At 52.0% G+C, this 70,165-nt stretch overlaps 2 protein-coding genes and 1 long non-coding RNA gene across 5 annotated transcripts in view; all 3 read right to left on the reverse strand.

The window, feature by feature from the left end:
- Positions 1 to 5,070: 5,070 nt before the first annotated feature.
- LOC114694919 lies at positions 5,071 to 14,434 on the reverse strand. The gene is made up of 4 exons (XR_003734777.2): positions 11,299 to 14,434; positions 9,511 to 9,599; positions 6,454 to 6,630; positions 5,071 to 5,526 (listed from the first exon to the last, which is right to left on the reverse strand). It is a non-coding gene; the product is annotated as an uncharacterized LOC114694919 (long non-coding RNA).
- A 7,054-nt stretch (positions 14,435 to 21,488) lies between these two features.
- On the reverse strand, positions 21,489 to 39,818 carry Pwwp2b (PWWP domain containing 2B). 2 transcript variants are annotated; one of them, XM_028869463.2, is made up of 3 exons: positions 39,659 to 39,818; positions 31,947 to 33,337; positions 21,489 to 22,207 (listed from the first exon to the last, which is right to left on the reverse strand). In XM_028869463.2, exons 1-3 carry the CDS (start codon positions 39,781 to 39,783, stop codon positions 22,194 to 22,196), a joined length of 1,530 nt encoding a protein of 509 aa, XP_028725296.1. In that variant the 5' UTR covers positions 39,784 to 39,818; the 3' UTR covers positions 21,489 to 22,193. The 2 variants fall into 2 exon arrangements, with proteins under 2 accessions (XP_028725296.1, XP_028725280.1); XM_028869447.2 differs by having other exon boundaries at positions 31,639 to 33,337.
- A 6,538-nt stretch (positions 39,819 to 46,356) lies between these two features.
- Lrrc27 (leucine rich repeat containing 27) overlaps positions 46,357 to 70,165 on the reverse strand; it is a 32,385-nt gene continuing 8,576 nt past the window's right edge. The window contains exons 4-11 of one of the 2 annotated variants that reach the window (XM_037209501.1): positions 68,243 to 68,301; positions 65,126 to 65,278; positions 62,438 to 62,810; positions 60,779 to 60,925; positions 58,483 to 58,576; positions 51,762 to 51,880; positions 50,408 to 50,531; positions 46,357 to 46,698 (exon numbers count right to left, since the gene is read on the reverse strand). In XM_037209501.1, the coding sequence (XP_037065396.1) occupies positions 46,552 to 46,698; positions 50,408 to 50,531; positions 51,762 to 51,880; positions 58,483 to 58,576; positions 60,779 to 60,925; positions 62,438 to 62,810; positions 65,126 to 65,278; positions 68,243 to 68,301 (1,216 nt within the window). In that variant the 3' untranslated portion in view covers positions 46,357 to 46,551. Of the gene's footprint in view, positions 46,699 to 50,407; positions 50,532 to 51,761; positions 51,881 to 58,482; positions 58,577 to 59,906; positions 60,273 to 60,778; positions 60,926 to 62,437; positions 62,811 to 65,125; positions 65,279 to 68,242; positions 68,302 to 70,165 lie in introns of those variants that run through there. The other variant, XM_037209504.1, reaches the window with a different exon arrangement.

The following is a 70,165-nucleotide window of genomic DNA, read 5'->3' on the forward strand; positions in this document are numbered from 1 at the left end:
AAATGTGGTAGTGCACTCCTTAAATCCCAGCACTAGAGAGGCAGAGGCAGGCAGATCTCTGTAGTTTGAGGCTAGCCTAGTCTACAAGCGAATTCCAGAACAGCCAGGGCTATAGAGAGGAAACCCTGTCTCAAAAAAAAAAAAAAAAAAAAAAAAAAAAAAAAAAGTACATGCAGAAGAGCGCACACACATACACACACACACACACACACACACACACACACACACACACACACACACACACACGTGTTGTGCCCTCAAACTTTCTGAGACATCTTGACCAGGGTGAATGAGGATCGTTTCTGGATACGCCAGGCATTGATGGTGGCCCAGGACACATTTTTTCACTGTCGGCACTTTGTGATTGCTTTATAAGAGGCCTGAGTTACTTTTTAAATAAGAAAATAGATTTTATAAAGAAGCCAGGAACAAGGAAGAGTGGGGTTTTTGTTTCATTTTAAATTTGCCTTCCACCCTAAACTTTTGACAGCATTTGATGATCTTGTTTTGTTTTTATTTGTTTTTTGACATGCGGTCCAGGCTGGCCTCATATTCATGACCCTCCTTCCTCAGCCTCATTAGGGCTGGGACCATAGGCGTGTGCTGCTATGCTCAGCTTGATGGCCCTTCAAGTTATTCCAACGAATGTTTTCCATCTCCAGGTCACAGTTTCTAGAAGTCATCCTCTTGCATGGGCTATTTGTGACCCCCTGAGGTCGACTGATCTTCTACTGCTTGACATTCCCCTGTCTCAGTTACCGGGACTACAGTAGGGAGCTGGAGTCTACCAAGGTGTGAACTGGAAGCAGGGATAGCGTAATCCAGGGAGAGGGGAGAGATAGAAATGAATCTGGTCTTGATTAAAGTGGGGTGCCCACAGATAACCACAAGAGAACTGGGGTCACAGAGTGACTCAACCCTGCATGTTCCTCATGCTGGCTGCCAAGACTGGAGTCACAGACCGTGTGGCCTGTGGCCAGGCTCTGCAGCCCTGCGGCCGAGCAGGCAGTGGGCAGAGGCAGAGGCTGCTGTGCTCAGGGCCGGGGAAACCTGGCAGTTCTCCCCCTAACGTTTTGTGCTATTTGAGTTCCCACACTACTATGGTCTGAGCCTTGAATGGCCTCCTCAGTGACTGTGAGAGAAAGGTTTGGTCCTCAGCTTGGTGCTCTGGGAAGATATCAGGGTCTTTAGGAGAAGGGGCCTACTGGAAGTAGATCAGTGGGGTGTGCCTTTGGGGGTGCTATTAGGACCTTAGTCCCTTCCTCTCACTCTAGGCTTACGGTAACTAAATAGTAAGCATGTGTCTCTGCTATGTACACCAGGCATGTCCTCAGCTGACACAGCCACAGAGCTAACCCACCATGGACTGATGCCTCTAAGACCAGTGAGCCAGAGCAGACTTTTCCTCATCTCACTGTCTCAGGTGTTTTTTTCACAGTGACCAAATACTAACTAGTGTGCTTTGTTTCACTTTTGTTTTTTTGAGAAAAATTAATATTGGATCATTAAACCTCTCTTCCCCTCATCACTCATGCCACAGGCTGGCGGGGTAACACTGGGGCCATTCCTAAAGGCCTATTGTTTGCTGCTTAACTGTTCCCTAGGCTGAACTATCTTCCAGGGATGGAATGTGTCTCCAGGGCTCACAACGGTGCCTGGTACAGATGTTCACTTGGAGATGTAGCTGGAATTGAGCATCTCTTGGCAGCCAGTATGAGGAACATGCAGGGTAGTGATGGCCGAGGATGGAAAGGAGTCCGGAGAGCAGGATCTACACCTTGGCAGGGTCCAAAGAACATGGAGTGGACAGTGTAGGGATGTTCCCAGAGAAAGCAGTGAACCTGGGTCCTATGGAGGATCCGATGGTGGGCACAGCATTGGGGCCTATATTAATTTTTCCTGTGTCCCTGTGAACCAAAATGTCTAAAGGAACAAGTTGCAGGAGGAAAGCCTTAATGGGACATGGTTTCTCACGGTTCAGTCCATGGTCACTTGGCCCTGTGTACTTGGACAGACCATTGTGATGGTGGGAGTGTGTGTACAGGAGTAGGTTGTGTGCCTCAAGACACACATGAAACAAAGAATGAGAAAGGAACAGATTTAATTTCAAAGGCACAGTCCCCAGTAACCTGTTTCTCCAACCAGGTCTACCTACTGACGTTTGTAGACCCTCCCAAAATAGTGCAATCAACTGGGAACTAAGTGTTCCAAGCGTTCCGCACACGAGTCAGAGAGCACTCTTCTGGAACCTCTCGAGTAGACTAAAGTGGAGATCAGGCAGAGCAAGCCCCCATTCCTGCTTCCACCTCCGAACCATCTGATGGGGTGCTGAACAGTCAGAGATTATGGTGGGTGTTTGACTGTGTCACCTGTCAGGGAGAACAGCATTGCTAGATTTAGCAGAACCCTCCCTGGGCTGGGAGACGGCAGACTCACTCCATCAAGGTCACAGTAACTGGACAGGCGTGGAGGAGCCTGCGTGGGAGGAGGCAGTCTTGGCTGGTGTGCTGGTTTGCTGATCACAGCCTCTCAGGACAGTTGTGGGGGAAGAGCTTGCTCTGGACCTTGAGCTCACTCCTTTACCAACAGCTTGAGCAGCACAGACGTGTCTGCAGCTTACTCTGGATGGGAGGCGCTGAGAGAGGCAACCCTAAGTTTTCTCCTTGCCCCTCCTTGCTATTATTGACCCCACCCCACCCCATGGGTAAAGCAAGAGTGTGTACTTCCCATTGCACTGTCTCTACATGTGCCCTCCCTGTTACCACCACAGGATGGGAATGAATGAATAAAACTTGAAAGAGCTCCTAACAGATCCCTCCGCACAATCCTGGCAGAAAGAGTTTTGTCTCAGGACCAGTACAGAACAAGGAGCCCACGGAAAGGTGCTCTGACCTCATCCAACTGCCCAAGCCATGTGACTCATATTCCTGCTTGATCTTTCCAATTTCCTGGGCTCCAAAGTGCTCCGGGGACCACTAGGAGGCTGCAGTGGATGGAGCACCCTCCCATGACATGAAGGTCTGCTCAAGTCCTTTGCCCATTTTTGTGACATCATTGAGTTTCAGGAGTTCCCATGTCACCTGAGTTGTTTGGAATTCTAAGATGCATACGCAACAGCAAAGAGGCTGCTCACAGCTGGCCTCTGTAGACGATGCCTGTAGACCTCCCTCTTACCTACAGTCTGAGGATACCAGCTCCTTCCTGGCTCCAGATGCCTGGTCCAGCTAGCACCCAAACAGGTAGTGAAGAAATCTGAGACTCCAGGGGTGAAAATGGCTGAAAAGTTACTAAATTGTTCAAACAGCTGAGCCCAAGGCCCAAGTTAATCTAACCACCACACGCTGCCTCAACTTCTAAGCTTCCTAAAATAAATAGTTTTGTCCCAAAGTAGAAGAAATATACAAAGGCATCCTATAAATAAATAAGAAAATGTAAGCATCAGGGATTTTTTGTGGGGGGGAGGGATGGGCTTTCAGGGGGAAGTCAAGTGGCTCAGTAATTATGAAGTCATTATCTCATGAGTAGCCACCGACTTGCACACGAAGAGTACTGGACTAACCAAGTGTGTAGATGTACAGCTTCCCTTCAAACAGAACTTGTCTGCCAGCAAAGCATCAGAATCCAGTACCCTCGTACTGAGGCCACACTCTCCCCAGCAGGCCCTGGCCTAGACTGAATACCACACTGGGCATGCCCCAACTTGACCATGCAGTTGTACAGGTGCCCCTTCCCCAACCCCTCCTCATGTTGACTGCCCCGCTGTCAGACCCTCATGGTGGTCTGAGTCTCCCCATACCAAGTCCTGCTCCCTGCTTTACCTTTTGTTAGTGCCTCTCCCAACTGTTTCTCAGGGCTGACTTCCTGTAAAAGTCAATACAGCACACATACATGGTCCACAGCACATATACATGAACATTTGTGGTGCACACACACACTTACACACATCCTGCCCCAGACAGAAGCAGGGCTGGTAGAGGCAATATGCTCTAAGTGGTCTGCATAGAAAGCACAGGCAAACTGTTTCAAAGCCTGGTCCCTGCATCCCTGTAACCTGCAACTCCCTAGATGGGAGGTTGTCCCCAGAAAGAGCCACAGACTAGTATAAAGAATTCACCAAGAGACCACTTATCACGGGATTGCTTATAACAGTCAAATCTAAAAGCCATCTAAATTTCCAGCCATGGAAGTCAGGTTATGTAACTCTCAGCACCCACACAGTGGAATGCCAGGGGGTCACTCAAAAAGGCCCAGGGTATGCATCAGCTTCTGTGGGAAGATGCCTCCTGTGTGGCATTTGGAGACCAACGCACTGCAGTTGGCTCCTTAAAACCTCTTCACACCTCTTCTGCAATGGGCCAAGGCTCAGGGAACGCAAGTCACATGCTAAGACCTGGTGGCCACTAAGTAAGGAAGCTTGAAGCCTCCACCCTCCTCCCCCGCTCCTGAAAGAGGGAGAAGGAGGGGAGTGACAGGGCTTAAAAGGACAACCACCCTCTGTGTAGGAGGATCAGGGAAATAGTTTTTACTTAACTGACATTTTCCTGTGATTTTTCCACTGAGCGTATGTCACTCTTAATGTTCCAGGAGAGAAAGGGAAATGTCATGGTTCTCATTTCAATGCTGTGTCTGCCATTTCTTTTGCATTTGGGATACAACATCCCCAGCAAGCATATCTTTCCGGAGCATCTATGTTTCCTAGCAGTCCATCTGGTCCTTTAGACCAGAACCTTAGACATGACTTCACCTGGAGCCAGGAAGTACAGGACACCCTCTCTGGGGGCCACACTCCAGCAGGATGTGCCATCAGTGGGTGACTCAGTACAAAATAACCAAACAGCCAACTAGGACCAACTCAGGGACCACTGAGTGTAAAATTTGCCCTAAACAGCCCTGTTTGTGTAAACAAACCTCAATGCTTGAAGTAAAATGATGTTATGCTCAGATTTTTTTCAGCTGCCTTCACACACACACACACACACACACACACACACACACACACACACACACGTCCCCTAAAGGAATACATCAAAGTGGTTAACTGATTTCATCTCTAGTAAATTGAATGTGGGTAATTTTAATTTTCTTTTAAGAATGTTTCCTTATGTTTTCTCTTTTTTAAGGATTTATTTTTATTTACAGTAAGAATATGTTCTCGGTGTGTGCAGGTGCCAAGGAGTCCAGAAGTCGGCATTGGATCTCTGGAGCTTGAGTTACAGACGGTTGTTAGCACCTCAACATGGGGCCTGGGAGCTGAGCCTACGTCTTCTGGAAGAGCAGGAAGTACTGTTAAGTACTGAACCATCTCTTCAGCTCCATCCTTATGCTTCTTCATAGCTTATAAAGAACAAGTTTTAAGTGAGAACAGAGCAACAACACAAGGAGCATTCAGGAAGGGCTGGCACTGCTGAGGACCAGCTTGGGCCTGCACTTTGGAGAACAGGGTGGGTGCTTCATGGCCGCAATCACTGCCGTGACAGTTCATGTCGTCAACTTGTCAGGATCCAGACTCATATAGGAGACAGTCCTCTAGGAACACCAGTGAGAGATTATGTAGGTTAGGTTAGCCTCTGGGCATGACTGTAAGGGATTACATAGGTTATGTTGACTGAGGTACGTAGACCCACCTTTACTGCGGGCAACACCAGTCCATGGGCTGGGGTCCTAGACTTCACACAAAGAGAAAGCGAGTTGAGCACTGGCATGCCCAGCTCTGCTTCTCAGCCGGGGGTGCAATGTGACCAGCGGCCTCAAGCTCCTGCTGCCACTACATCTGCGCCATGGTGGGCTGTGTCACTCTAACTGAAATGAACCCTTCCTCCCGCAGGAGTTTGGTCAAGGCAATGAGTAAATTGATACACTGAAAGATGCCGCCAGGCTCCGGGAAGAGGCCTGGCATTTCCTAAGTAGCCTCACAGTGTGGCTCCAGGAAGGATAGTGAAATGAGCGAGCTAGCTGCACACACACAGAGCCCCCGCCCTGTGCACAGAGGCATCACCCATTAGGGTGTGACGTCTCCCAACAGGAATCTGATGTGTGGCTGGGGTGAGTTGAGGTCATGGGTATATTCAGAACTTCCCTGCCCTGGCCTTTTGGCAGGTACACTGGAATACCCCATGGGGCCCAGAGAAGAGAAGAGAAGAGAAGCTCCATGACTGTCTCTATACTTGGGACTATTTGGATACTGCTCACCTATTCTGTCCCCAGGTTATGGCTGAGATACGGCACACTCTGGGCTGTAGAGCAAGCAGTTGTCTCAGGGACAAGTAAGGTGTCTGTTGGATTTGGTCCCCCCTCAAAAAGCTGCCCTGACCCTGTCTGCTCCTTTGGGGCTGAATTAGGGTAACATTTGCACCATCTTCTCTGTTCTTAGAGGCCCTGGACACATGGCCTGTACTTTGAAGCGAGTGGTGAGTAGAGGAACATTTAAAAGGTTATGACAGACTCTGTACTCACGTGGGGTGTTCCTTGGGATCCGAATCCCTGGGGCCCTTGCTGTCTGTCATAATCCACACTAAATGAGAGGCTTCCTGGATCCTTGCTTTTGAGTTCTGGTGGAGTCTCCTGCCCAGGCCGTGTTCAGCAACCGCAGGATGTCAGCTGGTTGAGTAGATGTTCCAATGCCTAGGAGCCCTGGTAGGGAAAAGCTTGTGTCGTGGGAGCAGCCATCTAACAACCTCTCTCAGTGGACCCCTGAGGTCTGTCTGGCTCTGCTGTTGGGTCCTACTGCGTCTTCCCTCTTAAAGGGCCTCCACAGTGCCCTCTAGACTAGTGTTTGGCTAAGCACTGAGCATGGAGGACTCAGGAAACCAACCCTTCTGGCTTCTGCTGCTGACTGATTATTGGTGCAACTCTGAATTCATGTTAGAACCTAACCCCCAAGAGGACTGCGTTGGGAGGTTTACTTTAGAAGTAATCAGGTCTCCAGGCTCTGTCCCTATAAAAACGGCCTGGAGGGATGCAGACTGCCCACCTTCCTGACTGTTCACTTGTGTGAGGACCCAGTGAGATACCCTCTGGAAGCAACAGCAGCCTCACCAGACACTAGGTCAGCTGAGGCTCAATCATGAACTTTCCAGGCTAGAGTTAAAAAAAAAAAAAAAAAAATTAGGGGCCAGAGAGATGGTCCAGTGGTTAAGAGCATATACTACTCTACCTGAGGACCTGAGTTCAATTCCCAGTGCCCACATCAGGCTGCCTATAACCTCAGCTCCTGGGAGATCTGACACCTCTGGCTGACCTCTGTGGGCATGTGCATTCATGTGCATAATACCACACATAGACACACATGCACATAATTAAAATAAAAAAAAATCTAAAAAATTCTATTGTTTATCATCTTTCAGGACTAATATTTATTGTATCACAAAATAATGAGGACAGTTAAAAAGGTCTACTCAGACTATAACAGGTCCTGGGAATGGTGGCCGGCAGCCATTGTACCCACCGCTGGCTGCACATGATCAGGCCTGCCTGCTGCTTGCTAAAGGTGCCCACACTGGTATATATATATATATATATATATATATATATATATATATATATATATATATATTTTTTTTTTTTTCAGATACTGTTAGAATCCCCCACCCCCACAGGGCACCACCAGGCATCCACCTCAGGAGAAGAATCCCCTCTTCCCACCAGACACAACTTTATTTAGCATATCCTGTGTCAATCAGGTATCCAGGATGCCCGGACACAGTGCACGAAGATCAGGCTTTGGAACATACAGAAGCACTCTAGAGCTGATGGTGGTCCTGTTCAATAAGTCCACAGGGAAATATTCCCTGAGGCAGAGCTCTCTGGGAGGACGCCAGAAGCTGCAGAGTCCTGGCTGAGGTCAGCAGGAAGATGTTCCCTGGCCCTGTCCTTCAAGTTCTGCCTGGAGCAAGTAAGGGCAGCAGACAGGTGCAGGGTTTATGGAGGGGCACCACACACCCACGTGGGCGGCACAGGCCCCTAACCCTAGCCAGAGCGGAGCACACAATAAGAGGAGTTTATACCTGTCAGCATCGACTTGTCTCTAGTCCAATATTCACTTAAGGGGGAAATGGTTGTTTATTTTAATGGTAAGTATGTAAGTTCCTCTCTCTCTCTCTCTCTCTCTCTCTCTCTCTCTCTCTCTCTCTCTCTCTCCCTCTCTCTCTCCCCCTCTCCCTCTCCCTCCCTCCCCCTCTCCTTGAGACAGGTTCTCCCTTTGGAACCTGGGCTCTGTGGCACTCACTACGTAGCCCAGGCTGGCCTCACATCTGCCTCTGCCTTTCAACTGCTGGGGTTACGGGTGTATGTCACCACACCCAGCTTAACTATGCAAATTCTGCATGCTTTAATTCTTCCATTTGCTCCTACAGCAGACATATTCCAGTCAGCAAAGAGGAAGCACCATATACTGAATCAAACATTCAGATTTGCCTCTCTTAGGATGAAGCAGAAACAGGATGGTGGGAGAGGGGACCATGGGGTGGCAGTGGGTGGAACGAGGGTCTGATCGATCCTGTCCATCCTGTCCCTGACTGCTGTGCTCCCTGCTTGTCCCTCCTTCTGGCTAGGGCCCAGCTCTTCACTGGCTGGGGGGTGGGGAAGGCATTTCCTTCTCTACTGGGCCCACATCTGCTGACTGGACAAGGGCCTACATGTGATCCTTCCTGTCTATGGAGGTACCCCAAACCCCTCACAGCAGCCCCAGCTGAGGCCTGAGTGTGCTCTGTCGGAGAAGACCATTGGCAGCTCTGAACGCTGGGGTCCCTGAGACCTTCCTATCCACCCCTTTCTTTGTGCCTGGTGTGCCCGGTGCTTTCCCAGCTTTTTCTGCTGGGGTCTGGGCTGCAGAGGAGGAGCCGAGGCCATGGCACTGCTGATATCTCTAGGTGAGCCTGCGACAGAGGTGTTTATCATGGCTCTGCTCAGGTCAGCCTTTGCCCTTCTACAACCAGCTGCAGCGCCTCTCCCAGAGCACCTCTTGGTGGCTCTGTCATGGTTTGTCCCATAGATCCCGCTTGTGATGCCTGCCTGCATTCTGGATCTCTGGTCTTTTCCCCACCCATCCTCAGGGATGGCTGCAGACTGGCTCACCTGTGCTGTCCCTGCTTCCCATGGCATTTCTAATGCAGAAGACATGGCTGGGGAGATGATGGAGGAGACCTGTCTCCCTGAGGCCTATGTCAACTGCAACCCTAGCCCTGGAAACCCCTCTCTCCCTCCTGTCCTCCTTCCCTGCTGCCTAGGCCCCACCCCGATTCCTGCTCAGGCACCCTGGGAGGGCCCCCCCCCAGTCCTCCCTGACAGTGGCTCCTCCTTCATACTTACACTGCTCTGACATCCTGTCTTCCCCGAGGGAGGTGGGAATCAGGGAAGGGGGTTGATCTGAAGACAGCATTGCTTGTTGCTGCTAGCTAGTCAGCTTGGGAGAGGGGTACCACCTTCAAGGCTCTCAGCCAGGTCTGTGCTTGCCTTGGTGACCCTGTCGCCGCCCACCCCACCCGCCTTGTTTGCTGAAGGCAGTTAGTTTACCTGAAGGCTCCAGGGCAGGAGTGGTGCATTGCTGGCTAGGAGCAAGCTTGGCTCTGGGCCCATGAGGCTGCAGCCAGGAAGTCTCAGACCTGCAGAGAGAGAACACAAGAGTATTCCAGAAACCCAATACTCTGCCCACGCGCACACAGCTCCTCAAATATATCTGTGTACACACAGACGTACAAACAGACACAGAAAGATACATACACCCACATGGATTTAGAGGCACACCAAAGCCCAGTGCACACAAGCTCACACATCCGTACAGAGGCTTGGAGAACACAGACCCAAGACACTCAGACATGCACTCCATGAAGATCCCAAATACAGAACTCACATGGGAATGCTTCACACATAGTACCACATACTCACATGAGCACTCTTGTGGACACACATACACATGTGCCCCCTCCTCCCCCTCACTCCTCATCTCACTACACACAGACACACATCTTCCCTCTGGAGCATCCCAGCCTACACCCACTGAAGCCCCAAGGGGCACAGGCGTGTTGGTCTGGCAGCTAGCTGCAGTTTCCTAGGAAACACTGTCACCACCATGTCTTGCAGAGACTGGGGAAGCCTGGGGCATATGCTGGATGAGCTCAGAGACTATCTGGAGCTCAAACTACCAGGGATGTGCCAAATAAAGAGGAGATGCTCCCCCAAGGACCCAAGTAGACAAGTGTCACTCCTTTAAGCCCAAAGTTTTGCTACCCTTGGAACCTTGTGCTAGAACCTGAAGAAGAAAACTGGTATGGGTACTCTCTTCCCACCCATCTGTCTCCACTCTGGTCTGCAGTGTCCACAGAGTGCTTTTGTGCATGAAACACCTGTTTTACTGGAGATTTAAAAAAAGAAGAAAAAAGCCATGGGAAGGAGGATCTGAAGAAAGAGACCTGCCCAGAAGGAGCAGGATGAGGGTAGAGAGCTATGAGGCCCAGTGCACGCAGAAAGGAACAACAGCCTTGGGGAGGGTCCTGACGAGAGCCTCATTCCCAGTTTTGCCCCAGAGTAACCTTAAGTGTGAGTTCATGTGCTGATGGAGACCAGGCAGGGCTAGGAGGATGAGAGAGAGTCCTAGGAATGTTGACAGGATGCCCACTCTATCCCATGGTTGCCAAGCTACAGGGTACAAAACATGTCAGGGCCTGCCATCAGGGCTTTCTGTGGGGCATAAGGGTAGCTTCCGGGAGGCCTGGACACCGGCGAGCTGTGGATAGCTCAGAATAATAATCATGGAAGGCTGGAATGAGTGTGCAGTAGACCCCACCCTTCTTACTAGAAGGGTCTTTGGCATATCTGATCCCCAGAGCATCCTCAAGCCGAGAGCTGTGTGTGGATGGAGTATCAGTCACCAGAAAAGGGATGGGGACATTTATAGGCAAAATTCCAACTCTATTTTCTTCCTGCACTGGGTGCCAACCCCTGGCTCTGGCTGGCCCTGAGTTCTAAGATCTGCAGGGGGCAGGGAGTGTATGTGCTTCCTGAAGGCAGGAAGTTAAAAAAAACAAGGGTAGAAAATGCAGAATGAATAGACAGGGTAGGAGAGAGCAGAAGAGGACCTGGGAGGGCAGAACATGGAGGCCCTAGGCAACTGCACAGTCTGAAACACCACCAAGAACAAGGATGCCTAGTGCTGGCAGGACTCTCAGGGCCACCCTGTCACTTCCTTTCTACAACAGTATTCGCCCTCCTCTGGGGCTGTATGTCCATTCACAAAGTACACACTTCTCTACGTGGGGTCTTGATCAATAGGAGTCAGGCCCAGCCCCCACCCACCTCATCTACCTGGCTTGCCACCAGTAATGACAGTGACTATGACCATGATAAAGGTCATGGTCACGATGGTGGTGATGATGAAGACACGAAGATGGTTGTGACAGTGGCTAGGTTGAAGATGATGGTGGTGAAGATGATGGTTATGATGACGGTGATGGAGTTGAAAGTGTTAATGAAGATGATGTTAGAGGTGATGGTGATGTGATGGTGAAGGAGGTATTGATGGTGATAATGGTGATAAGACAATGGTTCTGGTGATAGTGGTAAAGTTGAAGATAATGATGATGGTGGTGATGGTGGAGCACCTGCAACCAACTTCTTAGGCCTCCAGCAGGCAGCGACCAGTGACCCTTGATGCTTGTTGGATGCCTGGGGTCCCTGGAATGGATTTCTCCCTTTCCATCTTGGAGCTATTAGCCACTGACTTGGAGTCACGGGAAGACAGTGAAATGTAACCATCCTGTTTGCTGTGTGAGTAGGCATTAATCACACCTCCTTCCGCAGAGCTTAATCAGCTTCTCCTAATCAGTCTGCTTTTTCTCAGGGCAGCTCAGTGAATTCACTGATCCACCGTGCAGACAGCAGTCAAAGCCCACCTGGTGCTAATGAAGGTGGAGTTTCAAAAACAGCACGTTTGATTTTGAAAACACATTTTTAAAAATCCCTGTTAGCATCTTATTTCTTCTGATTCACAATATTTCCATATGTCTATAGAGTAGAGACTTAATCCATGGGGACTAGGAACTTGGACAAGGAAAACTAACATTTTATGTTCACTGATTTCTGACTCAAATAGTCATTTCCTTCTCTTGAGAATATTAGCAGCCTTGGGACTTTGTTTCCAGTAGATAACGTGCAGTCACCTCACTTTATCGTTGTCTTGAGTATTTCAAGTGCTGCCCACTCTCACTCCAGGCTCAAAGCCACGGGGATGGTCTGAGGAATATGGGCCTTGGACATCCAGTGAGCCTTGGAGTAAACACACCGCTATTCCCCACACCTGCACTGTGATGTTTTAGCAACTGTGCCACTGGAGTTGGAGCTCTTCGTGGTCTTGCATGTTTGTTCACTTGAAACAGTGGATTGCAGAATCTGTGGACAGAGGCTTGTATATGATGCTGCAATGGACGATGTGACAGTGTGACTATGCCCAAACCCATAGAATGTGCAGCTCCAAGAGGAGTCCACTCTCATGTGGTGAGCAGATGGCTGTTGATAACAGTGTCCATACCAGCTCTGCCAGACAAATCACCCCACTGCTAGAAGTGAAGGAGAGGGGAACCATGAAAAGTACGTGGGGCTCTCTAACTATTAGTTAACTTTGTATAAATCAAAGACGACTCTAAAATACTAAGTCTATTACCTTGTTTGTATCCATTAATTGTAAAATAAAAAAGATCCCTTGGCTGCCAAAGCAGCCCCCACTCACCCACACATACCACCTTGGAGCAATGCAGGGGTCTGGAAAAGAGGCCCTGGGCCAGGCCAGCAAGTCCACCACCAACCGACCTGCAGCATGTGTCTGCCGGAACAGACTGCTGTTTGCCTCTGCATTTAAGGAATAGGGCTGGGAATCATGGAGTCACTGCAGATGGGAAATCATCGCCAGCTATAAACACAGCATAATGAACACCCGTGGGCACGCATGGAAGGCAGCGTCACACTACCCCCTCCCCCACACACGTGCCAGAATCAGCCAGCAGCCCTGCTCTTCGACACACCTGCTGTCTCCATCCCCAGCTAAGCAGATCTGAAATTACTTTCTAACATCAGTGTTTCCCGTTCCGAATGCACACGCGCTTCGGTTTCAGCCATCACAGTTACAGTAATTAAACCAAAAAGCTCAACTCTGGGAAGGGGCAAGGTGTTTCCAATTTTGGCATCGGTAACACAATTAACATCTGTCCAACATTCTAGGCACTGTGCTGGTGGGTAAAACAATTTTCACTCCCAATAAACACTAACCCAACCACAAAGCCCCAGAGAGGGCACTACATTTTCCTGTGAAGGATCAGCTGCACAGCGGGCTGTGGGTATGTAGCTTGGTAGGGTTGTTTTCTTCCGTGTTTTAAAATTCCAGAACCAAATGCAGCTCAACAATCAGGCTAAGTGATTAGTCTGCTCTAGAGCTGATGTGATTGAAGCGAGACTTTAGCACGTTAAACATTTCAGAGGAAAACGCACAATATGCGAGGAGGATGCTGCCAAGCCAAGAAGAGGCCTGTTGTTTGCAGGAATGCTGCCAGTTAGCAGGAGCTCGAGGGAACAACGCGTAAGACAGAACACTTACAACCAGTCCATCTCCGGGCTGAAAGCAGCACCCTGCCGCACCTTCTGCAGACCCTAAACCGCGTGTGATAAAATTACAGGCAGGAGAAGGCACACCAGGGCCAGTGTGGACTGCGTTTCATGCAGCAGGTACCGTGTGCTCAGACTCTGCCTGCTCCGAGTTCACCGCGGAGGCTGGGAGTGTGTGCCCTGGACCCAGACGGCCAGCACAGGAGGAGTCTCAGCGCAAGGAAGGGGATGACTCTGAATCTAGTGCCGTCCTGGGTGCCACCCCGAAAGCATGCTACCATGAACCCAGGACACGACCCAAGACTGTGCCTCCTGCCTCGGCACTTGGCCTAAGGCACTCTGAACAGCATGCCTGCAGCAGGAATATCTAGAGTGCCTGGCTGGGCCTCCCGCTAGGGTTACCATCCCTAGCGACCGCCCTTAGCAGCGAATCTGGTGGTATGGGCTGGATGCCTCCAAGTCTGGACAGGAGAGAGGAAGCCCAATTGAGACCTGGGAGCCAAGGTATAGCTCAGTCCTGCCCTTGTCTCTATAGAGCTGGTAGCTGGCCACAGTGGCTCCCCTGTCACTGCAAGTCACCACCATGGCTGCTGTCTGAAAATGACCCGTAGCTGTGACCCACAGGACCCGGTAGCCATAGACAAACCCCTGTCCACTCAGAAACCCGTGCACCAGTGTTCTCGTCAGCTTTATTCACAATGGTGCAAGGTCTATCAACAGATGGGCTGTTGGGTCAGCAGAATGGGGTGTTGTGGGGGCACGTTAGAGATAAAGGACTTTCCCAGCCTGTGCATGACCCTGGGTTCAATTTCTTTTCTTTTTTTTGGTTTTTCGAGACAGGGTTTCTCTGTGTAGCTTTGCGCCTTTCCTGGAGCTCACTTGGTAGCCCAGGCTGGCCTCGAACTCACAGAGATCCGCCTGCCTCTGCCTCCCGAGTGCTGGGATTAAAGGCGTGCGCCACCTCCGCCCGGCCCCCTGGGTTCAATTTCTATCACCTCAGAAAAACACCGACCCAAACAACAAAAATCTTATTGCGAAATGTGGCACGCCCACATGACAGAGCATTCTTCAGCCTTAGAAAGGCTGGAGCGTGGAAGTATACAGCTAACGTGGATGAACCTTGGTAACACACTCAGGGGAAGAAGACCCAAACCATGTGCAGTGTGACTCCATGGACACAGGACATGAACGTCTAGGATAGAATGACTCTTGTGGCAGAAGTCAGAGTAGTGGTCATTAGGGTCTGGGGGTAACACAGTTAAAAAGTACGGATTTTCCTTCTGGGGACATGGTGATGTCATCAAACAGACTATAGTGTTGTGTGTGCCTGTCTGTGAACACACTAAATAAAACCCACTCATCGTACCAACCATTCGGCAAGCCCCTCAAATGGTCAGGATGGACCTCTGCGGTGAGTGGTTACCAGGAAAGAGTCATACTTGACAAGGTCCATCCAGGGCCCCCATGGGCTGGTGTCTTCACTGCTGGTGCCACCTGCTGGGTTCTGGCCTTCCCGTTCCACGCAGGACTAAAGAAGGTGAACATGCTTTTTGTGACTTCCCACTGATCTTCCAGGGACCTTCTTGACGAGCGGTATGACTTACACAGATCTGTCCCAGAGTAAGCGTTGCTGAGTGTGCATCCTGCTGTGTGTGCACTCATCTCCCAAACCCTCTCCTGTACAAGGGTGTAACCCTTCTGCAAGGTTGGGAGCATGAGGACCCAGTCCGGTGCTCCAGAAACCCTGGACATCTCAGGCCCGTCTGCCCCAACCCCTCTTCTTCCCTACTACCTGGGACTATCCCGTCACTACCACCACATGGGCCTTGCTATCATGTCTCCCATAGAGTCCGATCATCCCATGGCCCTTGTTCTATGAGCAGCTACCTCTCTGTCCTAATGTCCACCCTCAGACTGCTGTGGTCCCAACTTGTGATTCCCACCTGTGCCCTACAGACTGGGCCTCATGCTGTGACTGCAACTGCTCCTCCCTGCCCTCTTCAGACTGACATTCCAGCTCCTCAGCCTCTACTGTCCCCTCTAGCTGGGAACACTGACTCTGTTCTGCTATGGGCTTCCCTGGGCCCCCCCTCCCAGGCTCCATCTCTCAGTTGGTCGGGAAGGTCAGGAATACCACTCTTCCTGCCACTTCCTGGAATCACAAGGAAGGAAGCCCTCCCTGTGCCCTCCGGTGGTCAGAGCCTGCCTGCCCTAGGAAGGGCTTCGGGGAGATCCCAGTGCAAGATCCAAGGCAGTGTCAGGCAGGGAAGGAGCTAAAAATAAACCAGCTGGGGCAGAGGCTGGTTGGCGCCTCCAGAGGGGGGCGGGCAGGAAGGGAGTCTGGGCTGGTGACAGCAGTAGCCATGGTCCCAGGAAGAGCAGGAGGGGCCGCTGAATCTTCCTTGAATCCACAGAGGCTGTGGGAGGAGGAAGTCAGTCCTGGATCAGACCTGTGGGCAGCTCCCCCTCCAGCCACAGCCCCTCCTTCTGGCTAGGCATTGGTCAGCTCTGGAAGCTTCTTTGGGTTTCTGGGGCACAAAACAGCTTAACCCTCCTGAACAGATGACAGCCACTTTCAGCCAGGGACAGGCCCAACCTAGCTATTCAGACAGCCCACCCCCACCTGTGTGTGTGTGGTGTGTGTGTGTGTGTGTGTGTGTGTGTGTGTGCTCTGCCGTGTGTAGCTTCTCTCTTCCTGGCTCACTCCTTTCCATGGCAGACAGGGACAGTGGAGGGGAGGCACCCATGGGAGTCAATCCCATTTAGGCCATTGCTCTTTCTGCAGTGTCCAGAGGGGCAAGACGCCATCAAACACCAGGCAACTGTGAGCAGCCCCGGAGCCTGGCAGGCAGGGGGAATCCCAGGACATGGGAAGACATGGGGAACATGGAAGGGAGAGCCAGGCGGAGCTTCTTGGTGGCAGGAGGCCAAATCTGAAGAGCAAACATCTGTGAATGCCAGAAGTCTCTCTGAGAAGCGGGCGCAAAGCACATATGGGCGGAGCCCACCTACTTTTATCTTCTTTTACTTTATTTTACTAATTTTCTACCTCCAACAGTGGTGACTTCAGAGTAAGAGAGAAAGAGGCCCTGCAGAAACCACACCAGGGTGTGGCACCATTCGGCAGCATCTCGAAGTGTCCAGGTTTGGGGCCTTCCTTCTCAGTGGACAGAGACCAGGAGTTGGTTGGGGGCAGAGGCGGCGGCGGGGCTAAGCCTTCCTTCCTTTTTTTTTTTTTTTTACGGTTATAGTGTAGGGCTTCAGGCTTGATGAGGGACCCATGGTGTAACCATGTGTCCAGCCCACGGGGATGACTCTGCCCTTGTCCCCTTCCCTCCTCCTCCTCAGTCCCGAGAGACCCAAGAGGGCTAGGCGGTGGGCCCAAGGGGGTATGTGTGCGCACAGGAGCAGCTGAGGTGGCCCCAGGAGTACAGGGCCAGGTCAGGTCTGTCATCTGAAGCCAGAGCAGAGCATGGCACCCAGGGCAGGTGGCACCCATGGAGCGGCTACCCACCACTGGCTACACAGAAGCATGCCGGGTCAAGTGTTCCAGGCCTCCTTGTGGGGAACAAGGCTTTGTGTCAGGGTTTCTCCAAGGGGTCGTTCACCAGGACTAAGAGGAGAGTCACCCGAGAGTTGTTGAGTAGAGTCAGGTGTCGCCTGCTGGGGACCCTTCCATTGGGGTCGACCTAGGGGTAAGTAATGGCCTTTTCCCCCTAGTCCCCCAGTCTCCTGTGCACTACTACGAAGTCAGACTAAGAAAGCACCACTGATATTCTTCTTAAAAAGACATTCTTTTTTTTTTTTTTTTTTTTTTTTTTGGTTTTTCAAGACAGGGTTTCTCTGTGTAGCTTTGCACCTTTCCTGGAACTCACTTGGTAGTCCAGGCTGGCCTCGAACTCACAGAGATCCACCTGCCTCTGCCTCCCGAGTGCTGGGATTAAAGGCGTGCGCCACCACCGCCCGGCTAAAAAGACATTCTTAATGACTTCTTAATGAAGCTACTTGCACTTCTCATCAGATCTGAAGCATCATCTAGGCCCCAGGATAGCTGCTCTCCCCAGGCTTGAGGGGTGGGTGATAGGCAGCATAGGCTAGCTTAGGATTCTAGGACTATCTTGACCACCCTTCCTGAAAGCTTTGATGCCCTGAGCCTCTGAGGCTGTGGACAGCTGGAGGGGGCACTGGCCTTCCGTGGGCAAGCAAGGGTCCCAACTTAAGGAACTGAGCAGGATCAGGTTGCATCAGGGTTCTAGGGACTGACCCAGCCATCAGTGTGAGTACTGCGTACCTCACTGGCTTCTCTAAGAAGTGCTACCAAGGGACCTGAGAGGGACTTTCATGGTCCTGAAGTTGGGAAATGTCAGTCATGCAAGAGTTCCTTTTGTTTCAGTGACAGGACTCCCAGTGCCCTAGGGTGTTGAGTGTTCAGGTATCCAAAAAGGTAGTGCTTTCCATCTGTACTGGCTAGTTTTATGTCAATGTGATACAAGCTAGAGTCATTGGAGAGGAGGGAGTCTCAATTGAGAAAACTATCCATAAACTGGGGTGTAGGCAAACCTGTAGGACATCTTCTCAGTGATGGACGTGGGAGTTCCATTGTGAGTAGTGCCATTCCTGGGCTGGTGGTCCCCGGTGCTATAAGAAAGCAGGCTGAATAAAACCCCTCTTCTTAGACCTCAGGGAACTCCTCAGAAGAGGCAGAAAGAGTGTAAGAGTCAGAGGTGACAGAGGACTCCAAGAAATCAGAGCCCTCTAAATCAACATAAGCAAAGTTCATAGGAACTCAGAGAGACTGAAGCGCCATGTGCTCATATGGCTTCCACTTTAGTGTTTTTGTAGGATTCCTGAGTGTGTGAATGAGAGTCTCTCTCTCTCTTGTGCCTTCTCTTGGGCTCTTTTCCTTCTGTTGGTTTGTCTTGTACAACTTTGACGTGATAGTTTTTTTTTAATCTTGTATTTTATTGCTATATTTTTAAAAAGGAATGAATGAAATTCTAGCCACTAGGGTAAAGGTTAACAACTGAACTGTCATTTAGACCTGCTGGGAGAGGGAAAATCAATTTTCTCCAGTGGAGTGATATAGGGTATCCAAACCACTCCAGGGCAGGCCTCATGTTCAAGAGTAGTTGACATAAATGCCACAGGTTTGGTTTTGTTTGTTTGTGTGTGTGTGTGTGATCATTTTCTTGATTGGGGGGGGGGCTGTTGTTCTAGGGAGGGGAAGAATATGATCAAACATATTTAAAGTTAAAAATTATTTTAGGCGGGGCGGTGTTGGCGCACACCTTTAATCCCAGCACTTGGGAGGCAGAGCCAGACAGATCTCTGTGAGTTCCAGGCCAGCCTGGGCTACCAAGTGAGTTCCAGGAAAGGCGCAAAGCTACACAGGGAAAACCTGTCTCGAAAACAAACAAACAAACAAACAAAAATTTAAATAATAAAAATACAATAAAAATTCTTTTAATTAAAAAAAAAGAAAAAGAAAAAAAGAGCTGGACAAGCCGGAGGGAGCAAGCCAGTAAGCAGTCCCTTTCCATGGTCTCTGAATCAGTTCTTTCCTCCAGGTTCCTGACCTGACTTCCTTCAATGATGGACTATGATGTGGAAGTGTAAGCCAAATAAACCCTTTCTTCCAACTTGCTTTTGGTCATGGTGTTTCATCGTGGCAAGAGTAACCCTGAGTAGGACATCACCTTCCATGGCCAGGCACAGGCTCCTTGACCACTACACAGGACAAGTATTCTAGAGGCACCCCACACCTGGAGAACTACTTCTCATTGCAGTCTCTCAGTTCTCTAGGATAAGATGCCCAAGGCCGACAGAGCAGTCCTGCTCTGAGACCCAGCAGGCAGAGCAGCTTGCCGAGCCCTCGGAACACGTGGGAAGGACAACATCTGACCCATCCTCTGACGCCCAGAACTGAGCTCTGAGTTGTGCTCACATTGCTCTGATGTAGACCTCGTTTTTCACAGACACCAGTCCTTGCCTGTGTCACTGGCCTAAATCCTGTCAGAAGCTCTGGCCTAGTAAAGGGTGTGCGTGGCTGAGAGCTACCCAGTGGCAGGTGCTCCTGGGCCTCAGCTCCCTCAGCAGACACACTGGGCCCCCAGAACAGTACTGGGCTAAAAGGGGATGCCTGGAACAGACTCTTCCACTTTGTTGAGGAAACTGGTCTTCCCTCCTCAGACTCCACCAGCCCCCAGCCAGAACCTGTGGTTCAAGAATGTGGGTGCTATAGACAACTATGGGCAGAGGGCAGGGCCAGCCCCCTCTGAGTTGGGGTAGCTGTTGGGGTAGACAGGTATAGCACTCACGCATCACGCTGTTTTTTTTCTTCAGTCTTTAGTAGAGCCTGGGACAGGTGCCAGTGGCCTTTCCTGGTCTGTTTGTTGTTGTTGTTTTTCTGAGACAGGGTTATGTAGCCCTGGCTGGCCTACACCTCCCTGTCTACCTCCTTCTGCCCCTGACTACTTCACCAGCTCTGGACTAATGCTCTTGAAGAGGTAGGTAGAATGCACTCCATAGACAAAGTACAGACACGGTCTACTTGGTTCTGTTTGCTTCACATATATCCCCACCCTCCTGCCCAGCAGAGCAGGTCTCTGGAAGAGACAAACCCCTGTCCCAGGCCCCACATGGCAGGGTCCACTTGGCTCAAGATAGTTGGAGGCACGAATTCCCCCAGCTCAGCTTTTCCTGGGGAACCCCTGAGAGGAAGTCTATCAACTAAGGACATAGTATAGCATGTGACCACAGGGCCCCTGGTTGGCCAGAGGCTAAAACTCACTCTTCCTAGGTTGTAGGACAGATGTGGGGAAGCCATGGCCAGGAAACAGCTGTAGGTGGCTCGTCCACCCTCCTCTTCCAGCCTCAGAACGGGGTGGGGGTGGGGGGCACAGAGGAAAGGCTGACTGCTCTCATTCCTCCAAAGCCCCCTCTCATACAGATTCCCTACTTCTACCTCTGCATTTTCAACAGTTCTTGGGGCCAGACACTGGGGTTCTGGGGGAAGAGCTGTTGCTCTAGCCATGAGCTGGCTGCACAGGGAACCCCAGAACCTCCCATTCACCAAGACATATCCCTCCTGACACAAGGGCCTCCAGGATGGTGGGGAGAGATCCTGAAAATAGAGAGATGGTATATATATATATATATATATATATATATATATATATATATATATATATATATATATATAGTCTTGGGGGCAAGTCTCTGGTATCACTTCTTCCTGGGGGCCTTGAATGTGGAGAAGGCTTTGCTGCTACAAAAAGTTGGGAAAGCATTCTCCCAACTCCAAAGAGCAGATCCAGAACCTCAGTAATGGATCTGCATCAAGCCCCTTCTCCTTCCTGTGCCCGGAGAAGGCCTTGAAGGCAGCCAGCGCTCCCATCCCGCCCACAGGTTCCTCCTGAGGGCCATGGCACCCTCAACACTCAGAATATTTTCCATTAAAATCAGGAACAGGAAAAGCCACCACTGCACTCTCAGGGCATCCTTTAACTCGAATTGAGCAAAGGGAGAAAAGGGTGCGCCCCAGAAGGCTCCGCAGGAGGAAAGAGCCAAACCATTCCAGGCCCAAGCCTCTGCCTGAGGGACTCAGAGTGGACCATTGAACCAGAAGGGAGCTCCGCCTGAGGCAGGAGACTGAAGCCACCACTCGGAGCAAAGAGTGGCGCTCGCTTCAAATTTGCATCCCGTCAGGTGACTGTGAGTGAGCAATACAACAGGCACACCACCACCTTGACAGGGGTGGCCGAGGCCCTCCTTCACCCCATCAGAGGGCGGTACCCTCTCTCACAGGTCAGGCAGGTGCCCTTTGGAGGCTATTCAGACAAGAGCCTCAACCCAGACTCCTGTTTATTCCTCTTCGTGCTTAAACAAAGGGGCAGAGACAGTTTTCTTTTCTTTCTGTTTTCTTTTTGGTCTGGAAAGTGACAGAGGAGAAAGGAATGTGGCCTCACAGGGCAGAGCTGGTATGTCCTAACCTGAGGCCTGTTTTCAGTTCTGCCCTCCCCCTTTCTCTCCCCCTCACAGTAGGTGACACAGCAGCATCTCAGATCTGGGCGGCCTTGCCGGCCAGGGCTGGGAGCCCGGGGGGGCCCATGCTTTGAGAGGAATGTGGAGGAGACAACTAGATTCCTGGCTCAAGAGCCCAGAGACCCTACACCCCAGGGCTGGAGAAGAACCTCAGACGTGAGATTTGGTTTCCTCAAGCCTGCAGAGCAGCTCTAGCTGAATAGCCGAGGCCAGGCCCAGGAGGGTGCCCTGTACCCACTCAGAAGTCTCACAGGCTGGGCAGAAGGCGCTGCTTCTGTTTGAGGGTGCCCACGCCTGGCAGCTGCTCACACACAAAGCAGCAAACATGTCACCAAGCTCCAGGACACTTCTCAGCTGGGAATGCCGAAGCCTGAATCAAAGGGAACAGATACATTCAGCCGAGAGAGGAGCCAGGTGCCCTGAGCGTGGCTCCTCCCCATGCACACCTGCTCCTCTGGGGACCCGGAGTCAGGCCAACCACTGTGCCCAGCATGTTTCTGCACACAGCCAGCCAGAGGCACAGGGGCCCCTCGGACAGAAGTTCCAGGACAGCAGCTCCACCCTCAGTGTCGGTGACCTTGAGAGAAGCAGAAAAGGCAGGTGTTACCGAGGGTCAGGTGTAGGGAACAGGACCCTAGAGGGTCCAGGCACTTCCACGTTTGCTTCAGCGTCTTCTCAGCCTTGGGCGCTACGGCTCTGCAGAGTCCCTAAAGGCTGCTCAGTTCCCCTGCCAGCCCTCACCATACCTCTCTTGTTCTCGCAACCTGTGGTGCCCGGGACTTAGCCATGCCTGAGGAAAGCAGAGGATCTTAGATAGTGGGAGGCTTTGACCACAGGATCAGCCAAGTCCAATAGGAGGGCCAAACACTGGGACACTGTGGGGGGATGTCTGCCATTCTAGCAATGAGCTCACTGCATAGGGAATCAATCCTGAGCCCCCCATTTACCAGGACATGTCCTCTGCCCCCCAGGGTGAGGGAGGGCAGACCTGAACACAGATGATGATGATGATGATGATAATGATGATGGTGATGTGTGTGTGTGTGTGTGTGTGTAGTTGGAGGGGGGTGTGGCACCAGCCCCGGGTGTCTGGCTTATAGATACAACCATTCTGCAGCTCCAGACCTGACCACGGCCACTACCCAGTGAGCACAGATATCTGTAAGCATTGTGCTTAGCTGAGGTGTTTTGGAGAAATGTGTCAACTCAGCAGTCTTAAGCTAAAATGGATACCTAATATGTCTGAAGCACTGAAAGACTTCTCTTCAGAGCTGCAAATAGATAGGCAGGCAACAGGACTACAAAGCAAATCAGACAGGAAGTAGGGCCACAGCAAAGTTCGGAGAGTAGAATCCTGTATGATCTGCAGTGATGGGTTCCGTTTACGCACACAAACCCCGACTGTCATTCAGCAAGCCAAGTTTCTGAACATGTTGATGGGGAAGAATGCCCAGAACACAAAATCCCCATCTTCCCCGGGAAAAAGACTATAGGGAATGCCCAACCTGGGAGAATCTAGAAACCAGGGCCTGGAGAGACTGGCTGTGCAAATTTGAGGACCAGAGTTTGGAGCAACTACCTGCGGTCCCACAGTGGGAGGCATACAAGGATCCTCTGCTCGTGTACATATGCATGCATGTTTGTGTGTGTACACATGGACACACTGAACAATTGCAGCCCCTCAGCAACCTGGTTCTCTGGGCCCCTGGAGGCTCTTGAGAATCAGAGGACCTCAGTTCATCAAGATGCATTATGTTAGTCAGAGAGCCACATGCAAACAGGTCCTGGGGTGAGGAGCCTCTCCCATCACCCTGGAAGCAAAGTAAAGGTGGCCCATAAATATACCACACAGCTCTCTTGGTGCTCAGCATTCTGACCTACCCTGGCCCCACAGGCTGACCTACATCCAGGCTGGAACACACGTGAGGAGAGACAGCCACTGTGAGTAGGGAGTCCCAGATCTCTGAATGGCCTTGGCATGCCTGTAAGGTCTAGGGTCTGTGCAGATGTAACAGGTATAGTGTGTGTGTGTGTGTGTGTGTGTGTGTGTGTGTGTGTGTGTGTGTGTTGGGGGGGTGTTGGCACGACTAAAAACCACTTCTGCCACTTCTAATGAGTGCTTTAAGGTCTGAAAGGGGCTCATACTGAGGCCATGCTTTACTGAAAAACAACAGCAACAGCAACAAAAAACCTCAGCCCTGGGAGACAGTTAAAACTAAGTTTCTCCCATCACCATAGCCTGACCTTTGGAAATGTCCTTAAAACATCCAGCAGTAGAAACCTTCCTTGGGGGAAAAGGACAAGCTTTGAGAGGAGCCGGCTCCTGGCCTCGAGCCTCTCTTTGTCCTACAACTGTGGCCTTCAAAGAAGCCTTTCCCTCCCACTCTCAGGGAGCTGGCCCCTTACCAGCATTGTGACCAGCATGGCAGAGCAGGCCTCGCGGCTCTGGGCTGTTGACACGCGAGAACACCAGGCCACCCCAGAAACCTACAGAACATCAGACTCATCCTACCCCATCCCATCCCACCCTGCAGCTTGGGGCACCTCTCTACCCAAACCCAGCTTTCTCCATAGCTAAGAAACCTAGGGGGCTCACCCTTCAGCTCCCCAAAGAAAGGACAGGAACAACCCAAAAGTAGTTGCTGTTTGCCACTGCTCAGCCCTCAGGGGCTAGTGTTCAAGAGCTTGCTTATGTAAAGATCATAGAGACAAGCCTCCCAGACTAGGGTGCTGACTCTGAGGGGGTCAGGAGGGACCATGAGGGATGCCAAGCAGAAATGCTCACAGCGTGACAAGACACGGCTAGATTTTAAAAATACAATAATGAATGCAAATGAAATAAACCTGTATTGCTATGTTTGTGTCACAACTTGACTCAGAAAGGAATTGTCCTCAAGGCCTTTGAAACACAGGAATGTGGAGGTCCTAGACGGCTGTGTTATCGATCACTTGGACAACCTTGGTGGCCAGGCCTCCTGGTGGAAGACATTAGTGGTCTTATATCCTAAAACTACCATACTGTATTGTAATGCAGTAAAAGATATGTATAACATGCATTACTAAAAGCAATTCAGTTTTGGATATATAAAATTAGTAACTGCATTATTATAATACCACTAAGGAGTCAAAGCTTTGCTATGAGAAAAAAAAAAAAAAGGAACCCCCCAGTGTTAACACCAGAAACCAGTAAACAGTTCAGGAGTAAGAGCAAGCCGGGCCCGGGCCCAGGCCTGGGCTCTCAGGAAGTGCGAGCGCCTCAGGCCTGGCCAGAAAATGTAGAGTGCGAGAGTGAGATGTTGGGTGGGGCAGGAAGCAGGGCTGCTACCAGATGCCGTGGTCACTGAAGGCCTGGGGCTGATGGACTGAGTGACTTGGGGTGGGCAATCTCAGCAGCAGAGGAACTCCTGCTGGCCGGAAGCAGTGGGGCATGTTGACGAGCGCTACGCGGTTAGGGGACGCTGGCTTAGGACGCAGCTCCTGAGTCACTGGACATCTGCCCTGTCAGTCTGTCAGGGAGCTACCCATTGTTCAGCCTGGCCTTGCAGGACAGCCACTGTGCCCGAGGAAGGAGAACACGCGTGGTTGGGAAGGATGACACAGTCAGCTCACCAGTGACTAGGTGAGCCTCGAGCCCACCATGAGTGGTGGGGACTGGAAATATTCTCTCTGGATAGCAGGTTATGTGACCGCCTCAAGTCCGCACTTTGACTGACCAAAGGGAGTAACTTCTTGATGGGCAGTCCAAGGAGGGGTCTACGAGACGAAGCCCAAAGCAGGTGGGGGCAGGGACCAACATATAGAGACGGGTGTGGAGAGCACGGCCTCTCGACAGAAAACAGGCAGTACTTGGCCCAAAAGGTTCAGACGGGTAGGAACATTCAGAGACTCTGGACAGGGCCCATGATGCCCCAGACACTCTAACACCTGCTATTCCCATTTACCTGCCCCCAACTGTCCTGCCTGCCTGCCTGCAGGCTCCCACATGATACCCAGTGGCAGTGGCAGGGACAGGCCACTGGGAGCCAGTGGGTGGGAAGGCCTGAGCCCCTGTAGAAGGCCTGGAATTATAGGCCTTAGTTTCCTTCTGGAACAAAATAATTACAACCTTCCCAGAGGACCTGAATTCCCTGAAAGCAACGCAGAAGTCAGCTGACAAGCCACGGGGGGGGGGGGGGTCTGGGGGGGCCAGAAGTGCTAGAAGAAAGAGCTGGTTTGGTGCGTTCCACTAAGGGATGCTGTTCAAAGACTGGATGGGGGAGACACTGAGGGGTTGGGGGTGGCGCACAGTGCCCTTGGAGTCTGGGGGGCATATCCTCCTCTCCCCCCAGCAGGCACAGTGCATTAGCACCTGCAATAGACTGGATCCTGATAATATCTACTTTCCCAGGAGAAATAAATGTCAAGAAGCAGGAAGGCGAGAGGGGCCACGATGTTCCCTGAACTGGCTGTCTCAAACGCCTTCACAGACGGATCTTTCTGGAACAACAGTTCCTTCCCTCACAGCACAGACCCCCTGGAGCTCCGTACCATAATGGCCCTTTGCAGGTGCTACTGTCCAATCAGGCGGGTGCGGTGGGGCACAGAGGCAGTGGCCCTTGCTGCCTCCGTGGGCGCAGGGCCAGTCTATCCGTGAAGCTCAGCCTTCTCTCTGCTCCGTGAGAGGCTGGGCACAGACAGTGTGTGCAGGTATGGAAACAGACAGTGTGTGCAGGTATTCCGACGACCGAGAAGCTGGCAATGCTGACCCACAGGGATGAGTGAGAGGTGGATAGTATCCCGCAGACCTAGACCCTCATGTCTGTAACCTGCTCACGTCAGCTTCTACCGCACACTCCTGCAGATATAACCCAATTAGGTGTTCCTAAGATGATTATACTGAACTCTGCAGGTGGGCCCCCGAAGTCATTATGGGTCCTTGTCAGAAGGGCGGCTTACGATACCATGCTGAGGAAGGGGAGGGAGCTCCAAGATCACGGAGGCAAACTAGAGGGACATGGCCACAGCCAGAAGCACTGGAAGCCACCAGGAGCTGGAGAGTTGGCTACCCTCCCCAGCTTTCAGAGGGGCCCACTTGAGCTCAACCCTTGATTTCAGACCTCTGATGCTAAAGGACATGGGGGTGTTTGTAGGCCCTCCTTTGCGGCAGTCTGTTACCATGGCCACAGGACAAACTTTCCCCGGGAAAGCTTTCAGCCCGGCAGTCCGGCCACCCAAGGTTGAGGCCTGGATGCTTTCATGTCTGGGGCCTGTGATGTCTCCACTGTCCTAGGGGCTAGGTCCTGGGATGGCAACCCCATCTTCCTTGTAGGGAAGTGACATAACTTCCAGTCCACGCAGCAGCTACCTGCCAACTCTGTGCCTCTGTCCGCAGATCGCCTGAGCACTCCAGAAAACAGAAAAGAGGCACCATCAACCGTTGTAGCTCCCAGGCTACCTGGGCAGACATGCTGTACCTCTTAAGAGTGCTGCGGTACAGGGTGAGCAAGGCCCCATCCCATTACTGTCAGCCCTGAGTCCTCCTGATCCTATATGGCGTCCTGTCCTCGGGGAGAGTCAGCCCACTCTCCTGGACCCTCTTCTTGCTTCTATGGTACCACTCTCTTATCATCCCCACAACATCCCTCCTCACTGAGGTCCTGAGTACAGCCTTGCCACCCATAGCAAGGTCCCCTTTCCTACTCTGTCTCCCACAGTACTGTCTCCACCCATGTCATAAAGAATGCCCCTCACCTTCAGCCTGGGGTACCAGGGCTCTGAGCTTTCCACCAGAGACACTTTAAGCCAGGCCTTGGGCACTCTGCCACCATTAGCCCACCAGGGTCACTTTGAGGTCAGTATTGTGGGGCAGGGAGAGGCAGCACCCTCTTGTCTGAGGATTTAACACCATACGTTGCCCACTCTCTCCAGCTTGTTTCAGCACCGATGACTGGACCTGCTCACTGCTCTGAGTCCTATAGTTCAGGCGCCATTGTTTCTAGGGCCAGGCCAGAGTCTGCAGCACCTGGAACAGGGTCTGCCCTGGAACTACCTCCCACAATCCCCTACAGCTGATTTAGATCTCAAGTCACTTTCTCCAGGAAGCCCTCCCAGATAACAGTGTAGGTCTGGGTTCTGACCGTATGATCTGCTTCAAAGCCCTTGTCCCTTCCTTCCTGGAGCATGCCTGTGTGATTAGGACACATTAATTTGGGAACTGTGACTCACAGATTATCTCCAGGATTCTACCCACCCTGCTAGCCCATATCCAATTGAGTATCTGCAGGGTGGGTGACAGGCACACTAGCTAGAGGAAGGAGGAAGACAGGACCAGGGGCTGGAGAGGGAGTATCACAGCCTCAAGAATGTGGACTCAAGCTGGGTGGTGGTGGCGCACACCTTTAATCCCAGCACTCGGGAGGCAAAAGCAGGCCGATCTCTGTGAGTTCAAGGCCAGCCTGGTCTACAGAGCAAGTTCCAGGACTGGCTCCAAAAGAGCTACACAGAGAAACCCTGTCTCGAAGAACCAAAATAACAATAATAATAGTAATAATGTGGAATCAAACCAGCCCTTTTCAATCTTTGCTGGTCTGAGAGGTAGGTAAAGTCAAGTTCTCCATTTGGGGAGCACCCACTCGTATGGAGGACAAAGCTGGGTGGCCAGCTTCTACAGGGCTCCAGGCAGCATCATGGGTGGTAGCAGAAACTTGCCCTGTCCAACCAGGGGTAGAGGCTCTACTTCCACAAAAGAATCCCCAAGAGCTTCCTGTCCCAACCACTAAACTCACACCAGAGCCCCTGAGTAAACAACCCCAGTGTAGCTAGAGAAGGTATGGCATCACCTCCAAATCTGCCTACAAGTTCATTCCTAAGCCCATAATGTTGTATACCCCTCACTCATCCACAAAACGGGTACCATTGTCACCCCATGGTACACAAGGAAACTGGAATCTCTGCGCACGTATGGAGTGAGGGCAGCCGAGCCTATACATCTGGATCAGGACTTACTTGAAGGAGTCACTGAGTCTGACCAATGACACCATGTCCCAGGAAAGTCCTTGATAGGGGCCCTTCCCACCCCACCCCATCTAGGTCCAGTGTGCAGGGTGTCCACACCAAGTTCCCTTAGCTGGTCCTTCAGCCATCCATCAAGGTGAGTATAGGGTCTCTTGGGTGGGAATACTGAGCTCAGTGCCTTTGGAAGGGAACATGTGGCTGTGCTTCCTATGATGGCTCCCAGCACACATGAGAGTGCCACAGACACCCCAAAATCCTGAAGAACTGCTGGCCCATCACAGCTGTCTTCAGGTACCTGGCCTTCTCCAGCAGGCCTCTCCTTCTACCTGAGCTCTATCCCTAGGCAGCTTCCCACTTTCAAATGCCCAGGCCAGCAATTATGCCCTTCCCTGGATCCCCATCAGCATTTCAACAGCTTCTGCTTAGGGAGGGCCAGGTCCCCAGGTTCCCCGCCTGTGCCAGCTGGAAGGGCTTAACTCTAATAGCACTAGGGACAGTGCAAGGCACATTTGTCCACCAGGGGACCCCAATTCATACAGCAGGAGGTTCTAGCTGCAAACACCAGCTCGGATCACTGATGAGCACTTGACCTGCCTGGCAGGAGCCTCCTCTCCATGTTTATAAAGTCCTTACAGAATCAAAACACCAGCCAGACAAGCACCATTGAGCACTTTGCTGCTATAGAGACCCAGCGCTCCACACTCCCAGGAAAGCAAAGGGCTGCTGGGTGCATGCTGGTCCAGGCACAGCCCAGGACCTGGGGGCCAGGCAAACCAGTTGGGTGAGATTTTTTTCCTCTGCTTCCGGATAAGCAAGGCCGCCCAGAACCTACAAGGCTGCATTCTCCAAAGTGCAGCTAAGGCCTGGCAGGGCTTCCAGAGCCCAGGGGTCCCTTTGGGTAGGCGTCTCCAGTCACCACCTGGGTCTACACAGCTGCTATGATGGGAATTGAAAGTCAGGTTAGACTCCATCCATCTCTCACCAGGACCTGGGTTTATGCCACATAATTGGGGCACATGCCAGGGGCTCTCAGCCTTCATCCATACTGCCTCCGGTCAAGCCAGTGCCACGACCAGCTGCTGAACAGAGGGCCAAGGCAGGGAAGAGCGTGAGGAGGGGCCCAGCAAGGCACAGCCAGGTGGAGAGTGTGCCAGGACTGGGTGTGGCTGCAGCTGAGGTTCTACCAGGGCCAGGATACAGCACCGGGACTCAGGGCAAGTCAGCTGACCTCTCTGATTAGCCTGATGGGTGTTCTGCCTTAAGATATGCAGAGGTGCCAGGTGTGGTGGTGCACACCTTTAATCCCAGCAGAGGCAGGTGGATCTGTTCTGTGAGTTCAAGGCCAGCCTGGTCTATAGAGTGAGTTCCTTACACTGAGAAACCCTATCTCAAAAAACCGAGAGAGAGAGAGGGGGAGAGAGAGGGGGAGAGAGAGAGAGAGAGAGAGAGAGAGAGAGAGAGAGAGAGAGAGAGAGAGAGAGAGATTCGGAGGCTGTTGCCACAACCGCCAATGCCTGTTTCTACCTGCCTCATTCTACACAAAGGTCCCCAAAATGAAGAGAAACTAGAGCTTGGCTGTGTAGAGAAAGAGACATTATGCATAACCAGGAAGCAGTGGAGAAGGTAGGTGCCAGAGCAGGCCGAGAGCTGGCCCCAAAGCCTGCCCCCCAGTACTGCTTCATCTCCTGGCACCTCCAGTTTAACTGACATAGCGGTGAACAGGCTTGAGAGGTATCCCAGACCCCTCTTCCCGAACCAGACATCAGCTGGCCCCGCTAAACCTGAAAGACTGACGCTATCATCCAAGAAAGCATGATGCCAAAATGGTGGCGTGAGCAGGAGGGTCTGGGCAGATCAGTCACTGAAGGAACTAAGACCAAGTTGGGGGTCTGGCTGGAGGGAGATGCACTGCTCCGGTCCTCTGAGTATAATCACCTGACCTGACTGACCTCCATCTCTCTGTACTCTGTGGTCACATTAAGCCAAGGATTAAGAAAAACAAAGAGGCTGCCTGGAGCCAGGAAGAGAGCCCTAGGCCAGACCTCCCAGAGTCATCATCACCAGGGCGGTCACAGCTGGAAGTGGCTATCAGATGTGAGTATGCCCAGCGAGAAGTGCAGGCAGGTTGTGTAAGTGCAGGCAGGTTGTATCCCTCATGTTTCCAGACACCCCACATGGTGACTACAGATCCACCAGAGCCTTCCTACTCCATGTGATCACACCCCGTGATCCCCCACAAGCCTGAATGATGACACTCCCTTACCGCGCATGGTGCAATGCCCCAGACCCTGTAGTCCATCTGAGGATTGACTACTAAACTACAGAGTTCTTCCATGAGAGACCCAGACGCTGTACAGAGCACCAGGGCATCAGAACTGGGTGCACCTGGAAATTCAGAACCATGCGGCATTCAGAACCATGCGGTGACCACCACACTTGCAACGAAGGAGGGAGGGGTGTGCTGAGGGGGAACAGCCTGCTTGAGGAGCTGAGGCCAGCTCCACTGGAGGGTAAGATGCTCTCCTTACCATGCCCCCCACTTCCCTGCCCCCCAGATGCCTGGCCAGCATGGCATGCACCCTCATAAGCAGGAGCTTTAAGGCTACTAGTGAAGATGGTGAAGGCCACTAGGGAAGAGAGTAAAAGAAGTTTCCTCAGAGTGACAGAAGATGATGGCCCGCCCTTTATCCTTCTGCTCGCCCTTTACCCCAGTCAGAGTCAGGCAAACCGCATCCCTTTCTCAAAAATCCCAGCAGAAGACTCATAGGGAGGGCTTCCTTTTGATTAACCGGCTGCAAAACTCACAATCACAAACACACACCCGATAATCAGAACCTTTAAAGCATCTCTGCTGGGATGTGTGGGCTCTGGGTCAACATCAGTGAGGGCACTAGTGTTTAGGACAGCCCCTGCTGAGCAACAGGACAAAGTCTGGCTCCCTGGGGGCTGGCTGCTGACACCAGCTCAGGATCACTGCTTTGGGAACAGCAGGTACCCAGTGGACACAACACTCACCTGCTCCCGGAGGAACCAAAGTTACATTTCAAACTGGGTCAAGAGCTCCCTTATTTCTGGGGCCACGTGTTGTGTGGCGTTAGCAGCCTCAGTTATGGCTCTCCGATACATCCCCTTCTTCTTACGGTTAAATCTCAGCTTGAAAAACTCAGAGAAAGGGGACAGTTTTGAAATAGACAAGAATGATGTAGTTGGAGACCCAAACCATGAGACTTTCGCTTCTTGCCAAGAGGGCTCTCCATCCTCCTTCTGGCCAAGGCTGATGTCAAGGACACGCGCTGGCCACCAAGGAAAACCATGAATCTTACCCCACACAACGTCCCCTACAGCCACCGTCCTTCCATCTTCAGTCACACATTGTGAGACGCTCTGCGTGTGCAGCCTGACCGTGAGGGGAGGGACTGTCTGGCGAGTGTCAGCAGAAGAGGAAGGCACAGAGGCGCTGTCACCAGATGACAGGTCTCCTGTGTCTGGAGATGTCACTTCTGAACCAGATGATTTCAGTTCATCCAGGCTGTCGGTGCTGCACACAGATTCACTGGTACAATCTGCTCTCCTCCCCGGGCAGTCGACGAGGAAAGCCAAGCTACCGCGTCCATGTTTACCTTGAGGAAACCTCTTGAGGTCATCGTCCTCACCAGAACTTCCAGAAGACAAATCCTCCAGCCCATGGGTAGAGCCATCAGCAAAGAGAGCAGGAGAGCTGGCCAGGGGGCCTCGGGGGCATCCATTCAGCTCCTCAACCAGCTCAGCCCTGTACAGAGGCTCATGCTCCCCATCCCTCAGTCGGTGGGGCTTCAAGCGGATTTTGGGAGGCGGCAGGTCTGAGATGGGAGGCAATGGACGAGTCAGCTTCAGCTTGGGAATAGAATGCCCGCTGGGTGGTCGGTCACCACCACCCTTGGGCTCCACATCCCTCGCTACCTCTAAGTCCTGGCTGCCATTCTGTAGAGACTGCTGGGGACAGAAGGGCTCCACAGAGCCGTGCACTCTGGATGGGATCTTGACCACCTCACCCTTGCCCTGTGGTGTGCTGTAGGAGATCTTGATGACTGGGCTCCGTGGAACACGTTCTCCAGGAACCCTGTCCTCTTCCCGCTTCTCTCTCTTGCTCCTCCTCGAGGTGGCCCCAGCTATGGAGTCACTGTCCTCTGGTTCCTCCGGCTTGCGGTGCTCACTGTCAGGGCCACTGCCTAGCCTCCGGCGGGGTCTGGGGGTGGTCAGGGGGCCAGGACTGGCCTCCTGAGGACTCACAGTACTCTTGCATTTCTCACACAGTACTTGGCGTGGCCGCAGGCGGATCGTGCTCAGAATGAGTCTGCCAGGGTCCCGGTTGCGGGACAGTCGCCGCCGGGTCCGCTTGATGGTCCTGGGTGGGGGCTGCGGTACCCACTGTTGGTAGGTGTTCCTCAGCCATAGTGGGTGGGGGAAAGGGGCACCCTCAAAGTAGGGTGGAAAGGGAGGCAGGTTCCCAGCAGGCAGAGGTGGAATGAGAGGTGGGGGCGGCTCGGGCCCAGCTGTCTTGGGAGGCTGGTCCTTCTCTGGGGGCTGGTCTTTGTGGTGAGGAGGCAGAGGTCCTGTTTCCGGCTGCATCCCTTCTCCAGTCCCCTCCTTAGGCACCTGGCCATGACAGCTGATGACAGAGGGGTTGTCTGCCAGAGGCAGCAGAGTCGATGGAGACAGGCCAAAAAGGCCGGACCTGGTAGAAAGGAACAAAATCAGAGTGAGAACGGCGAGAATTCCAGCCTATGCCCGCCACCTGTCACCTTACAAGCTCTAGGCCTGGGAGGCCATCAGTATCTAGATCCAGAGCGGTAGATTAACATTAAACAGGGACAGGTTGACATTAAACAGGTGCCCAGGCCCTGTATGTCCTGTGACATGTGGTTTGAAGGCTGACATGCTTCTAGAAACCTGAGAAGAACATCTGCATCCCAAGACAGGGCGTGGCCTGAGAGGGAGTCCACCTGCCCCGTGGCCAGTAGCCACAGAACCCAGGCCTCTCTGTTCATGCGCCTCAGTTGTCGTTTCCTTTAAGAGAACTAGGGACTCGACTTGCTGGGGACCCCACACAAGCCTGCTGACCCTAAGAATGTGTCATGGATGCTGGGCGGTGGTGGTGCATGCCTTTATTCCCAGTACTCGGGAGTCAGAGGCAGGCGGATCTCTGTGAGTTCGAGGCCAGCCTGGCCTACAGAGTGAGTTCCAGGAAAGGTGCAGAGCTACACAGAGAAACCCTGTCTCGAAAAAAACAACAACAACAACAAAAGAATGTGTTATGGAGCACCCTGGCCCCAGCTGCCTTGTACACATCTGCACATGCAGAGCGGGAGCCACACCTGGCCGGAACCAGAGTCACAGCCCCAGCTTCTGCTACCTAGAGGCCAGAGGCACCAAAGCACAGCCTTTGGGCCCTATTGCTTCCCAAAGCTTCACAACTGGCCTCTACTTCCAAGGCCCCTAGAAAAGGCTCATCAGCCAACCTGTCACCTCTAGACCCCACCCTCAGAAAACAGCACAGTGGCTCTAATGAGGATGTTGGAAGAAAGGGGAAGCTGGAATACCCGCCCCAGGGAGCGTAGCATTCCTGTGAGAGTTAACACACATCCAGGTCCTGGGGAAGGGAGTGGAGGTCAAGAAGGTCATCCCGGGAACTGGGAACAAGGTACCCTGCCTAGGCGACTAAGGGCTAGAGAAGGCCATAAGACAGCAGGAAGGAAGGGCAAGCGGCCGATTTGGGAGGCAGAGTAGACAAGGGACCGGGGATGGAGAGTTATTATCCAAAGTCCACCTCCCTGCCCACCTCCAGTCACCCAGGGCATGAAGTGGGGATTCCCTCTAGCCCTTCCTCTTATCTGTCCATCCCTCCCCTCCTCCTCGTGCTGGACCACCTGACAGGTGCTGCAGAGGGCAGAGGGCACTCCAGGGGGTCTGCTTGTCCCAGAGGCCTAGTCAGACTCTGTATGCTGACGACAGCCACCCAGTGTCTTGGTTGCAAACCCAGGTCCTGACCTGGGCCAGGGCCGTCAAGCATCACTACAGGCTGGTCCTTTCTCGGAGTCCAGGGGCCAGATTCTCCTCAGAAATGACATGGGCCCAGCAGCAGGCGGCCACTCTTCTTTCCTAGAGCTACTGCCCTGCCCCTGCTCCGGCCACACCCAAGGCCTGCCTGGTGGGTAAACATCAGAACAGCTCACCCTAGGTCAAGGCAGGCTGGCTGATGACTTCCCCTAGGAGCCATGAAAGTCGCTGAGGCTAACTGCTAAACTTAGGGAGGCCATGGCGCTCCGCTCCAGGGCTCCGCTTTAGTGCTTCCGGCATCTAGGCAGTGGAGCTTGGGGCCGTGGCTCTGACTTAAGCTCCTTTAACCCTTTAGCAGTTCCACGGAATGACCAGCAGTGACAGTCCCTCTTCACAGAAAAGACAATGAGGTGAAGGGACCTGCAAACATGTCCCCGCTGCCCAGTCCTGGGATGTTGGGATCCGCTACCTCCAAGCATGGAGATGGCCATGGCATAGGGGAAAACAAGTGGACAAACTGTGGCCTGGCCTGGGGCCCATGGGAGGGGGGGGGGAGTGTGTGCTACAGCCTGTGGCTCCCAAGGCTTGGCAACCCCGGCAAGGCCAGGCTGTGGCCCAAGCTGACCAGTCTCAAGGACAGAGGCCCACAGGAAGTGCTACGGGCTTTGGCAGCGAGAGGAACCTGTCAGGGTTCACAGTGGACTAAGAGGGCCTGCTGAATGAATGGGTGCAGCTTTGGGGATGGCTAACTTTGGGTAGGTATGTAGGAGAGGCGCCTGGAGATTAGGGAATGATTCACCAGGGTAGGAGCCAGTATCTCCTAGAAGCATAGCGTCTTGGGGAACTCAGAGGCAGAGCAAAGAACCTCTGATTTCAGGAAAAGATGGGGAAACTGCACAGGGTTGAGAAGCCCGGGTTATAAGAGGGGGGTCATATCCAAAAGCAAAAGCAGTAGTAACAAAGAGGACAGGGAACAGGGCTCCCAGGAACACCGAGCCTCTTCCTGTACCGTGTTCTGATGAGGACACACAGTCCTGGGGGCATATGGCCTGGCCCAAAGTCCCCAGCAAGGCACCAGTGACCAAATCATGTCCCTGGGGACTCACCTGCGGGTATTATGTCTCAGCCACTCACCCAGAGTAGCCTGGCTAAGGCCAGCCCATGGACAGTAAGAATACAATTCTGGCTGCCTGCCAGAGCTCTGGGCTGCCCCTGCTTGCAGCTGCCTCCATCCGGCTTCCCAGATCCGCAGGCAGACCCAGGACTCATGGGGCTGCTGGCACCCAAGTGGCAGTCCCCCCCCCCCTCCGTCTTTCTGGGGCCTTCCTCCCTGAGCCTGTGGTGGCAGAGGCCATCCTGCCACTGCCTGAGGGTTGAGTCAACAGGCTCCTGGATCAGAGGCATGCGGATGTGCAAAGCTGGGCGGGAGCCTGCGGAAACTTCTCTACATAGCTCTGTTGCCAGGAGCCTGCAGCCCCAGGAAGGCCCAAGTCCAAACACCCAAGGCCCCACCTTGAGCTGTTCACCAGGGCTCCATTTAGAAAGTCCCTGTGGTCTTTCTGCTGCCCAGCAAACAGCCAGGAAGCAATAGGGCTAGAGCTGGATAGGAGGCCAAGAGCAGGAAGGTCTTGCAGAAAACAGAATGGGCTGCTCATGACTGCAAAGTACCCAGAGGCCTCCGGGGGCCACTTCTGCTCTGGGAGTCAAGGTGAGGAGGTTCTCAGGATAAGTCACAGCCTGGACACCAGAGGAGCCCCTTCTCCAGAGCATACAGCTGGACCTACCCCACGTCTTTGGGCACTGACCCCAGATTTCCAAGGGAAAATAGGTGAGGATCCTGCATCCTGCATGTACTAGCATCAAAGACTTATTAGCACCAATACTGCCCGTCCGTAAGCCCTAAGGCTCAGACCAGGCCCATCCCACCCCCGTGTCTTCCTTGCCCACTCAGCCAACCTACATCTCGATGATAAAGCCCCCAATTCCAGCACGCCAACCAAGCCCCCAGCACACCAGCTGTGATGCACAAGGAACCTGGGACCCTTGAGGGCAGAGAGGATGTCTCAGTGCTATTGTGACCTCTGTGCCTACTACATACTCTTGTGAATAGCCATCAGCAGCTGAGCCTCCATCCTGGATGGTATATTCCAGGACAGAATGTAATGCTCTTTAGCCTGGTGACAGGCAGTAGTGGCTGTGGTCTTGGTCACAGAGGATGCCACGTTGACCATCCCAGCAGATGGGCTCAGGGGTTGTGTGGTGATGTTTAAGAATCAACAGCTCGCCGGGCGGTGGTGGCACACGCCTTTAATCCCAGCACTCGGGAGGCAGGGGCAGGCGGATCTCTGTGAGTTCGAGGCCAGCCTGGTCTCCAAAGCGAGTTCCAGGAAAGGTGCAAAGCTACACAGAGAAACCCTGTCTCGAAAAATCAAAAAAAAAAAGAGTAGAAGTCCTGAGTCGGTGAGCCTTTGCTGTCTGCAGGCTACCCTTCAGCCAGGGTTACCTCCCCTGAGCTGCTCAATAAGAGACATACCTCTACACGGCCTGCAGAACAGTGTCGACCCCACCCCTTCATGAAGGATTTGGGTCAGCACACCTTGGAAGGGATCCTCAAATTTGTAAGTAGGGATCACAGAGGCAGCTTGGCAGAGGCTCACCCCACTCCCTGGCACAGTGTAGCTGCTCAGTGAATGTAAAGGAATGCACAGGTACCCAGAGCAGCAGAGAACTTGCTTCAGGCTGCTCTATTGCCAGGCAGCAGGTTCAGGATATAAGTGGGGGGTGGTACTTGGCACTGTGCCAGGTGGTTTGCAGGCAAGACCTCTCAGAGCTCCCCAACCATCTGCAGACAGGGAAAGAGATCAAAAGAGAAAACATCTTTCAATAACTCCATGATGAACACCGGTGAGGTGGTGGCTGGATCCAGTCTCAGCCCCTTCCACCCAGGAGCCTATGTGAATGGGGCCATCCAGGTGATACTTCCAATCTAGCAAGGGGGACACACAGTGATCAGGACATAAAGGACAATCGGGCCATCAGGTCTGTATCCAAACTATGGGAGCTCTGATGGCTATAAACGCCACCAGTACCCCAGGAATGCTGACCTGCTTGCTGCTTTGAGACCCAGATGCTCCCCTGAGGTGGGAGGAAATAGGATTTGGGAGCTCTTCCCTGGCCCACATCCAAGGACTGGGCCTCCATAGAAGCAAAGACTGGTACTGGACCCTGAGGAGAAGCTGGTACCTGGGAGGGGAGGTCAGCGTGTGGACCCGTAGGCTAAAAGCAGACCTTGCTTCCAATTAACACCCAGACCATTCCTAAGCTGTGCTGGGTCCTGCCTGGCAAGCAGGGCTGTAAATATTAGCTTTGAAACTTATAATACTATGGCTAGAACACTGGAAACAGAAACCGGGGGTGGCCTGAAGGAAAGATTAGGGGTGGGGAAGATGGAGGGATAGTTTCAAGGCCAAACCTTGCAAGGCTGGAGGGGCAGGGAAAGGCAGCTTTATCTTCAGATTCTCTGCAAAGTCACAGCCGCAACCAAAGCCAGCTGCAGAGAAGAGCTGTGACCACTGAGGGAGGCTGCGCTCCAGGCTCCGAGGGGCTTTGGTTATGGTAGTCTGTGGGGCACGGACACCCACGCATCTTGTGCTGCCAGTTCCCATTCTCAAGATCCCAGCAGCTTCTTTTCATGAAGGGTGCATGGATCAGTAAGCCAGGTTAGCCATGGGCCTCAGGCTCTCCCACTATCTCTGTAGACAGTCTCAGCCACAAGCTAGAACTACCTCGGCCTATCTTATTCTGAGCACTGGAGCCTGAAGAGCTGGAGAAACGCAAGTCCTCTGCTGCAGACACTCTCTAGGGAGAGAGGCCAGAGCAGGCTGCACAGGTAGAGCAGGGGTGCAGCCCTGCAGGCTGAGGACTGAGCCAGACCTGCCTAGGGAGGACAGGGCAGCCATCAGCAGGGTGGGGGAGGGCCTTCGCTGGAGGCGCTCAGGTGGCTATTCGGCAGTCCCCGAAAGTCACCACATCACCCTGTGCTAACCAACAAGAGAGGGGCACCAGTCACACGGGAGGCCATATGTTAAGTCACATGACTTGTGCATAAATGGCTTCTGGCACATCTAATGAAGACATAATGTCAGCAGGGTAACTGTCAGAGGAGGAAGGACTCCGCTCTGTGCTGGGAACCCAGGAAGATCTGGGTTTTAGGAAGGGAAAAAGTTGAGTCTTTGAAAGCAGAGCCTTTCTCTGTTCCCAGTTCCAGAATAAAGCCCGGCTGGAGCCGAAGAGTCACAGACTGATTAATGCCTAATCATTTATCCGGCAGTGACAGCGCACTGCCATGTGACTCCGGGTTCAGGTGGCTGCTCTGCGCCGCAGAAACCCCTGCAAGGGGTGCACAGGTGGTCTCAGGAGCTGAGCCCAATGCGCCCCTCCAGTAGAGGCATTGGCCCCGTAACTTGTATCTTCCACTCCCCCGCGAGGCACCTCGCCCACATCAGTGTTTCTACACCCCGCAGTCGTCGCAGTTGGTCCCCACCAGCCACTCCTACAAGCCTCGGGACCCACGATAGAGATAGGGCTTCTCCCTTTTGTGACAGGTGAGGCCACCGCGTAACTGACCCCCTTAAACGAATCACAATTCTGCAAACAGTCGAATCAACAGTGCTTCTGAACAAAGAAAAGTGCGTTAATTATGGCAGATGTGCGGAGTTTCAGGCAATGCTTCCCATGAGTCCCGGCCGGCTCCCGCAGCCCCTCTGCGGGGCCGCATGCTCTCCTGCCCCGAAAGTCACCGCGACTTTGGGAGAGAGCCACTTTCGCACCCAGACCGGCGGCCAGCTGGCGCGCCTCGAAACCCCGGCCCGGGAAAAACTGAAAGTGGGCGCCGGGCTTTGCCGCTCTGCCCAAGAGCCTGCATCGGAACCTTGAATCGGCGGGGGAGTGTCCCGGGGGATTCCGAGGAGTCCCGGGCCCGCGACCCTGCCCCGCTCACTTTTTCGTGCAATCCAGCAGGATCCCGGCGAAGCTGCGCTCGCCACAGCTCACGGTGACCACCAGCGCGCCGTTGACGACCTGTTCCACCCGCACCGGCAACCGGCAGCCGGCCCGCGGCTCCATGCTCTCACCGCCTCCGGAGGCCGCCCCCGCCCGCCACCGCCGCCGCCGCCGCCGCCGCCGCCGCCGCCGCCGCCGCCGCCGCCGCCGCCGGGTCAGCCCCGCGTGACGCCGCCTGACGTCACAAAGCTCTCTCTGCCGGCCGCCACCGCGGAGCTGGGCTGGGGCGCGCGGCCGCGGGCTGCGCTCCCGGGAACCGGAGGGCGTGGGGCGGTCCGCCCGCAGTGTGCGCCCCACAGCCTGCTCTCAGAGCTGGACTGGCAACGCATTGCGGGGCCCCGCCGGGCGGAGAGGAGGGTTCGTTAATCTTGCCGCCACGCTGGCTAGGAATGCCCCCTAGGAGGCCCTGCCAGGAACCGAGGGGTGGCAGGGACACTCCCCGGGCCCAGGCCCTTCCCCCACTCTGCTGCTCTGGGTCCCACCCCGGGCCCCACCTCCTTCCTGATCCTGTCCCGGGGCCACTCCCTTAACCCGGCGCGCAGCCTGGGGCCCTTCCCCCATGCACCCTGGGGTCCCCTGCCTAGCAGTCTGTGCTAGTGTACCCTGGCAGCGTCTCCTACGCACGACTCCTATGTCCACTCAGTACTTGGGAAAGTCTGTGGGCGCGTGTGTTTGAAGCGAGTCAGGCCTGGCCGAGGAGACTCGGGGTGCTGAGCGACACCAGTGGGACTCTTGCAAAGCGGCCTTGTGTGTCGCCCCGACCACACGGGCGACTTAGCACTGGGCTACCCAGGTGTGCTCGACGCCTCCTGGGCGACAACAGGGCTCGCGCCAGAGTGAGGACCTCACCGAGCGCAGGGGTGGCCAGCACTAGCGTTGGGGAGGATAATTCCATTCAGAGCTCTAGGACCCGTCTCTTAGGTCTCCCCGGACTAGACGCCGCAACGCGCCTCGCCTAGTGTACGTTACGAAGAGCCGCCTCCCGAGAGCAAGAGCCGGGCTCCCAGGCGCGCGCAGCCCAGCCTGCGGGGGTAGGCTGGCCAGGAGTGGGAGGTGGCGGCGCCCGGCGGACGCCTGACCGCCACCTCAGACCTCCTCCGGCTTCCGCAAGCACTTGCACTTTGGATCCGGATTCGGAACCCGTAACTGACTGTCCCCTAGGGTCGGCTGTGTTGCAATGACCAACGGCGTCTGCGACCCGGGCCCCTAAGCCTGGTGGCATCGCCTTGATTGATGGCACCGGGAGGGCATTGAGGCCCTAACCACCGGTCTCCTGAGCCCTTGCCCCAGCTTGGGAATGGAGTTTTTCCCCTGCTGGGACCTCCTGCTTCAGGGCTGCGGCCACAGACGCCCGCTGAGGACAGTCGAGGTCGCCTCTGGCACCGCTCTACCTCACCTTAAGGCGACCATGGCCCTAGTTCCAGAGCAGATGAGAAAGCCTGGGCGGAGTCCTGCGGATGGGCACCCCGCCCCCCCCCCCTCCCCAAGCGTCTGTTATCCTCACGCCTTCTCTCCAGAGCTGGATGCAGCAAAATTTGGAGCAAAAATGGTGGCTGCAGGAACCATTCCCAGCCCAGTCCCAGGTGGATGGCTGGTGGGTGGCTGCCCACTCGCTCAGCCCCAGATACCAACTGAGCATCTGTGCCTGAGTATTGGGGGTGCCTGCAAAAGGACAGACCATAGCAGGACCCCCCCTTCTCCCCCCAGTTCAGTAGCTCCCAAGCTAGGGACACCCACAAGTTCTGAGCAACTGGGGCTATGAGGGGCCAGTGGAAGGGGCCGTGGAGAAAGACACTTGAGCAAGCAGGTACCCTTGTGGAGGGACCTCAGTTTAGAGAGGGGTGGAAAGTAAGTTTGCTAAACAAGGACAGGAGAACACCTTGAAAACTGCCAGCTTATTGTGTGGGTAAGGCGTTCCTATTAGTTCCGAGATGTCACCAGGAATAATTTGGTTGTGGTAAGGGACAGATTTGGCTTGGAGGGACACAGAGACGCAAGGGACAGACAGAACCTAGGGTTTGGCCTGTGGCAGGAAGCTCCTGGCTGCTGGTGGTCAGAGCTGGGGAGTAGAGGGAAGGGCCACAGGCCACAGCCCTCTTGTGCTGCTTTCTGGGCCGGCCTGCCAGGTTTACGCTGTGTATTTTAATGTGTCTTTGGAAGCCATTTTTAAAAACCTGTTCCTTGTTCGGTAGAATATTTAAGCAGCCAACAAGGAGATGGATTTGCAATTTAAACACAGGCCTTTCAGGGGCGCATCCTAGGCCCCGCCCACCTGGACCGGGAAGGCAGCCGGGTCCCAAGCTGCTTCCGCTTTGGAGCCTGGACTTGGCTTCGAGATTCACCTTCCACAGCTGTCTGTCCCCTTCTTGCCACTAGCCCCGTGCCTGCCTCCATCTTGCAGATGATGCCTTTGCAGGTCCTGGCAGAACACTGCCCTTCTGAGTCTCACTGACTCACAACACAGCTCTGGTGGGGAGACTCTCAGTGCTCTCAAAGCATGACCATGAAGAGTGCTGCCCATAGCCACAGGCCTGGCCCAGGGCTGCCTGGCCAGACAACTCACCCCAGCATACCTGGGCCTGCCCCTGCTTCCTTTTTCTGAACTTACTGGCTGGGACTGCCTGCCGGGCAGTTCCTTCAACAACGCCTGACTTGGTCAGAGCTGAGGCTTCCGAGATAGAATCTACGGGCCTGGTCTGGGTGGAGACCTGGGATATGCAGGCCCTAGAGCCTGGTTCACTAGGCACTGTGTAGAGAGAGTGGGGCACCAGAGTACACCAGGGCTCCCTGGGGGCTGCAGTGGGCAGGCCACGCTTCCCCAGATGTCCTCCATGGGAAGGCTTCATGGAGTCTTTGTATCTGAAAATCCTAGACCTCCTATGGGTCATAGAGCTTTGGAAGCTGGACTGGCTCCCTTCTGGCCACCCTGCAAGGGCTGCTCTGAAGAGATCCTGCCCCCTAAACATCAGGATAATTGTGGCATTCTCCCATTAGGAAATATCTCAGGATTAGGAAAAGAACTCATCAGAAAACCATATGGCTAAGGTTATGGACCTTGGGTTAAGATTGCAGTATTCTGTGTGACCTTGGAGGGGGTGGGGGCTGCCTGTCAGCACCAGTGGATCAGTGGCTGGAAACACGGCCCCACGCTGCCACTCCAAGCAGCCTGAGATCAGAGACCTTCGTGCAGGTGAAGCTGGGATTGGTTTTACTAAGAATCTCTGAGTTGGGGAGATTTTAATATTTAAACAGTGGGTGAGGTATGGGAAGAGAAAGACAGAACCAAGCATGGGTGTGGCCCTCTAAAGAGAGTCACACTTAAAGTGTCTTTACAGTAACTGTACATATGATTTGGTCGCTTCTGAAGTTATGTCTCAGGGCTTGCTAAGGAACCTTTTTACAGTAAAGAACAAGGTGGTTCCTGGTGTGCACTGGCTAGGATAACAGCAGGTAAGGTTAAGCCCTAGGTCACAAGAGTTACGTCTTTGTGAGATTCCCAGAAAGTTTTCGGTTCTATGTGGGGAAGAAGCAAGTCCATACGTAAAGGTCATATACACATGAGTCTTAATCATGGTTCATTAACATTTTAACACGCTTTGTTTTGCTTTGTTTTGTTTCTGAGACAGGGTTTTTCTGTGTAGCTTTGGAGCCTGTCCTGGAACTCACTCCCTAGGTCAGGCTGGCCTCGAACTCACAGAGATTCGCATGGCTCTGCCTCCCGAGTGCTGGGATTAAAGGTGTGTGCCACCACCACCCAGCTCATTTTAACACTCTTATTTGATATAGTGCCTCAAGAGAGGAAGGTGGAGGCGAGGCAACAAGGCTTGGAAAAGCATGGCTGTTTTGTAATTTAAAGAATTAGCCGAGTGGTGGTGGCGCACACCTTTAATCTCAGCATTCAGGAGGCAGAGGCAGGTGGATCTATGTGAGTTCAAGGCCAGCCTGGTCTACGGAGTGAGTGCCAGGTCAGCCAGGGCTACACAGAGAAACCCTGTCTCGAAAAACCTATACATACATACATACATACATACATACATACATCATACATATATATATATATATATCATGTAATATATAGATATATATTAGGTTAATTGTGTGCATGTGTTTATAGGACTTCAGGTACTCATATGGACGCCAGAGGACAATTTGCGGGGTCAGTTCTTTCTTTCCGCCTTGTTGAGGCAGGGTCTCTTGTTTCTGCTGCTATACAGCATACCTCAGACTAGCTGGCCTATGAGTTTCTATGTCGTTCTCTTTTCCTCACCTCCTACTTCATTTGTAGGAGTGCTGGGGTTACAGGTGTACATCACTGCATTTGGCTTAAGATGATTTATAAAAAACTGGGTTTCAGAGATTGAACTTGGCTTGTAAGGTTTGATGGCTAGGACCGCCCACCAACCCCTTTTCTTTTTAGTTATTTTTAATGTTTCCTGTTAAATGACTTTTAGTTAAAAGGATAAGATCTGAGTTGTATCTTTGGCCCCAGGCGGAGGAGACATGGCATTCGATACTGCCCAAAGGATCATGAGATTGCAAAGACTCCCTGAAGAGTTTACCCAACTTGGCCTGCCAATCACTTGGCCAAGTAACCAATCTAGAGACCTGTTAAGGAGACAGGAGGGATAATTTTCTCTAAACCGAGTGCACACTGCACCTGCCAGAAGACGACCTCTCACTGCAGTGGCTCACAGAGCTCTGCTGCTAAGCCTGTCTGCTTTGTTTTTCTGAGTTCTCACTCAAAAAGTATAACTTTTTCCCTCTTCTCTTCCTCCTTTCTTTTTTGAGACAGGGTTTCATTTGCTCTTTAGACCAAGGCTGACCTAGAACTCAAGAGATCCACTGCCTCTGCTTCCTGAGTACAATGATTAAAGTTGTGTACCACCACTCACACCCAGCCTCCTCTTTTAATTAAAAAATTTTAAAATTGCTGGGCGGTGGCAGTGCACGCCTTTAATCCCAGCACTTGGGAGGCAGAGACAGGTGGATCTCTATGAGTTCGAGGCCAGCCTGGTCTACAAAGCAAGATCCAGGACGGGCACTAAAACTACACAGAGAAACCTGGTCTCGAAAAAAAAAATTTTTTTTTAATTATTTTTAATCTGTGTGTGTGTGTGTGTGCCAATGTGTGCCAGGGCACCCTGTGATGGTCAGAAGACAACTAGCATAAATTGGTTCTTTCCTACCATGTCGGCTCTGGGGACTGAAGTCAGGCCACCAGGCTTGTCAGCATGCAGTCACAGCTGAGCCATCTCTCTGGCCTCCTCCTCCTCCCTCTTTTTGTCTTTTTTGAAAGTCAGCCAAACTCCTAAGACTGCTTGCCCTAACCCACAGGGCATTCTCACTCTTCTCCGCAGGCCGCCCTCCACCCCATGCAGCTGCTCCCAGCTGATTATCACTAATTTAAGGACGACATCTCTTGGACTAGCAAGATGGCTTTGCCAGTAAAGGTCCCTGCTGCCAAGGCTGATGACCAGAACTCCATTCCCTAGGAACCCACATGATGAACATGATGAAGAAGAGAACTGACTCCCTCAAAGTGTCCTTTGCCCTCCACGTATTCGTGCATCCACACAAGCGTGAACACACACACACACACACACACACACACACACACACACGCACGCACGCACGCACGCACGCGCACGCGCACGCACGCACGCACGCACAACACAACACACATATAATGATATTTTAAAGGAATGGTTTTCTTATTCCTCTCCCTTGTCCCTGAAGCTGCAGGGATTTCTAGCTTTCCTGCCTTGTTTTTCTCTCAAACTCTAATAAAATGGTCTTTGGGCTTCCTTCCAAGTCCTTTTTAAAAATTACTTTTATTTGGTGTGTGTGTGTGTGTGTGTGTGTGTGTGTGTGTGTGTGTTGCCTACATATATATTTGTGCACCTTGGGCTCACAGAGGCCAGAGTGGGGTGTCCCTAGAACTAGGGGATCCCCTAGATCTGGAGTTACAGCTGACTGTGAGCTGCCGTGCGGGCCCTCTAGAAGAGCAGCCAATGCTCTCACTTCTCTGAACCACCATCTCTCTAGCCCTTCAAACATGTTTTCAAATTCTCTTGTTTACAAGACTAGGAAATTCAAAAGGGGACCCTGTTAACCAGCACTGACGCAAGAGGAAACAAAGTCTGAATAGTTCTGTGTCTGCTCCCAACATCCTGAAGCAAAAGCCCTGAGTTTATAGTCACATGCAGAGCTGGAACCTGCCATGCAGCCCCTGAACGAGTGGCAGGAGGATTACAGGGGTGGGGTGGGGGTGGGTGGGAGTGGTATCAAGACGAGGTTTTAACTTTGGTGGTGGCGACGGGGGTGGGGGGGGTGGGGGGGGGTGGGTGGTGGTGGTGGTGGTGGTGGTGGTGGTGGTGGTGGTGGTGGTGGGTGGGTCCGGGGGTAGATATCAGGACCTGGGGCTAGATATCACTGTCCCTGTGCAGACAAAGGACACTGCAGTTTGAACAAGATGGCATGTGCCACTGAGCCCCATCTGAATGAAGATGGAGCTGGAACAGTCCGGCCAGTAGCCTCCCCTTCCCACTGGGTCAACGGAAACCAGGACACCGGCTTTGGTTGAAGACCCCGGCCAACCGGACTAGTGGACACAGGGACAGAAGAGAACAGTTAGGCTTGCTTACAGCATTCTTCCTTTTAATGCAGTTCAACCTACAGTCTCTGAAAGGAGTCAGGCTTTTCAGAGGCCGCAGCCTGTGGAGCAGCTGAAGACCCCACTAGTCGCCCTCCTCCCCGTCCCCACCCCACGGAGGGGACAGCAGCTCCTCACTGTGGGAGGTACTTGTCATCCCTGTTGACAACACCACTTTCCTAGTATTTTGTGTTAAAAAATATATTTTGGGGCTGTGATGCTGGTGGGTGAAGCGAAAGGTTTCCGGGGAAAGTTGCAAATGAATGTTCTTTGTTCAAGGTCATCTCCAGTTTCAGTTTCCTTAATTCCTCATGAAGTTTCTTGGCCTTTGAGGAGAAGACGAGGAGATGTGAGTTAGACAGGCAGGACAAGTGGACGCCCACGTTGGTTGGGGTATGTGCAGGAGCACTCAGGCTGCCTTCTCCCCAAGCACCCACAGGCTGCATCTTAGTGTTGTTGTCTCCTCAGTGATGCGGAGGGGCCACACCACCTGGACCCCTGACAGCCCTTGTACCTGTGGATGCTTCCACACCGAGTTAACCTTGTGGGCCACGTGCCGTGGTGTCCCCACAGCATCCCCTCAAGTCGGCTGTGCCGGCAGCAGTGCGAATAAGGAGAGAGAGAATCCTGGGGCTGGTGCCACACATGCCCTTGGGGCTTGTGGTGGGATATCCCCCTAAACACAATCCAGCCAAGATTTCTAACTGCCCAGGAACAGAGCCAGACAGACAGAGAGGGCCAAGGAAGGACACGGCCCAGCTTGGAATCAGGTGTGTGCTTTGAGTCCCACATTCCCCAGCCCATCTGCCGGTCAGGAAAGGGGAAACCGGAGGCCACTGGTGCTCACAGGGGGGCAGTGTTATCAGTGACCAAGCGCTTCTCACCTCTGCCTGCCCAGTGTCTCTCTGCCTGAGGTGGACAGCTGCCTGATCCTTGGGTGGAGACCTTAGCTCATCCCTCCACCCTTTCTGCTTGTCTCCTCAAGCCCAGCCGCGCCATCTTGGACTGGCCCTGAGGGACAGTTTTCCCAGAGAAGCGCCAGCCAAGCTGTGGGTGTGACCATTCTCAGGTCCACACCACACCAGTTAGTACTGTTTGCTGCCGGCCCTGTTAGTGCCCATCTGTAGCTTTGCCTCGTGGGGCCTCTTCTTAGACCTGTGCTGCTTCTTTTGTGCCTGTCATTCAGTGTTCCTGAATGGGACATCCCTCCCTAGTCTCTTCCCCTGGACAAACCTGTCTCCTGAGAGGAACTTCTGGCCAGAGTCTCTGGTTCCCTGGCAAGCAGCCTGGGGCATTTTTTCCCCCTTGCTCTGCTTACCCCTCCCAGACAACTCCCTTCAGGCAGAATTCATTCCACAACCCCTAGAGAGGCTGGGCAGGAAGCAACATTTTCAAAGGATTGTCTACAGTGGAATTTATGCTGCTCCGGCCTCAACCTCCACGATCCATCTAACAATAGGATTGTCTAGTCCTTGGCCAGGACATCAAGCTACTGACATGTGGACCATCGGAACCCTTTCTCTAATTGTACTTTCTTTTCTTTCCAGCAGAGTCTTGTGTAGCCTCCCTCTGGCTTGAGCCTCACTATGCAGCCTTGGGGCTCCTAACCCTCCTCCCTCTACTCCTAAATGTGAGCATGGGCCACCAAGTCCCATGTGCTATGGACCAAACCCAGGGTTTCATGAATGCTAGGAAAGCTGATTTTTCTTTTTCTTTTCTTCTTCTTTCTTTCTTTCTTTCTTTCTTTCTTTCTTTCTTTCTTTCTTTCTTTCTTTCTTTCTTTCTTTCTTTCTTTCTTTCTTTCTTTCTTTCTCCTTCCTTCCTTCCTTCCTTTCTTTCTCTCTCTCCCTCCCTCCCTCCCTCCTTCTCTCTCTCTCTCTCCCTTCCTTCCTTCCCTTTCTTTCTCTCTAAATGTTCCTCTCACTTACTCTGACACCTTCTGAAATTTGCTAGCACATGTTGAACCTCTCAGATCGATCTGCTAGTTGTTGCTGTCTTAAAATCTTGTTTCAGTTCTGTTGTCCATCTTCCTTTTCATTCTACTTCCTGGGGGATTTACTTGATTTCACCTCCAGGTACTTGTCCTGGTTCATAACAGCACTTGTTTCCACCAATGACCGGGGTTAATGCTATCAAGTACTTCATGCTTCTCCTTCCTTCCTTCCTTCCTTCCTTCCTTCCTTCCTTCTTCCTTCCTTCCTCCCCTCCTCCCCCTCTTCTAATTTTTTTAAAAAATGCATTTGTTTTATGTGGATGAGTGTTTTGCCTGCATATATGTATGTGCACCACATAAGTGCCTGGTGCCATGGAGGTCAGAGGTTACACTAGTTCCCTTGGAATTAAAGTTACAGATGGTTGCAAGCCACTATGTGGGTGCTGGGAACTGAATTTAGATCCTCCGGAAGAGCAGCAAGTACTCCAGCTCTACTGTGCACTGTTTGTTTTGTTTTGTTTTGTTTTTCGAGACAGGGTTTCTCTGTGTAGCTTTGGAGCCTGTCCTGGAACTCACTCTGTAGCCCAGGCTGGCCTAGAATTCACAGAGATCCGCCTGCCTCTGCCTCCCGAGTGCTGGGATTAAAGGCGTGCGCCACCACTGCCTGGCGGTTTGCATCCTTTTTAAAAAAAACATTTTATTAATTCTTTGAGAATTTTGTCCATCATGTTTTAATTGTATTTACCCCCCTCTTCCAACCCTTCCCAAATCCACACTTCCCCCCTACCCACCTGACTTTGTGCCCCTCCTCCCCCCAAAAAAAACCTCATTAAGACCAATCTGTGCTGCCCAAATGTTCTCTGATGTGTGGCTCCCTGCAGTGTAGTTAATTGACTACCACCCGGGGGCAGACCCCTAGGGCGTCCTCACACACCTGTCATTTGCCAATAGCCTCTCTGTGGGAGAGTGGGGACTTCATACCAAGTCCATGCTGGGGTTTGGTCTGGGTTTGCATTCTTGTGTTTTAGGGTTCTGTAGAATGGATCTCATAACTGGTAGTGTTTTCTCTCTCTCAGCAGGCTCTTAATATTATACCTCAGGGACTTTCTTCTTACAAAACTTTCCTGGCCTCAGTATGTATTAGGATACAGGCTCAGCTATTATGCCAAAGGTCAGGTAACAGTGACTGAAAGCCAGGGGTGTGGCATCTCTGGCAGGCCAGAGCCCAGTGCCTTAGACTCCCTGCAACTGTTACTGGGCATCCACGACTTTCACCTCAAAGCTGTCTTGCCTCCTTTCCCTGTCTGGAAGGGCAGCATCCGTTTTGTTTCTTCCTACTGTGGTGGGTGATGATTAATCTGGGTGCACGTGTGCTGGCGTGGAAGGTTCATGGTGGGTTTGTGTTTACTTTGTCCATCTGGACAGAACAGAGACGGAGCTGCAGCCGGGCTGCGGAGAAAGCCTGGTCTTGAGTCAGTGACAGAGTAACCTGGAACTAAGCCATGGTGGCGTCACAGGCACCCAGGTGACACTGTCACAAACCCAGTTTTTCCTTCTGTTAGTTTCCTATCAGGGCAGGAAGGGCCTCCACTCTGTGATCCTCTCACAAGCAGGGACACTGAGGCACAAAGGTGGGGGCTGATGGTATCCGTCACTAGGTGGGAACATGGTTAGACTGCAGAGTCTGGGAAGGGTTTAGGGGCACAATTTGCTGTTTAGGAGCTCAGGGGTGTGGTCATTCAGATCCCCGTGGATCCGGCACACTGTTTTCTTCTCAGGCAACAGCAAGGAGCCCTCTCTAAGCAGCTCCCATTTCAGCCAAAACAGGGCTTCAGCTCGCTCTCTGGGTGTGAAGCCTTAAGCAAAGACTACACAGACTTGTGGGATGGACTGGCACCGTCCTCAGAGGCCCTAAGCTATCATGCTCGTTCCGTTACGTCTAGTGCAGCTGAGGACTAACAACGTGGCCAGGGTATTTGCTGGAGTCTCCTAATACATACACGGCAGGCAACCCACATTGTGGGAGGGTACCTGCTTGACAGTTATATAAAGAATTCTCTTCCATTAGTGAGGCATTCCCAAGTAGGGCAACAGATACTCACAGTTTCCAGGTCCTGGCTGGCCATCTTCATGTCTTGCAGTGGGTTGGTACCCAGAAAGTTGCGAGTACGGATCTGCTGCGTGTGACGCCTTATCTTCTCCTCCAGCTCTGCTAGTGGCGAGGCACTGGGACACAGACACTGGCTGCTCGGATGCTGGCCTTAGGCTAGCGTCCTCATTCCAACTATAGAGAAAGTACCTCTTCCCCTGCAGCCCAGGAGCCATCTGAGGCACCAGGTGTCAATGACATGGCTTCCCTGCCTCCCTCTAGAGACGCTGGGCTTGAGGCAACATCTTTACCCACAGGGCCACTATGCTCAGACACCCTCAAGTTGGGGCTGGGGAGATGGCTTAGAGGTTAAGAGCCCCGTGGAGCTTACACAGGACCTAGGTTTGGTTCCCAGCAGCCCCATGGTAGCTAACAACCATCTCTAACTTCAGTTACAGAAGATACGAGGCTGTGCCTGTTTTTAAGAGCCTGTTTTATGCATGTGGAGAACAGTATTCCTTTTCATAGGTAAAACAGTCTTACTGAACCTTTAGACAGAGCAGAATATCTCATGGACCTGAGTTGGTTTTTTTTTTTTTAATATATCTCTATCTCTGTTAACATTGGGCTGAGACTCCAAGGTTGCTATTTGTGAACAGTAAATACAATGATTTAGAATGGCAGAAAGAGGCCAGGAACCTTTGGCTAAATGCCAGGAGCCCCCTCCCCCTAGTCCTCTGCCACCCGCCCTGGACCCTGTTACCGCTTCTACAATGTCCCAGTGGCTTGGCTCAGGGATCTCCCATCTCCCATCTCCCATTGGTCCATTGTTGACACCCAGCTTACCCAATGCTCTCCTGAGCTCCAGATGGCTCTGCCAGCTAGCCTAAGCTCTTAGGACAATTGCCAGACTACCATCCCCATTAGCAATCTGGTGACTCCTAGGCCAGAGACTCGGTCAAATTCTAAGGAACCATGAACTGGTCTTTTCATGTGTTCGCCTGCCTTTTCTTCCATGGAATCTTTTGGCAGAAGCCATGCCCAGAACACCATGAAGGGACGGCTAGATGTAGTCCTAAGAGCTGAAGAGACAGGGCTGAGGGGGAGACAAGTGCTCAGACACCAGACCAACCAGGGCAGGGTGGGGCCGGTGGGGCCTGCAGCTGCACCCTTGTAGTGGGCGTCTTCTGAGTCCTACTGGTCATCTGGCGGGGCAACGGAACGCCAAGGGTGGGGAGCGGGTCTTTCCAGATCACCCACTATACTGAGTGCTCCCACATGGCTGGACAGTCAGTGGCCCTTGACGCATGCCTCGGGCAGCCTGCGGCACTGAGCTGGGGGCCCCGGAAGGCAGAACTGTCACCCACCTCATTTCTGCACTGCTTTGTGCTGGCCCCTCTTTGCTGTGCTTCGCTTTCCCGAATGGATTCACTGGCGTTTTCCCATGCTCCAGCAGATCTGTGGCAAAGGGAATCTTTGATGCCATCTAGAAAAATGCAACAAGGTATTTCCAGCAATGCGTGAAAAGGCTGCTCTTCCCCCACAGGCCCACTTGCCCGACTCATGAGCTTGCCCTTCACCCTGCTAGGCCACCCAGAGGGGACATTCTTTTTGTTGTTGGTTTTTGTTTTGTTTTTCGAGACAGGGTTTCTCTGTGTAGGTTTGTGCCTTTCCTGGAACTCACTTGGTAGCCCAGGCTGGCCTCGAACTCACAGAGATCCGCCTGCCTCTGCCTCCCCGAGTGCAGGGATTAAAGGCGTGTGCCACCGCTGCCTGGTGGGGGCGTTCTTAAATAGGCATCCTGTCCTATTAACTAACAGTCACTCCCCTCTTGGTCCTTGATTCAGACATCTCTCAAATGCCCCAACAATCTAAGCTGGAGTGGAGGCAGTACAGAGCAAGGGACCCTGGGTGTGCTCAAGATTGCTACAGTTGACCTAGGATAGATACCCTGAGACTCTGTCACATGACAGAAAACACATTATTGTAACAGGACCCAAATTAGTGTTAAGTCACAAAGTTTCAAGCTCGTACATAAGTGCTAATACAGACCAAGTATACAAAGTCCAGGCCTTGAACTTGCCAGCCTGCAGGACAGAGCTGCTGGCCATAGATCTAGACATCTTGGGTAGGACAGGTGACAAACCTGTAAATGACTCAGTTCCCCCCTCCCCCATAAAGAAATTGCATCCTGAAGGACACCAGGGCATGTCTAGATGTGCCCATTCGTACCCCAGCCCCCTGCACTCCACAGCCCTCAAGGCCAAGTAGTACGAGATCTTTCCCCAGGCCAGAGTATTCTCAGTGTGCTTCCAGGACATTCCACAGCCCTACTACCATATTGCCACAGAGGTTCCCATCTCGGATTTCACTAAATTGTAGGAACAGAGCATGGGGAGAGGGGCCCAGCCCAAAGCAGAAACTTCTGTGCCCTTTGTGATGTTAATGGGCTACCTGGAGCCATGGAAACACACCCACTCCCCACAGCACCCCAGGCACACTCCTTATTTCTGGACAGCCTGATGTTACTCCGATTGATGGCCACTCATGCCCCATTTGGCCTTCCTTACTCACTGTGGCTCATGTAGACATAGTCTCTCTTCCCAGCAGCCCTGCCTTCTGCCCTATAGCCTGGGTCACCCTGTCTCCTGACTGCTGTGGCCTTCCTCCAGGGCCTCTATGTCACAGACACACCAGCTCCAGGCTAGTCTTCAAAGTCTCCTCTGGCTATGACTGGAGACCTCCTGTCTGATCCCCACTCCCCATGGCCACCCTGTCCCTCTGTGCCTTTCCTGCTCTGCTCAGTCTTAAGAGCCAAGCTAAGGCTCAGGCCTAATCCTGGCTCCTTCAGAACCTGAGCTGGCCTTTCCCCTCTTAATACTATAGGTAAGGGAATTTTATCCTAGTGATTGCAGAAACAGAAGTTGAAACTAGAGACATTTGTATCTTACTCCCAGGCCTTTGCTGTTGTGGCCAGCTTTCGGCAGAGCCATCAGATGGCATCTGAAGCTGTTTCTGTGGCTCCAGCAAGCAGATATGCCTGGACAGGACATGTTGGTAAGGGCAAAAAAGACCACGTGACCAGCGCTGCTCACTGCTGCCTCTGGGGGATGAGGTGGGGAACTAACTAACGGAGCCCCACATTCGGGAGCTTAAGTGTGTGTGCATCTGCCTGCAATGTTCAGGGTACGTGCGTGCGTGCGTGCACTCCCGAGGCTGACTAAACAGAGTGAGACTGAGTGGAAGTGTGAGACCTGGGGAGGGGGATGAGCCTCCTGCCCGGGGTTCCTGCTGTGTGCTATCTGCCTGCAAGGGGTGGACTTTGAGCTCAGCCAGATTATGGCTCCCTATCAGATCTGCATCTTCCCTTCTCAGCAGATGATTTCCAGGGCTGGGGTCTTATCTGCCCCCAGGTGCAGTTCAAACCCAGCATTCCTGGCGCCCTGAAAGGCTCAGGACCCAGGAAGATACAGTTAGGGGACAGGAGTCACCACACCCTTCTTTTACAGCCACCCCCACCCAGGAAATGCACAGGGCCAGGACACGGTGGAATACCACATGCTTGCTGTCTGTGACAGCTGCCGCACACAGGAGGTCAAAAGTCTTCCAAAGAAATTCCAACAGAAAGAAAGGCATGATGCTAAATCGAGGCGGTTTCTCTTTTTCCTCATTAGAGTCAGACATGACTTGTTTTAAGAACTAAAGGCAGGCATTTGGGGAGCAGGGATGGGGGGAGCTCATCTATACATAATTTACTATTACAGAAAAACACAGGCAAGAAAAATGCATCCAAATACCCCAATTCTCTACTAACAAAAATAATGTAAATACTCGGAAACTTGGCAAACCTTTAGGCACAGGGAGTGTTGGTGGCTGGGGGAGGTCCTCACCAGCTTTACAAGAGAGTGGAAAACATGCAATTGCTATGGAGGCCCAGAAAAATGGGCTCAAAGGTCATAGGCAAGGCTGTTGGTTTCAAAACAACATGGAGAAGAGAAATGTAAGCCTTTTCTGAATAGGGCAGTATACCTGGAGTCCCATCCAGTGTCCAATCTCAGAATCTTTTAGCAGTCAGCGCCTGCTGGGATATGGGATATGTCCTGCACACGTAAGGGTCACAGGAAGCACAGGCAAGGCAAGTGGACTCTGCAAAGGCAGCTCCTTACCCCACGTGCTAACTACCCGGGCTTGGCACACAGTGCTCCAGGCTGGAGCATCAGCTCCACCCATCAGCTTCCAGCCATGCACAGCACCCTGGCACCCTCTAGCGACCTCCAGCCCAAATGCAGGAGCCTGTACAGGCTGAGAACTTCCCCTAGGCTGGCACAGGAACACACCATCTACTAAGTGAGTCCCTACTGTACGTTTGTCTGTGCAGATGACAAAATACACAACTAAACATCTTTGTTTACAGGCTTCCAATCAGATTGCTGTCATCTCTGAAAAACGAACTCTCCAAAGTGTCCAAAGAACACTAGTTGATTTTTTTCCACCCTGACACAAGGCATCACGTGGCCCAGTCTGGCTTCAAACTCAACCCATAGCTGATTCTCCTGTCTCCACCTCCCAATATCATGCCCAGTTTCTGTGGTGCTGGGGCCCTTACCCAGGGTTTTATGCATGCCAGGAAAGCACTCATCAACTGAGTGGCATCCTCAGTCTGCCTGCCCCATTATTAAGAGGGTTTTCCAGGAGGCTGCTGGGGGCTGTGCTCACAGACTGTTGGCAATGCAGGGTCCTCAGCTGGGCAGGTCGGGCAGTGCAAACCAAACTGATTTCTAGTCATTCGGATTTTCTCTTGTGAACTGCTTGTCACATCCTCTGTTCAATTCTCTCTCTCTCTCTTTCTTTTTCTTTTCTTTCTTTTTTTTTTTTTTTTTTTTGGTTTTTCGAAACAGGGTTTCTCTTTGTAGCTTTGCGCCTTTCCTGGAACTCACTTGGTAGCCCAGGCTATCAATTCTCTTTTAATCTTTGCTTTCTTTTAAAATATTTTAGAAAGATTTCTTTTTATTTTATGTGCACCGAATTCTTTGCCTGCTTGTATGTATGTGTACCATGTGTATGCCTAGTACCCAAGGGAACTAGAAGAGGTCACTGGATTCCTTGGAACTGGAGTAACAGACCGTTGTGAGCTGCCATGTGAGTACTGGGTACTGAACTCAGGTCCCCTGTAAGAGCAGCAAGTGTTCTTGACCACTGAGTATTCTTCCCAGACCTCTTTGCTTTCTTTCTTTGTTTTTTTGTTTTGTTTTGTTTTTGAGACAAGGGACCTGTGTAACTCTGGCTGTCCTGGAACTTGCTCTGTAGACCAGGCTGGCCTCCCCAGTGCTGGGATTAAAGGCATGTGCCACCACTACCTGCTGCCTGATAGAAATATTTTCAATTTTTTTTATACATGTGATAAAACTGGGAACACAGAAAACAAGATGGACACAAAAGTGAACACTTTGCATAGTACAACACAGTTTTAAATGAAAGGCACACACAGCCCTTTCTGACATCACACACATGCAGAAGGCATTACCATGCTGGATCAGAACAGAGTGGCCTCCAGGGTGAACACAGTGACCAAGGCTAGCTTTCACCATGCTTACCCTGAAAGCCTCTGTGGGCCTGACTACATCATTTAGGAAGATCCTGTTTCAGGGTCCAGGATGACTTTAAGGAACTACTCTTGAGAGTTCCTGGCTAAGTAGTGCATGTGACAGGAGCTAATAGGTCCTATTTTGGCTGGAGGCACCCAAATCTCTTGTATTTCCGTCCCAGGAGGTGGTCACCCTCTGTCCAGAGATTGAGTAGTGGCACACAGGTGGCAGAGCTATGTCTCTGCTGACCATGAGCAGGGAGGGAACTCACACCACCCAGGGACCCTACCTGCACCGGACCTTGAAAGCCCCACCCTCTACTTTCTGTCACTCTCTTGGGACATTCTACTATAGCAAACATTTCCATGGTTTCTTTCTTCTTTCTTTCTTTCTTTCTTTTTTTTTTTTTTTCGAGACAGGGTTTCTCTGCGTAGCTTTGCGCCTGTCCTGGAACTCGCTTTGTAGACCAGGCTGGCCTCAAACTCACAGAGATTCGCCTGGCTCTGCCTCCAGAATGCTGGAATTTAAAGGCGTGCACCACCACCGCGCCCGGCGGGTTTTTCTTTCTTTTGAGTAGGATGAACAATGGCAGCCTGGGGAATGTTAGGTGACAAAACCCAGTGACAGAACCCTAGCTGGCCACCAGCCGCCAGCCCTACTGCAGATGAGCCCCACCAGACATCAGTGACCATGGGTCCTGCAAAGACAGCAGCAATGGTCTCCGCTTCAGACAAGTTGCACCAGAACTCAGCGACAAAGGGGCACGGCCCACTGCCAGCATGGCCCTACTGCAGATTTGGTGAGGAAGGGTCCTGGTAGGAATCAGTAAGAATCTCAAGGCCTGGATCAGCCATGGAGGAGAGGTCAGCATGACTGCAGGGGACAGATGTGCTACCCTGAAAGGGATCAAGCCTGGTGTTGCCTTACTTTTCTATTACTGTGAAGGGACACCCTGACCAAGGCAGCTTATAAGAGGAAGAGCTTATTTGGTGCTGGCTTACAGTTTCAGTGGGTTAGTTCACGGCCATCATGGTGGGGAGCATGGCAGCAAACAGGCAGGCACTGGAGCAGTGGCTGGGAGCTGACATGTTGAGACAACCATAGAGCAGAAGAGAGCTAACTGGGAGTGGTGTGAGCTTTTGAAACCTCAAAGCACAGCCCTGGCGACACCTCCTCCAACAAGGCCATGTATCCTAATTCTTCCCAAACAGTTCTACCAACTGTGGACAAGATTTGAAACACATGAGCCCGTGGAGGCTACTGTCATTCAAACGACCAGAGCTGGGTACACTATGAACCCATGGCAAGCTGCTCAGAGAAAGAGACAACAGTGCTTTGTGGTATCCTTGCCCCTAATACACATCTCTACCTAAGCCCTAGGAAGTGAAATCGGAAGGAGATACAGCTGACAAAAATCACGTTCAGCACTGTCCCAAGGCAGCAGGTCAAGAAGGACATAGCGACAGAGCCACCCAGGCAGAGCAGAGCAGGGAACATGAATGCTAGGTGACAAGAGGACCCTGCCGGAGAAGCTTGTGAGGGGCAGGTTTCCTTTGGGTCTTCATATTGCAGCAGCAGGCAAGCCTATTCTGAGTAGTGCTCTGTGGTCTGGAAAGATATCAGCATCAGAGGAAAGGAAGAAGGGATGTACGGAACTCTGCGTTGATATCGGAACTTTACTCTAAATTCTAAATTTAGGGGTTTTTGTTTGTTGGTTGGTTTTAAAGAAGATTTGAACTGTGCACACTGGCCTCACTGCAGGCCAGCATAGCTTGGTCAGAACAGACCGTGCAAAACCTTGGGACCTTCTTCAGCTATTGACTTAACCAATGACTTTGCTTGACACAAGGAACTTGGTTCTCCTCTCCTCCTCTCTCTCTCTCTCTCTCTCTCTCTCTCTCTCTCTCTCTCTCTCTCTTTGACACAGGGTTTCTCTGTGTAGCTCTAGCTGTCCTTGAACTCATTTTGTGGACTAGGTTGGCCTCAAACTCTACAGAGATCCACCTGCCTCTGCCTCCCAAGTGCTGGGATTAAAGAAGCACCCTGCCAGCCTGGACCCAAGTACAGAGGATGCCAGGCACATTCTGGAGGAGAAGCCAGCTCTCTGTGCCCTACTGGACCAGGGTCTGAAAGTAGACTGGAAGGGATTCAGAAGGGGTGCCGCACAGACATTCTATGGAACACAGCCTGAGGGGGACCCTGGGGTCAGGGACAGTTTGCAAGGTTACTGCTCTTTAGGTCCCAAGGTGACTGGCATGCGAGTGCAGTGTTCACAGGATGATGCCTGCAGTCGTAGCTCAACTTAGTGGTGTTGGATCATCCCCCTAGTCCTTCCTCTTTCCTCTCAGAACATTGAGTCCTTCAGATGGAACCAATAGTCAGTGGGCAGAGGGCAGCCTCAAAGGCCAGCCTGGTCATGTCCTGCCTGGTCATGGCCCAGACACTGTGTGTGAGCCCCACCGTGCTCACACACGAGGCCAGGGCCACCTGTCCTGCCACGTACCATGTTCCTATGTGGAGGCTGGAATTTATTGACTTCCCTCCTGCTCCTCATCAGCTGGGTCTGCTCTCTCCACTCCTGCAGAGCTCTCTTGTCTCTGGAGAAGAAGCATGGTCACATTAAAGTCACAAGCTATACGGTTACTTCAAGCAGAGCTTGCGAGATCTGCTGTCATTTCAGATTCACACGCCTTCTCCCATCGACCTGTCCCTAGAGAGTCAGTGAGAGGCTGGTAGTGCCTTCCTTTCCTTCGCTTCTCCCTTCCCTTCCCTCCCCTCCCCTCCCCTTCTTCCCTTCCCTTCCTTTCTTCCTTCCCTCCTCTCCCCTCCCTCCTCCCTTCCCCTCCCCTCCCCTCCCTTCCCTTTCCTCCCCTCTCCTCCCTTCCCTTCCCTTCAGCTGAGCTTCTTCCAGTCACTTTGAGCAGAGACAGGGGTAGGCAGGTTCCAACTGAGACCCCCCCCGGTGCAGGGTTCACTTCCTGCTGCAGGTTGATACCCTGCTGTGGCAGCCGGTTCTTCAAGTCCTCCTGGCCAGGGAGGAACCAGCTAGGCTGCAGGCACTGCATCACAGGCTGCAGACCCTTGCTCAGGGTCATGGCAGCTTCTCACAAGATACTGACTGGTCTTTCTCTTTAAATTATGTGTATCATCCATCTCACTCAAACCCCAGGGGCCAAGTGAGACTCTAGGGATGGAGTGTTCACAATGGCCACAGTGGTAGGGATGTAATGAGGCCTTGCTACATGAAGGCCACCTCTGCTGTCCCAAGTCCACCTGCCTGTTGGAACCAACTCTAGCCATCAGCTCCAGTGGCTGGTGCCCCAAATCCTGCTCCAGATCAGTCTCTACTTGCCCTCCTCAGAGACATCTGTGCACTGGTTCATGCTTATCTTGCCTTGGCCTGGGCCTCCCCATCTCTCTTTTCCCTCCTGAACTATTTCCTGTCTAGGTACCAGTGCTCCCTGGGTTCCAACATGGGGTAGAGAGCTGGGTCCTCCCCTGTACCTCCTCCCAGGTGAAGCTGTGTCCTGCCACCCGCCTAGAAGGTCCAAGTCCCCAGCCCCCAGTGTTCAGACATGCTCCAAATCTTCCACTTAGCTTCTAAACAAGGGATTCCATTTCCTCTGCCACCTCTCCATCACAGGGAGCAGAAGGGATCTGCTCACCCTTCAGGAAGCTCCCAACTGGGCAAGTGAGTGCCCCATAGCTGCTCAGCAAGGGACCACAACACGGAGGCAGGACAGTGGAGATAATCCACTGGTTATTTGTATACAAGGCATGTTCCCAACACAGGTGACTGACCCACTGTGGAAGAAGACAACCAACTACAGGGTGTCTGGTATGATTCCGGCCATGGACCACCACAGACGCTGCTTGTGAGCAGTCTGTCCCCATTAGGGCCCAGACAAACAGAGGCAGAATTGCTGATTGTGGCCTCAGAAGGTTTATTTATAGCCAGGCTTCAGAGGGAAGGAGTGGGAGGCTTCAGATATCTGAACCTGATGTGGCCAGGATCCCAGATCCTGACAGGACAGGGGAGGGACAGTAATAAGGAACACTAATTGGGACAGGAGGTGAAGTCAAGGGCGTCATGAGGGATATGGCTAGGCGGCTCGCAGAGGCTATGGGCATACAGAGTCTACCCTTGCTTTCACCACACCGCACATGTCCACTGGGACCCCCCACTGGCCAAACCCAACCATGAAGCTTGGGGCCCTGTGGCACTGTGGATGTGGTCCATACTGGCTGGCTGCAGGGGGCCCGTACCAGGACACAGCTGGGTTGTCAGTGGAGCTGGAGGGCAGAGGAGAATAGCTGTTGAGAACGGGACAGGTGACAAGTGGCCACGTGAAACCAAGGGTGGGGACTGTGCCACTGTGCCACCAACGTGAGAGAAGCTCACAGGTGACCAGTCAGGTCTGACAACACTCCTTAGAGATGATGGCTGGCCCTAGAGATGGTCAGGGGAGGAGAAAGGCACTTGGGTGGGTAGGTGGGGCCCGCACAAAAAAGCCCAAGGCACTTACTTGCAAATGCAGGCAGGGGACAGTGACCTGCCCAAAAGGTGCCCATTAACTACCGCTGTGCAAATCCAAGGAAAAGTCCCTGAAAAGAGCCTGGGCATTTCAGAAAACTACAGACTATGCAAAATGTGTGAGGGATGCCAAATGAGAGAAGGTGAGCCAGCCTGGCCAGGAGAACAGAAGCCACCAGACCTCTTCTGAGGCTGGTGACAAAATCATAGCAGCAGAGCTGGCTACTGGGTCCCCAGTCCCGACGCTGTCCCATCCCAGGCACACCTCCTCCGCTGCTCCAGAAGTGTCTCCTTCCCTTGGAGCTCCCGGAGGGATGCCATATGATTGCTCTCCAGCCGTTTTGTATGAACTGTGTTTTGGTATGTTGAAGGGAGGCTGGGAAAGATGCCTTTGAAGGAGGTGGACTTCTTTCTAAAATCACAAAATGATTATAGCTGAAATGTAACTTTATGATGTTCACTGACATCTGTGGGAGATACAATGCTGAATATGTGCAGATTTAAACAAAATCAAGACCCCCACTCCTCCCCAATAAATAACAGAAAAGCTTTAAAGCAGGCCTGGGAGGTCCATTGGATATAAAAACAGTCACTGGTCCCAGCCATAGCAATCCAGGGAAAGCATCAGTACTGATCCATGTCAGTTGAGGATGCTGCCTCCAGATGTCCACCAGCTACTGGACTGAAGTCCACAGGAAAGGACATCGTCAAACCATCCCCAGGAGGTGGCACAGTGTCATCAGGGGAACCAGAGGGAGTGTGGTCACACACTGAATACCCCAAGCTCTCAAGTCACCTCAGTCTCCCAGGGCTGAGGCCTGGTATCTCTGTCTGACAGAGGGACAAACTGATGAAGTACTTTTAGAGAGTGGCCATGATTGCTGGAACAAGTTATCATAATTATTCATCACAGTCAGTGTGAGAGAGGAAAAGGGTTTCTAAACAGCAGGGTAGATGCTATTGCTCTCTGCTTGTGACTTCGCACTGAGAACATTATAGCAGTCCCAGGCCACCAAGACGACATGCTACAAGTGCAGGAGTCCGAGAACTCCAAAACTTCTTGGCTGCAACCTGTGTGAATGCTTTCAGGTTTTGATAGATGTTCGAGTCCAGGAATGGCACAGACCGCTCAGTGGGTAAAGTGCTCGCTGGACGGACTGAAGACCTGAGCTCGGCTCCCAGGCACTCAGGTGGAAACTCACATAGAGAGAGCAGAGGTGCACACCTGCTGCCCCAGTACTATGGGGGTGGGGGCAGAGACAGATGGATCCTAGGGGCTTGTTGGCCAGACAGACTAACAGAAATGGCAAGCTCCAGGTTCAGCGAGAGACCCTGTCTCAAAGATCAAGGTGGAGAGTGAGACATCCGAAGTCATCACCTACTCTCCATATGTGCACACATGGGCAAGTACACCCATGCATATGCATGTACACACCCCCACAAGTAACATTGACAATGTTCAAAACCAGAGTATACCTTAAGAGGCCAAGCAGGCCCCTGCCTGTCATCTCCAGACTCCCCAGCTCCTGTGGATATCTTCCCAGATGCCCAGCTAGAGTTTTAAACCACTGGCTACTATCAGCTCCAAGACTCTGTCATCCCAAGAGCGCATTATTGTTCCTTGAGATATGATGGCACACTGGTTCTCATTCTCTACATGTGCAGCACCACAAACTCACCACACTCACTAGCTGCATGTACACACATCACACACCACACCGGAGCCAAATTTCATCTACATGGCCTACTCTGCCAAGTGTAGGCCGAGTGACACTGGTCTGTTCTGGTCCTATACTCAGGACTGACTCAACATACCCCTAATGATGGTTTTAGAACAGATGAGCATTTTAGAAAGTGGACCTTGTGCTTTAGATGATTACAAAATAACTTTACAGCTCTGCGAGATCAGGCAAGCCTGCCTTACCTGCCTGTGGGCCCTGGCTTCCGGCGCCTTTTCTCCTTGGCATTTAGTGCTGCCCTGAGATTTGGAGGAAGCTCAGCAGCCAAGAGCTTCTTCTCTGGAACGCCCACCTTCTCATTCTCCACAATCTCCTGCCTCAGCTTCCAGAAGCGCTTGATCTCCTCCTCACTGGGCCAGTTCTCGGAGGAGGCACTGGATTTGCGGAGCTCACTCAGGTCTAGCCTGTCCATAGGCGGGAAGAAGTCAGCCTTCTCCTTCACCACAGCTGCCTCATGGCTCAGGACATTAAGGTCTTTCTCATTGGACGTGCTTTTACAGGGTTGAGCCGGTACAGGGCACGGAAGGTCCTTGAGGCTCGTCTTAACCTCTGAGACTTCTGGTGGAGTAAAATGACATGTTAGTACTCGTGGGGCCAATCTTCATTGTCAACCTGTCTGGATTTAGAATCACCTAGGAGACACACCTCTGGGTGTTTCAGGGAGGTGGTTCCAGAGAGGTTTAACTAGGAGGAAAGATCCACCCTGAATGTAGGGGACACCCAGACGGAATAAAAAAAAAGAGAGAGAAAGTGAGCTGAGCACCAGCCTTCATCCCTTTCTGATCCTGACCACAGACACACTATGACCAGCTGCTTCCTGTACCTGCTGCCACGACTTCCCCACTCGGAGTGTATCTTCTCAAACCCCGAGCTAAAATAAGCTTTTCTTCCTTAAGTGACCGTTGTCAGGCATTTTGTCCTACCACAGTGGCCTGGAAGTCAGTATCACTCTCCAATATCAACCAGCAGCCAGGGCCACAGTCTCTGTACCTTTGCTGAGATGTCTGGAAGGAGGGAGGGTGTCCAGTCAGGTCCGGACTAGCAGGACCCCACAGGCTGCCACAGACCCACAGCAGCTTCTGGGCAGGGGATGGACACACTGCTTGAAGAGCCCTGACCCCCTCGCACCTTCTCCACCTACAGTATCTTTTAGCCCATGCGCATGAGGCATACTTGCCACCCTTATGGGCATTTCTGCCCCGCTACCCCAAGATATCTCGGGTCTATTTCCAATTAAAAGCTATCCCATGTGCTTTGCTGACTTTTAAAGATTTTAATTCCATGTGAACTACTGAGAAAAGACAAGTCTAAAGAATATTCACTGCTGAGTCACTGTGGCTCATGCCCACTGGGGACACAGGCTGCAAACTTGCCCTCAGATGGTAGGGGCTCTGTACCACGAGCCAGGAGGTGCAGGATTGGACAGGGCTGGACCCCACCATCTAGCATCTCCTGATTTTAAATACTTAAACATCTCGGCCACTCTATCGGTGACCACCCCTTCCTTGCATCTGAATAAAACACAGAGCAGGAGAGACCGACAGTCACAAACTTTACCACAGGGCCAGGGTGTCACATGGACTTCCTGTCATCATCTGTCATGTCACGGTGGACCTGCACCCCCACAGCTGTCTCAGTGACACTTCTTGCACCATTTCCTGGCCTCAGACCCAGTGCTTTCCTGGAAGGGTGGTGCATTCGAGCTCCTATGCCTTTAGCTCCTCCGGTCTGGAGCACAGCTTTAACTCCTCTTCACGGCATCCTCACTTCTGAACAGTGCAGACTAGCTGCCACAATGCTTCTTTCTCGTTGGGGTCTGACATGTGTGCCCTCTAGTATCCTGCACCGTGCGCCCCAGGTGTTGCCCCAAGTCCCTGCCCCCCACCCCTAGCACAGTGGTTGCTGCATCCAGACTCTCCCTCCTGCCTCTCAGTAACCCATAATCCCATGCGTATTCCTGCTCCTGACAGGCATGAAGAGCTTCCTACACGTCTTTTCCTCTCTTATCCTGTCCTTGTCGACCTGCCCTTAGGGGACTTACGGTGTCATTTGCACCCTCTTAGAGTCTCTGCTACATGTTGCCTCTTCCTAAATTGTATGCCTTTACATGGGCAGTCTAAGGCACCGGAATTAGATGCCACCCACAGATGAGCCCTCAGCCAGGTCCCCATGCAGGCACAGGCACCCTTGAGACTGAGCACCAGCACTCTGAGTTGTCATGCACACAAGTCTCCTAGGGACTTGTTAAAGTACAGCCCTTCACCTTCCCTGGATGATGTCCAATGCCATTCTCTCTCAAGTTTCCTGAGACACCTCCAAAACCATCCACAGGCCCTTGAATCCCTATCTCAGAGCCGATTCTGGAGACACCAATGAAGGCCTTTTATGAATATGATTGTTTTAAAACATTGCAATCCAGGACATTTATGATGGGTCAAGGCAAAGACTGATTCACCATCCCCCTCCCCTCCCCTCTTCTCTGGCTGGTTAGTATGTTGACAAAATGGGACAGTTGAGTAAGTATCCTATAAGGGGACACCATGCTTATTAAGCTAGTTCCTGGTATCTAGGCAGGAACAGGATGTGCAACATGGAGTTTTTTAAAAAGCTGTCTGGGGGAGCACAAGGCCCCCCAAAGCAGCTGCTTGCTAGTGGGTTGGACTAGGCAATGACTGCTCCACTTGCCTTCTCCCATAAACTTTTACTGCATCTACCCAGAAGATGTGGACTGCTCAGAGCAGGCTTGAGCCAGGGCAAGACATGGCATTTGGGCCAATGTAGGAGTTAGCATTTGCCACGGGAGCCCACAGAGCTCTGCCTGGTTCCTATCAGCACTCCCCTCTCCATCTAGTCATAGAAAATTCTCTACAAACCCTGAGATGACTCATCTCCTGGAAAGGCAGTCTCCACCGAGCAGATCCGCAGGAAGGTCAGGATGGCTACTAAGCCTTTCTGCACGATCAGATGAGGAGGGAATTCCAGCGGGCAGTGTCTCAGGTTCAATGCCTTCAGTGTGGTGACCTGCCCTGCAGTGGAGGGAGACTTCAGTATTCTGCCCGCTCCTTAGAGGGGGACCCAGGAGGGACAGGAGAGCAGAGCAGATGACAGATATCTGAGGTTTGCTTTAAGAACTCTTCAGGTAGGGCCGGCAAGATGGCTCAGTGGGTCAAGGCACTTGCCACCAAGCCTGATGACTCGAGTTCCAGCCCTGGGACCCACACAGTGGAAAGAGAGAACTAACTCCTACAAGTTGTCCTCTGACCTCTAGACTCATGCCATGGTACAACTGCACACTCACTAAATAAATAAATGTAATCAAAATTATGAACAAAACTCTTCAGGGGAGACAGATAGTTAATGGTAACAAAAAACAAACCAAACAGTAGCAACCTTCAAGTGAAATTCACAGCAGACAGTGCCTACATTACCAAAAATTTTGTATCATAAAAGCTGTATGACAGAAAGAAAAGAAAAATAGGACCTGTACCAAGGAAACAGGTGTCAGACACTGTCCTTAGGCAGCCCAGATGCCAGGATTAGCAGATAAAGTCTTCATCAGCCATTATAAACACAGGTAAGGAAATGAAAAATAAAGATACATAACTAATTCGAGGAAAAGCTCATAAAACACCTAAACAAATAGAAATGCTAATGACACAAAGTATCAAAAAGTCAACAGTTCTAGAATTGAATGTGACAATTATTGCCTCGAAACGTCTGGCAGAGGACCCCAGCAGTGGGCATTAGATGGAGGTGGGGACGCAGCTAAGTTGGCAGAGTTCTTGCCCAGTACGTGCAAGGCTCTGAGTTCCATGCCCAGCATAAACCAGCTATGGTGGAACATCCCTGAGAGTCCAGGTAGAGTCAGGGAGATCTTGAGTTCAAGGTTATCTTCAGTTACATGGGGAGTTCAAGGCAGCTTGGGCTACAAAAGACTCTGTCAAAAGGAAGAGGAGGGGGAGGAGGGGGGGGAGGAAGAGATGGGGAAAATGGGTGATGGTGGTGGGTATTTATCATTCATTCATTCATTCATTCTTCTGTTTCTGTGGAGTCAGGGTCTCACTCGACTGTTGCCCAGGCTGAACTAAACACACAGCAATCCTCCTGTCTCATGTCCCAAGTGCTGGGATTATAGGCTTGAGTTATCAAACCTGGTTGAATTGACAATTTCTAAGAATGACATAGGAATCCACTTCCCACCCCAGTCTCAAGCCTAGCTGAAAACCAGCCATCATCTTGCGTATCTGCTCTTGTGGATGACAGACCAAATCATGACCTTTATTTCCTCCCATGTGCACCCTTTGGTCACCCCCCTCACTCCCACTTCATGACCAGCTGATGATGTCAACAAGAGAAACCGAGGGAGCCAAAGATGGCTGTCCACCCTCTTTAAAACACACAGTGCTTTAATGACAGAATGACACCGACCACTATCAGCTGCTTACTGAGAACATCTGACTCGGTAAGGGGCGATCAGGAAGTCACTTGAGCCTATGCCTGCTGCTCCCTTCCCTTCCAGCTGCTGGTGCTCAAACTTCCTGCATTTCAGTAACTTCGAGTGGGTTGCATGCAGCTGGCTTCTGCATTTTTATTTGGACTGACAGTCTCTGCCTTTTAAATGGCAAAGCACCACTCACTACAGAAAGCTAGCTGGAGGATCTCTAGCTGTATATAAACTAAGCAGCAAGCTGTGACAGCTGTTCTTCCTAATTAACCAGGGTGACTTGGAATCACCTAGGAGACACACCTCTGGCGTGTCTATGAGGTGTCTCCAGAGCAGTGTCACTAAGGGGAGGTGAACTCACACTGAATGTGAGTGGCGCCATCTCACGGATCCGGGTCCTTCACTGAAAAGGCAAAAAGCAGAAAGCCATGAGCACCAGCATTCCGTGCTCTCTGCTTCCTGACCTGTCCCAGCTGCATATTCTGTCCCAGTGAACTCTGCCGTGCCTTCTTTGACGTGAGCCGAAGCAAATCCCTCTACCTCCAAGCTGTTCTCGTCAGGTATTTGGTCACAGTAGTGAAGAAAATAACTGTAACATAGCTCATGGGTGAATTGCACCAGAAAACACGTGGATGCAGCGAAGGCCATGTTTAGGACAAAGTGCAGTTCAAATGTGTGTTAGAAAAAAGATCTGAAGTCAAAGCCTAAGTTTCCAACTCAACAAAGATGAAAAAAAATCGAATCAAACTTAGACAAAGAAAAGAGAGCAGAAACCAAGACAACTCAATGTGTAAAGATGAAAACAAGCACCCTCCTCATCTACAGCAGAGAAAATGCACACAAGGGAGTGAATGGCCCCACACATCCACTCGGGCCTCCACAGCACGTGTGAGCCAAAGAATCAAGGACTGAGATTAAGTCCGAAGAAGGGCACTGAACCCAGGCAGCTAGTGCTCAAGACTGGCTCCTATGGACAGCAAAGCCACATGCTGGCAGGAGGCAGCATTGTATGGCCAGGTTTTCTTAGGCTGCATGCTATCTGCAAAGCTGTCTGGTCTTGGCACAGACAACACACATAAGTGTTAACAACTCCTCTGCCTGAGAATAGGCATGAGCTCTATAAGGAACTTGGAGACAGCCCTCTGGATGTGCCTGTTGGGGGGGGGGTATTGTGATAAGGTTACATGAAGGAGAAAGATCGAGCCACCGTGGGTAGCACCATTCCCAGGGCTGGGATCCTACGCTGTAGAAAAGGGAGAAAACATTCACCCCTTCCTGCCTCCTGACTGGGGGTGCAATGCGGGGGACCCCCCCCTCCCCCACCACCTTCAGTTGCCCACCATGAAGCTTTGAGCTGCGAGCCCAAACAATCCCTTTCTCCCTTAGCTGCTTTTTGTCAGGGTATTTTATCACCGCGACTGGAAAAGTAAGTAATAAACTGGGAGAAGGCCTTTGAACAGCTCTGCCTCCCTCCCTCCAGCATGCCTCCCCACCCATCACAAGCCTCAGGGACCTCAAAGTATTTTCACTATATTGTGGTACTTACCTAGCTCAACAGGTAACATTTTGATAGGGTTTCTTTCTAAAAGCAAAGTTTTCAAATGTCTTTAAAAGAAAACAACAACAAAAATACTTTAGAAAGCAGAAGATTAAATGACCACCTGTAAAATATAGTGTCAAAGTCCTCATTTTCCTTTCCTTGTTCACTGATGTCCTAATACACACCCACACTACGCACCATCAGCAAACACCTCAGAATCAGAAGGCAGCCCGAGGAGAGCTACACCGAACTCTGTCTCGCACTGGTTCTGGTTGTTTGTTTTTGTTGCTGTTTTGTTTTTTGAGACAGCATCTCTATGTGTAGCCCTGGCTGTCCTAGAACTCTCTGTAGACCAGGCTGGCCTCGAACTCAAAGAGACCGGCTTGTCTCTGCCTCCTGAGTGCTGAGATTATATTTAATTCTTAAGACAATACCCATTATCAATTTGTTGCTTTCTCCTTCTCCTTTACTTCTCAGGGACCTTCAGCAGAAATCTGGCTCATGGTCTCAGATGGCCTGTTCCTTCACCGTGCCGTCTATTTGAAGGTAGGGTCTATCTCATGGCCAGTGCTAGCAGAGGACAGGTCTCTAAGCCTGAGCTACACCCAGAGACTCTGAATGATGCTAAAATCATTGCCCTCTGGACTGATGGGCTCAGTGTGGCCATATCAGATGAACCTGAAGCAAAGAGAAGGCATCCTGGGGTGCAGAGCACTATACCTCAGCACCCCAGAGTAAAGCTCATGTCGGCTTACTTCATCATTCACCAAAGTGTTACTTTCTCAGGAATTCTTACTATTTGAAGTTTGTTTTGGGGACAGTTTTACTCTATCACATGGCTGGCCTAGACCATGCTATGCAGACCAGGATGGTCCCAATTTTTCAACAATCCTCCTGCCTCTACCTCTCCAGTGCTAAGATTACAGGCACATACCACATCTTGCCTTATTTGAAACTTTTATGAATAAACTTTTCTTTTTTGAAAGATTTATTATTTAAAAATGTCTTATGTGTGTGTGTGGTTTTTACGGCTTATATGTATGTACATGCACCATATGCCCATGGAGGTCAGAAGAGGGTGTCAGGTCCCCTGTAACTGGAGTTGGAGATGGTCATGAACTGCCCATGGGGGTGTCTGCAGAGAACCTAACCTGCTCTTTTGCAAGTGCAGCAAGCCCTTTGAACCACTGACCTATCTCTTCTGCCCTAAGAAACTTAACGTGCTGTGCACAGAGGCTGGTGATTTGAACCTTCCTGACTCAGCTCGTTGGCTTTGCTGTTGTGCCCTCTAAATCTCTTCATTAGGAAAGAGGCTGCAAGGACGTGCCAGCTCTCTGTGAGCTGACTGCGACTCAAGATGCAACTCAAGACAGGAGACTCAGCAACGTGCCCTGGGCCTCTCCAGCACCCAAGCCAAAGGCATTCCAGTCCATTTGGCTTGAGTTCTTCTGGAAGAGTATGTATAATATTTAATATTTACCAAATATGAAGCTGAGAGTATGACGGGTTACTATCTTCTGTCACAATACCCACATGATGATGACCCTGTGCCAGTCTCAGAAGTTCTATCACTAATCAGACTGTCCTCGCTGTTTACCTCAGCACCAGCTTACAACTGAGCATACACCTGCCAGCTTGTAGCCTCAGGAGAACGAATCAGCATGCCTTGTTTTAATCTCTGCACCCACACTCACACATCCACACACAGTGGAGGGGGGCCTCTGATGATACTATTGTTTTAAATATATATTTTTTAACTTTAAAGCCTCTAATGAGCCCATAATTACTTAAAATTTATAATTAATATGTTTCAGCCCTTCAGCAAGTGGATCCAATTTTAATGACATAATGGGTGTAAAATCAGAGGCTCAATTATAAATTAAACAACAGAAAGCAGCTGGCGTAGGCTGTCAAAATCCAAGGATTCCA

This window comes from Peromyscus leucopus, chromosome 1 (assembly GCF_004664715.2).
Source record: "Peromyscus leucopus breed LL Stock chromosome 1, UCI_PerLeu_2.1, whole genome shotgun sequence".
Taxonomy (NCBI): domain Eukaryota; kingdom Metazoa; phylum Chordata; class Mammalia; order Rodentia; family Cricetidae; genus Peromyscus; species Peromyscus leucopus.

Excerpts from the sequence above, each read along its gene's own strand:
- Pwwp2b (XM_028869447.2), bottom strand. The coding sequence starts at position 39,783 with ATGGAGCCGCGGGCCGGCTGCCGGTTGCCGGTGCGGGTGGAACAGGTC. Across the intron at positions 33,338-39,658 it reads CTGCTGGATTGCACGAAAAA|GTCCGGCCTTTTTGGCCTGT; the intron begins GTGAGCGGGGCA and ends CCTTTCTACCAG.